This window comes from Dermacentor albipictus, chromosome 1, assembly GCF_038994185.2.
Source record: "Dermacentor albipictus isolate Rhodes 1998 colony chromosome 1, USDA_Dalb.pri_finalv2, whole genome shotgun sequence".
NCBI classification, from domain to species: domain Eukaryota; kingdom Metazoa; phylum Arthropoda; class Arachnida; order Ixodida; family Ixodidae; genus Dermacentor; species Dermacentor albipictus.
The window spans coordinates 141,921,019-141,993,107 of NC_091821.1; the positions used below are offsets into that span (position 1 = coordinate 141,921,019).

At 46.6% G+C, this 72,089-nt stretch overlaps 1 long non-coding RNA gene across 1 annotated transcript; it reads right to left on the reverse strand.

Annotated features, from left to right (window-relative positions):
• Window positions 1-20,751: 20,751 nt before the first annotated feature.
• On the reverse strand, window positions 20,752-23,534 carry LOC135900094 (uncharacterized). The gene is made up of 2 exons (XR_010563792.1): window positions 23,214-23,534; window positions 20,752-21,151 (listed from the first exon to the last, which is right to left on the reverse strand). It is a non-coding gene; the product is annotated as an uncharacterized lncRNA (long non-coding RNA).
• Between the last annotated feature and the right edge of the window lie 48,555 nt (window positions 23,535-72,089).

The following is a 72,089-nucleotide window of genomic DNA, read 5'->3' on the forward strand; positions in this document are numbered from 1 at the left end:
CGCACACCGCCGTGTTTACCCGCCACAACTGCCACGCCGTTGTATTGAGGGCAGATGACAACAGACGCAGCTGGCAGCAACGGCCGCCACCGTGGGTGCACTCCCCCACTGCGCACGTGCGGCGCGCAGTGAAATCACGTGTCCTTTCTTCTGCGCCGTACTATCGTTCGTTGCCTTTTTTTTGTTCACTTTACGGACGTTAGCAAGCCCAGGAACCCCCCCGCCCCCGCTCCTTTCCTTATGAGACCACGCATACGGCTCATTCATACGGGTCCGTCAGATAAACAGCTTCGTCGTAATATGGTAGGCAACCGTAATCTTTGACTTAGGTGTCTCTTTGTGGCCCTCGCCCCTCGGCGTTGGTGTTCATTAAGTTAAGCGAGCGAACGACTTTCCCCTGGCACGATATGCGGACGAGGACCGAAGGAGGGCGAGGGGAAGCACAGCGCGTGCCACCTGGCGGGGCGTAGAGCTCTAGCTCGCACGAAGCGCACCCATTCTCGGCGCCAACCGCGCGAACGCGCTCGGACTACTGCTCGCGCGTTCGTCGTCATCTTCCACAGCTGGCTCCGCTGCCGCTCATCATTCCAGCGTAGAATTTCACTTCTGCCGTCGTGATGGGGAGGCCGCGTTTACGGGGCTATGAGCCATTGCTTAAGGGTGTACGAACCATCCATTGTCTTACGTTACGAACACATTGAATAACAGAGATGATACGCGAATGTGTGTGCGTACCTATATCGTCACGATGACCACAGATCAGGACAATGAATATGTTTGTACCCTTGTCCAAACTTTTGTGTAACTTTTGTGTCGTGCGCTAAAGAGCTTCGCTGGTGAACCACCTCCACAGAGTGGAAGGGCTAATAAATTTTTTTTTTCGTAAGATTTTTTCTTACACAAGAATTTGTTCGTAAGTTCGCTTCATGAATTCGGCCCCTGGCTATTGCTTGAAAATAAAATTAGATTCCTAGCCTTTTACGTGCCAAAACCACGATATGATATAGGCACGCCGTAGTGGGGCACTCCGGAATAATTTTGACCTCCTGGGCTTCTTTACCGTTCACCGAATGCACGCGGTACACGGACGTATTTTGCATTTCGCTCCTATCGAAATGCGGCCGCCGGAGCCGAGATTCAATCCCGCGCCCATGGGCTTAGCAGCGCAACCACACCACGGCGGGTTTGCTTGAAAATGTTCTTAACAAGCTTCCCAACATATTCACAAGTAAACGTGTTTGAAAACTGGTCTACGTTCGATCAAATTAGAATGCGAATACAGCCGCGATCGGTTCTAATGAGAGTGTGTTCAGCGAGATTGACTCCGACACTGTGTGACCTTTTTCTTATGCAAGAAAAGATGAGGCGTGCAGACAGGACACAAGAGAAGAGAAGTGGACAATACGAACACCGTGTCTGTCCTGTCAACACGAACGCCGTCTCTTGTGTCCTCTCTGCACACCTCACCTTTTCTTGCACAATGAATCCTTACCAACTAGCTCAGCTTTCTGTCGTTCTGACCTTTTCCTGTTCGTATCACATTATCAATCTTTTACAGACGAGAACAGGTTGTTCATTGGATGGTCTTCGCGTTCTCTGAGTAATCATTGGATGTATTTAGGAATAATTATTTTTATTGCTGGAATAATAACTATAAGCTATCTTCACTGGAGTTTCAAAATTTTCCAAAATTTAGAAAATTTGCTGAGAAGAACAAGAAAAGGAAAAACGACGTTTTTTTCTCTCCCACTAAGTATGTCCACAAATATTGCATCCATACTCTGGACCCCTTGTTACCGCTGCACGTGCTAACTATAGCCTCTTCCGCGGCGATGCAACTATGCTCTACCGCCTATGGCTGGGTGTGGCATTACGAAAGCTTATTACGGCGAATGTCTTAGATCGCTCATGGGTCGAAAAATTGACCGTCCGGCGTTATGGCACGAAAATTCAAGCGCTTTCGCCGGTATTTCTTTATCAATAATAGAAAGAGCTCGATTATCTACATTCGCGTTGAACGGAAACTCTTCCAAATACTCATTGTGACCACAAAAGTGTCTGCGTCTGGTTTTATTCTTTGCCGACAATGTACACGTGTCTTATGGCGTATTGAGGAGCATAAGTACGCCTGCGGAAACTGGAAATAAATCTGCCGTTGAAAGTTAGCGCTATGTGTCTAGTTTGCCTTCGCGTGTCCCTCTCATTTTGCTTGCGCTACAAGAAAATAGAAGGCACGAGATATACAAGCCCATGTAGCTGCCCTCGTCAATGAAAGTGTTGAAATAAAAACAAACTTTATTCAGTGAACCTGCGTATGTGTCTTAATGGTTTTTATAGACTTGCCATGGCTGTTATAACGTGCCATTAGCCACGCAGAACCAATGGAGATGTCTAGGGGACCAAAAAAGAGAACAAGTAAAGAGAAAACGAGTAATGGGAAGTAACGACGTGTTCGAATGGGAATGTCAAAGTAATTTAATGAATGTCTCGTGAGCGCGCAGTCTTTCGCCTTCATCCCCTTTAGCGTATGCTAAAGTGACTGTCAGCTTTTTTTTCCGTCGTGGGATTAACGATACACGAACGTGCGACACTTGAGGGTCTAAAGAAACTATCGAACACTTGTCATGCACTTGCCCTTGATAGGACGTCCGGCGCATCTTTTTTTACAGACCGCACTAAGCCGACTGGACTCGAGAACATTTTCTGTAACAGCAATTTTTGGAAACTGCCCACATCCGTCGACGGCGCAGAATGCTACTCGTGCCCTACTGACTTTTTGAAGAACACCGGCCTCAGTGACTGATTGTACAGGCACCCAAATCTTTAACTGGCGTGCGGGAGCGGCGACTTTTCCGTGCGTCAGCGCCGTATGACGGGGCGAGGCTGGAAACAGTCTGAGGCTAAGCGCATGCGGACAAAGCGCGCTCAGCTGGGCCCATCGTCTGCAAGGCTGTTTCCAGCCTCACCCCGTCATACGGCGCTGACGCACGGAAAAGTCGCCGCTCCCGCACGCCAGTTAAAGATTTGGGCGCCTGTACTTCTGCTGTGCATTCTACTGTGCGCGCGCAAAGCTGCACTCGCTCCCTATTTTCTTCTTTCTATTCCCCCTTTACCTCAACCCCAGTGTAGGGTAGCAAACTCGTGTGGTAGACCTCCCTATCTAATCCTCTTATTGCTTTTTCTCTTTCTGCCTTTTGTTAGACCCAGGTTGCGCGATTCTCTACAAAACAGAACCAACAAATTCGAGACGCCTGTATTTGTTCTTCACAGCTTATTCTTTCGTGGCAGTCTTGAGTTCAATGCTGCTCCGCTTGCTTGGCTGTTTGCCTGCCGATACGGTTTCTTAGCAGCTATGCATAGCTTGAGTGTGGTGATCACGGACAAAAACTGTTCGCTAAGTCGGATCTCAGTGAAATAATGACGTATAGTATGACCATCGCAGTTTTCCCAAAAATGATTATGCATTCTGCGTGAAGGCTGCGTTTGATGAGCTTAAAAGATAAGTTTCCTTACTTGCTTACTCGTGAACTGTCCATAATGCCTCAAGAGAGAAGAGCTTGCAAATGTGTACTTAAAATATGCACGTCTAGCGCTGCTATGCTTCGAATCTTTCATGCGATGAAGTTCATTCTTTATGGTTGAAGCATTTATCCGCGATCCATCTGAGTGTAGTGTTCTTGATCTGAGGTTACACGGTTATACGTTACACAAGGTACATGGGCATCGAAAACAACAGTGAGTAAAATCGAAAATGACCTGTTTTCGTGTCACCATTCTAAATGGGACATCGTGATTTGGGGCAATATTTGGAGCATCGTCATTGCATTAGGCACTAGGAAAAACAATTACTGTTAAAGGACGTGAAACGTCAACTGTAACTGCTGCATGACCAGAAGCGGAGCCATCTATGCCGGGGTTATATTAGTGCAACTTGCATAAAATGGACAGGTTTACACTATCGCCTCTTATTGTACTCGGCTCTTGCTGTCCTATTCAATGTTTCCCTTTCTTTAGCGCAGAAATGCTTTAAGTATACTGTATGTTTCCCGCGATGACTTGGTAAACAAATGTAACGGGCCTTATTGCAGTTGGCACACGTCTGATCATTCAAGAAGATGGAAAGAGAAAAAGAAAGAGCCAGGTGCTACATGATGTGCGACTGATGATGCGGTGCTTGTAATGAAAGGTCGCTAACCATTTTTTATTCGTTTTCCTAGTTTTCTTTTCATGTGCTGGCGTCGTGCCTTGGGCACATTTTGACATATCCTTGACTACAACCTAATGCCTGGTTTCCCGTTTTATTTACGACCACTTCACGCAGTACCTGTAAGGAGCTTAAAGTAACTTTGGTAATATCTGGAACAGAGTTTAGTCGTCATGGTTTCCTAAATTGATCAACGGCGGATCCACATCTCCGTCGGAGGGCACTGTTGCTTATAAACCAAATAAAGCGAGCGGCATTTTCGCTTAGTACCCTTTAGTTGCTTTTCGCTCTCGTAAGGTTTATTTTCTATGAAATTATTTTCTTAGTCTAAATGGTTGAAATCACACGAATATCAGACCAAAGCTCTCGTTACGCAACTCGTTCTTTTCCTTAGTCTGCTTCCATGTGATCATATTTTCTTTTGTGCGTTACAGGAAGAACGGAAGCCACAACTTTTGTAGTCACTATTTTAATCCTGCAGTCAGATATTCTTTCTTTATTATAGCTGGAGAAGGTTACAGTTAGACTTCACAGTTGTCTGTGAAAATCTCATGAGCCACTATAACAGGAATTGAACAGAACAGATCAAATGGAGAAATCTGAGTAATGTAAATAGAGGGGCGAGAGGAGGGGTGGTATGAGTTGTGCTCTTTTACGATATGTAATTGAACTGAAATACAGCAACATGCTTGTAGAAGACATGATATAACGGTTATTCTCTAGAATACACGTGTGTATACAAAGATGTTATAATTTGACCACAAATTGTGGCCCTGTAAATGCTGCTGCATAATCTACACCAATAGTCTCTGTAGACTATACAAAAACAAAACAGAAAAAAGGAAAGAAAGGAAAGGAAAACGACTACATACTCACCTTGTGTGATATGGCAAATGTCACATTTGCCATACTTGGTGGTAGCATATTTGGCTGTGAGAACACTGTCAGAACGTAACTTACCATTAGTGCACCGAAGAAAATTTCATGGTCATGAATGTGATAGCAAATAAAGTAAACAAACACAAATTCAAAAGAAGTCGATATCAGATGTGACAATGCCCGACGATAGCTGCCATTGTCATGTATGGTCAAGAACTACGTAATTTACTGGAATCTTCTGCGACCGCGGGCACCTTCTATGCGGATAAATGCAGTATCCTGCCGTGGTGCATGAACACGCGTTGCAACGTGGCTAAACTACAACCATCATAACGGTGCATTGGAATGCCCTCGTGGCTAAGCTCTCCTGTTGGACACAGAAAGCGGACATGGCTAATAAAGGGCGCAAGGGTGCAGAGTGCTCACCATTTGTCGCAGAACCACGTCTTAACATGCCCCCCTTTGGAATATGAGAGATCCAGCAATATGATTTCTCTTACTCATCACTACTCGGTAATATGTAAGCATAAATAGTGTAACCCTCCTGAAAAAGAAAAGCTAGTAAGATAGCTGAGGACACTGAGTCGAATATCACGATGTGACTCGCCATCTTATCTGCCAGAGAATTAAACCAAGTACGCATAATAGCGGGCCCAGAAACAGCGCCTTAGATTTCGTAGCGCAACGATGTCTCTCCAGTGAGGTGAAGTGTTTTTTTCTGGTAGCAGTAGCAGAATTGTCGCGGTGCTCGCGCCGATGACTCATGCGTGCCGGCGGGGTCCCACTTTGCATAAGTCAGCATGTTACAGCATTGTAGGTTAAATGGAGACCTCACTGGTAGTTGACGTGTCTTGCTTGCTTCCTCGGGTATCTGTCGAGGCATATGAGTCAAGCTGGTGGCTTCTCACCGCACTCTAGAACAGCTTGAGACAGATTTGTCTATGAGCTTGAACTTTGTCTATGAGCTGGAACAGCCTCGTAATACTTCTGAGGGTTGAATACCTCGGAATTAGCGAGTGCAACCTCATTTCGAAATAGACATTCAAGTATCTCCCGACCTGGTGTGTGAGCGGGGGCACAGAAGAATGTAATGACAAGACCGTCGTGTTCGAGCATGCATAGATTGTTTAGCTCACAAAGTTAAAAAGAAAGGAATCGCTGCAATGAAACTCACGAATGCAGCAACGTTTTCTCAACATCGGAAAGAAATAATGCTATGTCTTCGGAACATGAGAAAGCAACAATGACTTTATAAGCTTCCATACTTAGATCCAGGTTCGTGTAATGGGGGGGGGGGGGGCGACCCTCGCTAGGGCGGATAAGTAGCCGGGTGGTACTTGGTGTCAAGAATATATATAAAAAAATCAATTTCTGGTAAATATAAGATGTATAAATGAAAGTGCTAACTAGATATTTTGAAAAGGAGAGCTAGAAAGTACATCACGCAATGAATAATGATAACTAAATGAGTGTTACTGTAAAGAGTAATTAGAATTGAATAAAGAAAAAAATTAGCACGAAGTTTCTTTTGTCCTGCTCAAAAAAATAAATATGGCTTGCCAAGCATTCCTGCGGCTAAGAACAAAAGGCAAGACTGTAAGAGGAGATGCAGTCAAACAACGGCTCTTCTTTGTCCTTCGTGTTCTGGAGCTTTGGTCCAAGTGAGCATAGGGAAAGACAGGAAGGTCTGAAGTTAGCGTATTTCAGTTGATCGGCATGCAGGCGGCATGACTGGCTGCTTACATTAGCGCTGACTGAGGATGGTAGAGACCGAGAACATCTTGGTGTGCTGTAGTCCTAACCCTAATAAAAGCAACTGCTCCGAGACAAAGGACGTTCGCCCCGTTTTCGCCCTTTTGTCACGCGTCTCTTGCGCAGTGGCACCTGTTATCGAATGATAGAAGACTATGGTAGAGGGAACGGGGGTGCTCCGTCATGCGTCTAACGAGCTGTTAGTAAAGCGGAAGATCATGAACCCGACAAGAGAAAACGACAGGCGTCGATCGCGAGTAAGACAGGGCTCGGAGAGCAGCCACTGAAGCTCCGCAAGCTCAGCGGCGGTGGCGCGGGCGGAACTGACTTTGCCCACGGCGGGCAACGCCAAAGCCGCCGCCGTGCAGAAGTAGCAGCCGTCTCGCGCAGGCATGTCGTGCGCCTGCGACCGGAACCAAGGAGCGCCCGAGTGAGTGCCGCCGGCGTCGCCCCTCAACGAGGAGCGTCGCGCGCACGTCCTCGGCGCCAACAATAGCCGCCGCGCGCAGCGGGTGTGCCCAGGATCTGGCTGGCGGCGGTGCCAGGAATGCTCTCCCCGTCGCGCACCTCCTCCTGGAGCGGGCGCGCGCCATCCGCCGGCGGTGGTGGTCGGGTTCGGTGTGCCCTCGGCGTGGCTCACCTTGGCGGCATTCCACGAATGACTGAACTGCGAGCAAAGATGCGGGGAAGAAAAGCAATGGGCACTCGCGTTTTGGCATGCACGCCGGCTATGCCGCCAGCCTCGCTTGACAGCCGCACTACGTCTGTCACATAGGTGGACGCCTTTCAGTAAGCATAAAAACGGTCAGCTAACGTGAATGGTTGTGCTTATAACACTTTCGCAAGAACAGTTAGAGCAGTATCTTGAATTGAGGTAGTTACTTTCGCAAGAAGAGCTCGCTGATAGTATACAAAGCGGGCTATTTTTATGAGTTTGCCACCGTACAAAGAACATGTGCATTGAAAGCACGGAAAGATGTCTTCAGCTGAGTGAGCAGCAGTAGATGCCATGCCAGCAGCTCACCGCAGAGCAAGGCACCCGTGTTAACGAGTTCACTGGCTCGTTCAACGTGAACAAGAGACAACAACACGTTGAGCAAGACGGCGGAACAGCCTGTTGCAAAACCACCAGAACAAAGACGTCTTCTTCGGCTCTGCATTTCCCCAGTCCCACTAGACGGAGCCCATTTAAATCACTATCCTCATCGTCGTCTACCTGTCTACATACGGCACGCGTCATTTGCCCTCTTTCTAAAAGTGTGTCGCCGCGATGCTAAACAATAAAGTTCGCTTGGTGAAAAGGAAAGTTCGTCGTACAGTCACTCGCTGACATAGGGCTTCATGCGCACTAGGTGCACAAGCTCAGAACGGTATTGGCGGCACCTTGTGCAGTAAGGGCTATCTGGAATGACCTCGTGTGTGACGTCACTTAGCCGTCGCAGCCCTTTATAGGGGCCGAAATATCGCCTGAGGAGCTTCTCGGATAGCCTCCGTTTTCGTATAGGCGTCCAGGCCCATACTCGGTCACCGGTTTCGTAAGTTACATCTCTAAGGTGGGCATTATATCGACCTTTGTCGTATACTCTTACTGCAGGTGTATTCGCACGCGTGCGAGCTGCCTGGATTCTTCTGCATGTTTCGTAAACGCATCGACATCCGTGTCAATGTCGTCCGGTTCGTGTGGTAGCATAGCATCGAGCATCGTCTTTACTTCCCGTTTGTGAACAAGGCTGAATGGAGTCATCCGTGTAGTTTTTGGTTTAGCAGTGTTATAAGCAAACGCGATGTAAGGCAGAATCTCGTCTCAATCTTTGTGCTCTATATTCACGTACATTGAAAGCATGTCTTCGAGTGTTTCGTTCAGGCGCTCTGTTAGTCAATTTGTTTGTGGATAGTAGGCTGTTGTCTTTCGATGAGCGATGCCACTGAGCATAAGACATGATCTAATTGCGCGGCTGTGAATGTGGTGCCTCGGTCTGTTATGACAATGGTAGGTGCGCCATGTCTCAGGACAACACTCTCAATGAAAAATCGTGCCACCTATGCTGCTGTGCCTCTCTGGATAGCTTTTGTTTCGGAGTAGCAAGTAAGAGAGTCAATTGCTACAATAACCCAGAGGTTACCCGTAGTAGAGGTAGGAATCGGACCCAAGAGGTCCATTCCGATCCGGTCAAATGGCGTTTGCGGTACTTGAACGGGTTGTAGCAAGCCGGCTGGTTTCCTTGGAGGTGACGTGCGCCACTGACAAGCTAGGCAGGTCCGAACGTGGTGTTTCATGGCAACAGGCAGTCCTGGCCAATAGTATTTTTGTCGCACTCTGTTCAGCGTTCATGTGTATCCTAGATGCCCAGAAGCGATCCCGTTGTGACACACGTCCAGTACTTCACGACGATGAGCAGTAGGAACGACGAGCAAATAGTTGGATCCGCTCGAAGAGAAGTTCATTTTGTATAGAACTTTGTTCCTTAAGGAAACCGATGACAATCCTCTTGCGAAAGCCTTAGGTGTGGTCTGAGTTTGTCCGTCCAAAAATTTAATCAGGCCAAGCAGCTCAGGGTCGTCACGATGTTCTTGTGCAAAGCAGACGTGTCGAGAAGACCGAGGAATGCTCTCTCCTCTTCATCACAAGGAGCCGACTCTAAAGGCGACCGAGACAGGCAGTCGGCGTCAGTATGGCGGTTCCCCGACTTGTACATGACCGTCATATCAAACTTTTGCAGTCTAAGGCTCCAACGCGCTAATTTCCCGGAAAGATCTTTAAGACTTGTGAGACAGCAGAGCGAATGATGGTCGCTGATAACTTTGAAAGGGTGACCACACAAATATAGGTGAAATCTTGTAACCGCCCATAGGACGGCGAGGCACTCCTTCTTGGTTGTAGAGTAGTTTGCTTCTGTGCGTGAGAGCGTTTTGCTTGCATAAGCGATCACTTTTTCTGTGTCCTCCTGTCACTGCACAAGCACGGCTCGGAGACCAACATTGCTGACATCAGTGTGAAGCATTGCAGGAGCTGTCTCGTCAAAGTGCGCAAGTACAGGAGGCGTTTGCAACCGTTCCGCAAATCAGTAAATGCAGTTTGCTGTTCGTCGCCCCATACAAAAGCAACGTCAGCCCTCGTGAGGCGAGTGCTGCCATAAATCGCCGATAATATGTGCAGAGACCCGGAAAGCGCCTGACAGCTTTTTATCTGTGGTTACAGGGAACTGTGCCACAGCAGCAATTTTGTTAGGATAAGGCGGACACCCGCGTGACTGACGACATGGCAAAGAAACTAGCTCCTCAAAGCAAAATAGACATTTCTCCGGCTTTAGAGAGAGGCCGGTGGACGGTATCGACTGCAGAACCGCTTTAAGCCGGTCAAGGTGCTCTTCAGACGTTACGGAAAACACTATGATATCGTCGAGATAGACTAAGCAGGTTTTCCACTTCAGCCCCAAAAGCACGGTGTATATAAGGCGTTGGAAAGTAGCAGGTGCTGAGCACAAGCCGAAAGGCAAGACCTTAAATTGGTATAGTCCATCTGGCGTGACAAAAGCGGTCTTCTCGCAGTCTCTAGAGTCTACCTCAATTTGCCAATATCGTCTTTTTAAGTCCATGGTAGAGAAATAACGAACGTTTCGAAGCCTATCAAGTGAATCGTCTATGCGGGGAAATGGATACACGTCTTTTTTGTCACCTGGTTTAGCTTTCGATAATCTACAAAGAAACGTAGGCTGCTGTCCTTCTTGACCAAGACTACAGGTGATGCCCAAGGGCTCTTGGAAGGCTGGATCATATCGTCTTCAATCATTTGGTTTACCTGCTGTTGTATTGCCTCGCGTTCTTTTAGGGCCCCACGATAGGGGTTTCGATGAATCCGTCTCGTTGCGTCCTCTGTGATTATTCGGTGTTTGGTTAAGGGCGTCCGACCAAGCCTTGAAGTCGACGCAAATCAGTCGTGGAACTCGGCCAGGAGCGCAAGAAGCCGTTCTCACTCGTGTTGCAGTAAAGTAGTGTTTATGTCAAGCACAGGTGCTGGGTCTTGTGCAGATGCTTCCTCGAGTACTGAAAAGCAGCCACGAACATCGGTGACGTTGTCAAAATAGGCCACGGCCGTGCCTCTCGGTAGGCGCCATCACTCTGTGCTAAAATTGGTTAACAATAGGTTCGTGTGCCCGTCGGAGACATTTACGATGCCTCGTGCAACGGAGATGACGTGAGTAAATAACAACGGGATTGCTTGGTCTGCAACTCCTGCGCAATAATCAAACAGTACGTCACATGCGACCGAAAGAAGGATACATGACCGAGGTGGGATCACAACGACGTTTTCGATGAGACGAAAGGGCTTGTGTTGCGGTGATAAGCATGGAATTAAATCAGGACTTTTATAAAACGTAACCGAGCGGTCCGGGATGTTGATTATGGCGCCATTTTCCCTTAGAAAATCCATGCCTATGATTAAATATTTACAACATGTTGGAAGAACGACGAAAGTGGCCACAATGGAAGAATCCCCAACGGTGATTCTCGCAGTACAACTTCCAGCAGGCGTGAGCAGTTGGCCACCCGTGGTCCTTATATGAGGTCTCGTCCAGGGCGTTTTCACTTTCTTAAGCTGAACAGCTAGACCTTGACTCATTATGGAATAATCGGTACCAGTGCCGACTAGTGCTGTCACTTCCTTTCTGTCAACGGAATCAATAAAATTTGCGCTCACAATTTTATCGGCATTCAGAATTTCGTCGGTATCAGCGTTTGTCGATTTCACGGCGCCCTGCAGTGGAGTTATTGGGGGTTTTTCATCGTCTTGTTGTCAGCCCGCAACCTTACCCCCAGAGGTCACCGCCGTTAGTTTCCCCGGCGTAGGCGGGCCGACCTTCTCCGAAGATTAGCAAAAGGACGTCCATTCGGTGAAGATGAACGAGCAGGGGACGGTCTGGCGATTAGGCAGATCGGTCTGGCGATTAGGCAGAGAGTCCTCGTTCAGAGTGCGCGTTAGCACAGGACCTTGAAAAGGAGCCTAGTCGCGTTGTAGCATGCAGTCGTCACAGGTGCGTCGATCGTCAGACCGGAATCGACGGGATCGGAAGGAGGTGTCGCGGTACCAGCAAAAGCGGGCAATATGGCCGGTGCCTCCGCAGTTATAGCAGAGGGGGCGCCTATCGACAGTTCACCATACGTCCGTTTTTCGAATTTGCGGAGACCTCGAAGCCGTGTCATGCGGTGCTGACCGGAATGCAGCTGACCGCGGCTGGCGCTAGGACGGAATCGGAACAACGGGCGGACGTTTCAAAGCTCCTTCTGGTAGTGATGACCAAGGTGAGGCTCCCGGCGGCTGATGGTGCGACTGCATGGGCGTAACAGAGGGTTGACGTCAGAGAGCGTCGGCGTAAGTGACGGGACGCTGCTCGTGACTGGAATCACCTGCCGAGATCGCTTGCCTAATTTCATTCCGAACGACTTCAGTGACTGACGCCACAGGTGTGCTCATTGCCGGTGTCCAGAGCTTCTTAAGTTATTCGCGAATAATGCCCCAAATTAGGCCATGGAGGGAGTTGTGCTCGCTAATGGTCGTTGCGGCGGCGTTGATAGGAGCGCTGGTGGGCAAGCGATCATACTGCCTCACCTGAAATGGAGTGTGCGTTGAATACCAGTGGCCTCCTTTATAAAATCAGCCATGGTACTCGGGGGATTGCGCACAAGTCCGGCGAGTAGTTCTTCTTTGACGCCAGGCATAAGGTATCGCAACTTCTTTTCCTCAGGCATGTGAGGGTCAGCTCTGCTACACAGGCGGGTAATGTCCTCGGCAAACATTGCTACGGTTTCGTTCGGCGTCTGGATGCGCAACTCAATTAGTTGCTGGGCACGGTCCCGTCGGCCGACACTCGCAAATGGTTCAATGAGTTGACGCTGGAAATCATTTCATGTAATGATGTTGGTCTCATGGTTTTCAAGCCACGTGCAAGTACTACCGTCAAGGGCGAAATACACGTGGGAGAGCTTTTGTTGAGCAGTCCACCCATTGACGTTGGCAACACGTTCGTACTGGTCAAGCCAGTCTTCAGCATTTTTATGTGCACCACCATGAAAGCGATCGGCAACCAGTGGTTGTAGGAGGGTTAGCTGGGATGGACTGTGAGTATAGCTGTCTTGTGGAACTCGTGCAACCTGTGGTGGGCTGGCGGTTGCCATTGGCAGAGGTATAGAGCGCCCCTACAAACGTTCCTATAGGGGGTGGAGCTCGGGAGCAAGGCCTAGCAATCGCCGACTGAAGCGATGCACAGAAGTTGTAATTGGAGACGGGCTCGATGAACGGCTCCCAGGAAGAGTCCGGAGCATTAGGCGGGTTTCTGTACCTCGCACCTCTACCAGTGTCGCGGTTTAACGTGAACAAGAGACAACAACACGTTGAGCAAGACGGCGGAACAGCCTGGTGCAAAACCACCAGAACAAAGACGTCTTCTTCGTCTCTGCATTTCCCCACTCTCACCACACAGAGTCCGTTAAAGCATTATCTTCATTCTCGTGTACATGTCTACATACAGCACGCGTCAATATGTTATGAATGCATTTTAATGAGGGAAATGGTCACTGAAGGACATCTGGTACTTTAACGTGATAGATTTATTATAGTTGACACTTTTAAGATATTGGGGAGAGGGGTTACACTTTTTAACTACTTTACGAGTGCTTCTCGTCGATGGATCTAAAGACTGGCTACTTGCAAATAGAAGTCAACAAGAGGGATCGCGAGAAGACCGCCTCCATGTCACCGGACGGCCTCGACGAGTTGAAGGTCAGGCCACTTTTAATGGCGCTCGGCACCTACAACGTTCCAGCGCGTGATGACACGGTGTTAGCCGGATTGAGGTGGTAGAACCTGTCTCGTCTACTTGGATGATATCGTCGTCTTCGCCGACAATTCGGACGATTACCTTAGGCGGCTTGGAACAGTACTAGATGCCATCAAGTCATCAGGGCTCGCTCTGAAGCAGAAGTGCCCCATCGCTTACGATAAGCTTCTGTTCTTGGGCCACGTAATCAGCAAATCTGGAGTCCCCCCTGATCCGCAGAAGACAAATGCAATCGCTAAATTTCCACAGCCTATCGACAAGAAAGGAGTGCGCAGATTTCTTGGCTTGTGTGCCTGTTACAGGCGCTTCGTGAAGAACTTTTCATGCATCACCGAGCCATTAACCTTTCTCACGAAATCAGACGTCGAGTTTAGTTGGGAAACGCCGCAAATCGGAACGTTCGAAGAGCTTAAACGACGCCTGCAGACTCCACCAGTACTCGCCTATTTCGATGAAGACGCCGACACCGAAATCCATACCTACGCAAGCAGCGTAGTCCTCGGCGCTGTCCTAGTCCAGAGAAAAGACGGATTTTAAAGGGTCATTGCTTACGCTAGCCGGTCGCTGTCGAAAGCGGAAGCCAATTATTCCACGACGGAAAAAGAGTGCCTTGCCACCATTTAGGCTACCACGAAATTCCATCCCTGCATTTACGGCAGGCCCTTCGAAGTCGAGAGCAACCACCGTGCCTTGTGTTGGCTGGTAAATTTAAAGGACCACTCAGGACGCCTTGCACGTTGTATTCTCGACTCCAGGCATTTGGCATCACTGTGGTCTACAAATACGAGCACAAGCACTCTGAAGCCAACTGCCTATCACGCGCCCCCATTGACCCGCCCCCGCAAGACGACGATGACGATGCCTTCCTAGAAACAATAAGCGTGGAAGGCTTCGCTGAACAACATCGAGCAGAGCCGGAGCTAAAAAGCCTCGTCGAGTATTGGAAGGCAACACCGACGTTGTCTCTAGGGAATTTAGGCAAGGGTTGTCTTCGTTTTCCCTGCAAGACGACGTCCTCGTGAAGAATAACTTCTCCCCAGTACCCGCGAGCTACCTTCTCGTTGTGCCCGTAGCAATGCGGCCAGAAATTCTGCACGCCATACATGATGATCAGGCAGCCGGTTACCTCAGATTTTTCCGTACGCTCGCAATGACACGAGAAGTGCTACTGGCCGCCTCACCACCAACGTCGCCCATTGCGTCAAGATATGCCGAGACTGTCAGCGACGCAAGACACTCCCAAGTCCAGCAGGACTGCTATCCAATCGAGCCTCCTTGCCAACCGTTTCAACAAATCGGAATGGACTTATTGAGGACATTTCCGACGTCAGCATAGGAAATAAGTGGTGGATCGTCGTGGCTTCCGACTACCTTACCCGCTTCGCCGAAACGAAAGCTCTGCCTAAAGCTAGTGCGGCCGAAGTGGCGAAAATCTTCGTCAAGAATATACTGCTACAACATGGTGCCCCGGAAGTGCACACCCCCGACCGAGGAACGGCTTTTACAGAAGACCTCACGCAAGCGATCCTGCAAGACAGCAGGACAAGCCACAGGAGGGCAGCTGCCTACCACCCGCAGACGAAGGCTCTTGCGGAGAGGCTAAAAAGACCCTCGCCGACATATTGGCAATATAAGTCGACGTCGAACACACGACGTCGGATGCCGTCCTTCGGTACGTAACCTTCGCTTATAACACGGCCGTGCAAGAAACAACGCAAATCACGCCATTCGAGCTGGTTTACGGAAGGAACCCAACGGCGACTCTCGACGCCATGCTGCCTGACGTCACTGACGAATCTCGACGTCACCGCCTATATGCAGTGCGCTGAAGAAGCGCAACAGCTCGCCCGCCTGCGCGTCAAGAATCAGCAGAGGAGCGACAGCCGGCACTACAATCTCCGGCGACAATGCGCGGAGTACCAGCCCGGCGACCGTGTTCGGGTTTGGACCCCAATACGCCGACGCGGTCTTAGTGACAAACTTCTGCGAACTTACTTTGGGCCCTACAAGATCATACGACGAATTGGCGCACTGTGCCGCTATCTTGTACACGTTCGAAAAGCCGACGTTCGATTTCGCCTCACGCGATTGGACTAGATTGGCCTAGGCCGCGATATCGGCGCAGCCTGGACAATCGCGCGAGGCGAAATCGAACGTCGGCTTTTCGAACGTGTACAAGATAGCGGCCCTGAAGTAGTCCACGTTGTGCGACTTAAGCCGTTCTACCAGTGCTGACAAACTTTTGAACGCTGTTTTTTGTTACTTTTTCTTTGATAAGCGTGCTATTTGTTTGCTCACCTGTTTGTGTCATCGGGACGAGGCTTTTCAAGGGGGCATTGCCGCATGCACTTGTTTATCTTTCTCGGGTGACCGCTTTATCACTGGCTAACAAAGGTTAAACATTATCACTCAGCGCAAAACGCAACTGCATGCATTATAAGTTTCTCAATTATTATCGATGGTTCTATCCGTTGTCCGTTGTCACCGAACCTTGTGTAATCTGTACGCGCGACGCGAATTGTGTAGTACTTTCTGGACGACACGCGGGCAGCAACGATTATTCTGCAACCTTCGATGACTCATGTATAAAAGCCGAGGCGCTTGACCGGCAGATCAGATTTCGACGATCGCCGACTGTGTTAGCCGCTATCGTTGTGCTATAAGTGTAAGTTGCTTTTGTGGACGCAGGTTCACCCAATAAATAGTTTAGTCATTCACAGCTTTGAGACTGTTTTCATCATCGTCCCTACAGCGAGACAATATACAGGAAACTCAAATAAAGAAAGGAAGGGAGGTTAATCAGATGCCAGTATATGGTTTGCTACCCTGAAGTAGGGTTGGAGAAATAGGGGATGGAAAAAGGGGAAAGAGAGAGTTCTGCAAATTAGTGGTGCCCTAAATTGAAGTCGATATATTCCAACTCAACATATAAAATTATCTTTATGTATTTCCACAATCAATCTATGACCGTCTAAAATAAGAAACAACAAAGGCTAAGTTAAACGCTCTTTTAAAATGATGAATAAAGTAGCTTGAACGATAATAATAATAATATTTGGGGTTTTACGTGCCAAAACCACTTTCTGATTATGAGGCACGCCGTAGTGGAGGACTCCGGAAATTTTGACCACCCGGGGTTCTTTAACGTGCGCCTAAATCTAAGCACACGGGTGTTTTCGCATTTCGCCCCCATCGAAATGCGGCCGCCGTGGCCGGGATTCGATCCCGCGACCTCGTGCTCAGCAGCCCAACACCACAGCCACTGAGCAACCACGGCGGGTAGCTTTAACGATAGCAAACGTTATGTATTTATATCATAAAAAAGGAATGTTTGACCGCAACAGAGTTAAATTGCAACATTTTTACGCAGTTGTGGTGGGTTGCAGCAACAGGCGGGTTTAGCCTGGCGATCGAGGCCGGCAATGACTCCATCTGAGCCTTTCTTGCAATTTCACTGGGGTATGTGACCACACGTACAGCAAACCAGAGTCTCTTAGGAGTGCAAGAAGACGTGAGGCTCCCATACGGGCCATAACTAGCCCAAATACAAGGTATTGCAGGCACACATGCAGGCTTTCTTAAGTAGATTCTCAAGAGGACCGTTCCTTTCACCATAGTTGCTAGGGCACGACCACAGAAATTACTCAATGTTACCTGTCTGGTTTCACGAAGTACAATATCGTCTGATATTTAATAAGCATTAAGGTGTATAGGCAGATCTTGTCGTCATCCAATGCCGTAGAGAAGCTTCCTCTGGACGAAACTGCTTGGCTACACAGGACACGTGTGGCCGAACCCAAAGAGACCGAAAGTAAGCACGGTTATCTGCTTTCGGATGTTGATTACTCTATGGGACATTCAATTTAAGAGGATGTGAGAGTGTTTGGATGTGTTAGTATTGTTGCGAGTAATGTTTAGCGCTCATACAAACTACCTATTTCTTTTTTGAACAATTTAATTGTGCAACGAAACGTTTCACATACAACACACGCTTCCCTACTAAATAGTACACACGTATCCCTCGAAATAATTATGCGCTGTTGTTAGTATACCTACACCGTACTACTATTATTAACTAGATGGGGCAGTTGAGTGATACATGTAACGTAGCTTGAGCGAAGGGTCATGTTCCTTTACAATTTGCTTCAAAGTTATTTTAACTCCTTCTTTTCTTATTTTCTAGAAATTATTCTCATTTGAAATAATTTTTCGTGTCACCCGCGTGGAATAGGTTTTTTGTATGCACTGCCTGTTATACGTATAATGCAACTGCTTGGGCCTGCAAACAAAATGTATTCTCTGGTGTAATGTAATATGTGTTTTATGGTACGATCTTAAGCAAAGAGATATGTTTTGAAGACAAAGCCTGTCTTGGTGAGTTGCCGCCACTCTTCTCTATGGGGCATGTCTGTTTATAACTTCTAGCCTCTCTGGTGGGCCGATCCTGTAGATAGTACTGTCTAAAGATGCGATCCAGAAGGTAGTGCAGTCTCCGACGCTCTTCCCACAGTCCCCTCACGCGAGGGGAGACACGACAGGGTGGCTCCGCCTTCGGCACGTGCGGAGGAGCGCTGTGTGGCGCTCGCGCCGCGGAAATTTCAGTCCATTTGCGGAACGGCATGGAATGAGATCGGCGCTCGCTCGCTATTCGCCTTCGCGATGTCATGTCGCGCTCGAAAAAAAATTGCCAATTGAAGCGGACTTCGAAGAGAGGAAGAAGAAACGCGCAGAGGGTTCCAGACGTCGGGCTATGCATGCGCTCAAGGAGTTGGCAGGGGATTCTACCGGTACACGTTGACGTCGATCTAACGTTGTCGCTCCAGCGTGGCTCTCACAATAAATTATGCGGTTCATACACCCCACTATCATCCCCAACTTGCCCGGGAAGACATTGTCGTTCATCGACTTCAACTAGAGGTCGGATCGCCTTCTAACATTTTGTTTCATTTGCTAATAATTTTGGGAATTTCGTGGTGTTTTTTCATGCTTCCGCCCACTATACGTGAAATTGCCTAATGAAGCTGCTAATTAATGAGCTTTTTTCGACTGCATCCTCTTTGTGTATTAAAGACAATGAAGTAGATCTGATTTGATTCTGAATTCTCTGGCTAACACGGATAGTCGGCTATTTAATTCATGTAAGGAAAAGTACCAGAAAGAGGACACCTCTGTGAAAGATATAGAAGTCGAAGGTAGCCAGTTAGGCAGTCGAATCTGCTTTGTACCCTCGATGTTAAGTACAATAGCATCCGTCCTTAGTGCAGTAACGACTTATTTTTCTTTTCACACCTTCTTTGTGACTGTCCTCGATATAATTTACAAAGACAATCACTCGCAACCGCGATAGCGCGCTTTGACCAAAGACCTTTCACAGAGGAACTTATTTTAAAATACCGCCATCACAAGGCATCGCAGCAGAGGGCGACGAGGGCACTGTTGCGGTTTTTGAGGGCGACAGAATTGGACAGGCGGCTGTAGCCTGAACAGATGTTGATAGTGCGGTAAGTGTCACTGTGCTGTGCGATGACAGTATTCGGTGCCAGTGACCGATTGTGATTGTGTGTCTACGCTCCTTCCTTTCCTTATCTCTACTTTGTTACCACTTTACCTCCCCCTCCCCTCTCTCCCCAGTGTAGGGTAGCCAACCGGATCTTTTTCTCTGGTTAACCTCCCTGCCTTTCCCCTTTCCTCTCTCTCTCTCTCTCTCTCTCTCTCTCTCTCTATTTTTCTTTTCCTTCCATTTTTGCTGGGTGCATTGTATGAGGATACAATAAACCCACGAATGGCATTGTCTACGAAGTGGACGAGTTTCTAACGTAGCGGCAATCGCAGTTCTGAAAGCACGGTCTGCAATGCGGAGGTCTATTGGAGACACGGGAACACGATTATATAGAATAGCCCTTTTTGTCTCAGTACGCCCACAACTCTCGACGTGGTCTGTGAACGGATGCAGACCACGTCGAGGTAGGCAAGGTAGCCAAGGTCACCAAGGTCACCCGTTAGGCAGTCGAATCTGCTTTGTACCCTCGATGTTAAGTACAATAGCATCTGTCCTTAGTGCAGTAACGAATTATTTTTCTTTTCCTTCCGTTTTTGCTGGGTGCATTATATGAGGATATAATAAACCCACGAATAGCACTGTCTACGAAATGGACGAGTCTCTGAAGTAGCGGCAATAGCAGTTCGGAAAGCTCGATCGGCAATGCGGAGGTCTAGCGGAGACATTGGAACGCGAGTATCTAGAAGAGCCCTTATCGGCTCAGTACGCCCACAACTCTCGACATGGTCTGTGCACTCCGTTCGGTTGAGTGGGCTCACCGACTGCAATGGGAATATTTCTGAGAAACCACTTAAAGATAATGCTTTTCTCGAAGCATGCGTGTGGTGTCTACATCGTGCACGTTGGAGTGGGTGGGTGTCAAAGAGAAAAAAAAAAGAGAATGCCGAGATCAATATCAGCTTCACAACTGCAGTTGCACGTAGTTGGACTAATGAGGCATTTGAAGGGCACTTTCGTGACCTGTTAACATGGCCGTTTCTAACTTTAAGACGGCGCTTTCGAAATTGTGGAAAGACTATTGGGACCAATAGGGCGTTTCCCGCCCTTCACTGATGGAGGGAAGACCCGTTACAGAAATGTAAAGGAAAATAAAGCAGTACATACAAAGGTGCGAAGAAAAGAAAGGAACACAGAGAAAGGGATGAACTATTATTAGACGTTATCACGGATCTCTCGATCGAAGTAGCAACCACATTTCCTTCTGATGTGATAGTCAGTGGCACCGTTCGGAAACTATTTTGGCCGGTCGTCCACAGGATTGCGCGCCCAAAACCGAAACTGTATTTCTATGCTATACCGCAGGCAGGAACGCAAATATGCGCCCTTCAGAAGCAGGGCTGTCCGCCATTTCGACGCGAAAGGCATATGTTCTCGTAAAGGCCAGTTCCAGTAACAGGATATTGTTGTCATTCGGAGAGCTTGAGGTGGGAACCGAATGCTCTCCTCAAAATTTTCAAGCGATAGAAACTGCATGACACTCTTCTCGCACACAAAATCATCGCACTTGGTAGGTACGAAAATTATAAAGAACTCCCATTTTATTTCACTCTGAAGTTCGTCTCAAAACGCCAGGCCTGGTGTCATCGGCGCCATCGTGACGTCATGACACAGAGCAAAACTTGCCGACGTCGTGTGGCAGTAAGGCTAGGACAGTGATTACACTGCTCATAAAAAAGTGAACAAGATTGTTGCACGTGTTTCTTATTGCTGCACTTGATTGTACACTGCACTTGCGTATTGCTGCATTTGCGTGTCTGCACAGTGATCGCAGGAACAGAGGGAGCAAGTGTATCGTGATGTCATGACGCATCTACACTCTCGGTACCATAACTGGTAGAAGAAAAACAGTGCCATAGTGAATTAGGTCTGCCACTTTGGTGCTTCCAAGCGTCTTCTCAGGAATTTCGAGTTTCTCGACCCCTGCAAAATGACAAGTCGAAAATTTCTTGTCAGAACTCCTATAGAGTAAGGGCTCCAAGGAGCACAGTAATGTGTAGGCGCAATTCAGTTTACGAGTATTCTCCTAAAATGACATGCATTCGCATAAAAAAGGGCTGAGTAAGAGCACTACTGCACAAAGGAATGAGCAGCGTGCTTGCGGAAATAAAACAGGAAAGAAGGAGTATGAATTTGGAGAGAATCAACAGCAGTGTTTGGTCTTCCAATTCCTCTCCTGTAAGTGCTACCCGGCTATCCTTGCACATGGTCCTAGACCATATATTAAATGGGTGTCAAATTCCTTGCGGAGGAAGACTTCTTTCATGAGCGATACTAGAATGAAAAAAAAAATGCGTCATTTAACGTCATTTTCGCTTTGAGCGAAATTTCAGGGTTCTCTGATATGTCGAAGGGTAAGCCTCGGAGATGAAAAGCGGAAATGTGCCAGCATCCAATCCATAGAACATGTCCGATGTTTTAAGACGGGAGAGGCTGCATGCCTTTATCTTAAAATAACAAGCAGCTGACTTTAAAAATAAAACGAAAGAAAAGGGCGAGGACCACGGCGCTAACGTGTTATCAACTAATTGTGACCTTCAGCACTTCCGCATAACTCGTGTCTTGATCGACATGTGACATCATGACGAAGGCGCCACATATTTACCGTGACTTTCTTACTCGCTCAGGTGTTCTGTTTTCAATGCTTTTGGCTTTTCTGTCCTTTAACGGTCTTCTATTCTGCATCACAGCACTCATTCCTGACGGCCGTCACAATGTGTACATCAATGTTGACAGAATGCGCGACACCTCCTTCCCCGATATCCGCTGCTTTTTTGGGACGGCTATCCATTCTGTACGCGCTCGAGGAAACCCTCTTCTTCTCATGCTGTCCAGAAGCCCCTCTCTTTCAACACAAAAGCTCTGGTAGGACCAGATGAAGTGCTCCACGTCGCACACTTTGTTGCACTCAGTACAACTTGGAGAAGCGGCAAACGGCACGTCAGAATGTCGGCCGACCCTGTCCTTACTCTGCACTGGGGCGAGGACATACCGTGGCGCTGCCTGCCGTCAGCGGCAGAAAGACTTGTAAAGCTGGATCACGTGCCGGAGCGTCTGCTTCAGCGCCGTTACGTGCATCGTTTTTCGCCGTACTTCCACGGAATTTCGGCCCATTGTAGCAGCTTTACGCAAGGGGCGATTGTTCCTTCTTTTGATTTTAAGATTTTATGTGCTGTGTAAGAATATACGGTGTTTCTCCGTGCCGATTCGTGTCAGATTTTGTTTTACGTGCTATTGCAAATATAGAAAGCCCGGCAGCATGATCAGAAGCTCAACGGTCGTTAAATCCCGGTGGAAAATTTTAAGGCGTGCATATACGAGGGACGTTCCTGACAGTAAGTTTCGTCATATTTTTTTAATAGAATATGGTACACCAGGTGAAACAGACAGTAGCCATAAGAATCTGCGCCCGCTGCTGGTTCAACGACGGAAAGAGCGTCAGTGGAGGAGGAATGGCGCATGCGCAGAGCGCCGAAGAAGATAGAGTAGCAGCAGACCGGCGTGGCCCGAGGTTATTCGAGTACAAATCACGATGGCAGACAGACGTGGGCTGACAAACGTTGTGCTGACAACGTGGTCGCCAACGGAAGTGCTGTTATCCCGTATGAATGGGCACCTGTACCCTGCATTGAAAGCCGCACTCTTGAGAAGTCACTTCCAAAACAATGGTCAGTTGGAGCAGGCTGTGCGACAATTCCTTGCACAGCAGGGCACCAAGTTTTTACCAGTGTGATTTTTTTCAAACTGATTGCACGCTACGACAAATGTGTCAATGTCGGTGGCGACTATGTGGAAGGAGGAGGAGGAGGAGAAACAATTATTTAAAGTAGTGCAATGTGGATAGTTCATGACGCCATGGTGTATTTTTTTTTGGCAATAAAGTTTCCGTGTGAAAAATAAATGACGAAACTTACTTTCGGAGCTTCCCTTGTACATGCACAAAATAAAAAAAAAAGCAATTCGCAAGGGTGAAGCTGTCGAATACCTGAAGGGAGACCAGTGATTACAGCAGAACGCCACAGCAATCGAGTGCAGTGGCTCAGGCGATCTGCTGCGGCGCTCGAAGTCACGAGTTACACTCCCGGGTGTGGTAGCCGCGTTGAGGTGGGTGCGGAATGCAAAATGTTCGTGCACCATGCTTTCGGCGCACGTTGAAGTTCCTCGGGTAGGCGAAATGAATCTGGAGCCCTCCGCTACGGCGTCTCCCAATGTCCCTGTGTTAATCTTGGACGCTGAACATTAACAATTACACAAATCGTTTCCAGCAGAACGCACTGACACAGACAGAAAGTGACGACGACACAGACTAGCGGCAGAATGGTTATTATTCGTTTTCGACATTTTTTTTATAGCACGAGACTGCCAATGCTTCTTTTTTCTTTTTGTCACGCCGATTATCTGTCTTTTAGGGCGATAAATCGTTTTTGCACAAGTAGCCCTTTTCATTTTTTTTGTTAGTTGTATCGATGGTGTACTGATGTATGATTGCCCGCTTCTGTCAATAGCCATGGCTTATAAAATTTTTTGTCCTGTCATTCAGGCACCAACCTGTTTGTCTTAATGACAGGACAAGAGAACATGCAGCATCTTTGGAAGGAACCTCCGCTGGGCATCTGACAAGCCATTGACAAGCTGACGCACGAAATTTTAGAAGCCATGGCCATTGACGGAAGCGGGCAATCATGCATCAGCACACCATCGATGCTACTAACAGAAAAAAAGGGCTACTTGCGCAAAAACTACCCCCATGAGAAACTGATAATCGGCGTGAGAAAAGAAAAACTAAGCGTTGGCTGTGTCATGCTGTAGAAAGTATGAAATACGAATAATAAACATTCACTTGCTAGTCCAGCATGTGTCATCGTCCATTTCTGTTCGTTGCAGTTTGTTCTGCTTGAAATCATTTGTGCTATGTGCAACCAACGATCCCAGGCAGACACCATCCTAACAATAAATCAACCAGATGCGATGGGTGCAGTGGGCAACATTTCTTTGTACACAAGCCTCATACAGTGTAAGAGTGAGCACATAACGTTGAATCCCTTGTTCCTCGATAGATTGCCACTTGGTATCAAAAGATCACATCATATCTGCACAAGTGCTCGAAACTGAAAAGCCATCCACGATGACCCCTTTCGTAACGCCGTGGTCATTAAAATAACTGCAAAAGAAAAAAAAAACTCATGCCACTGAAATTTAAAACAGACATCTGTACTGCGTATAATGCGCACGTGAGCTTTTAAGCAATGTCAGGAGGTGAGTGAGAAAATATGAAACAGGGTCAGACAAATTTTGAATACAAGCCTGGTATAAGCCACTGCAAGGATTACGGGTATAGTCGTACGAGATACCGAGAAGATGCGAGATATGCTGGTCGTCATATATCTGGATATTTCAGAAGCACCATAACGGATTGCAGAATAAACGTCCTGGGAGGAACGCCATGTTGAAGCGTGACAGCGTGTACTTCCGCTCCTGTCGTTCCAGTTTGAATAAAATCGAGTGCTTCCACACCACCCATACGGCACCAGCCGAGGTAGTTCAGTGGCTATATGACGCTCGCGTCGCTGAAGGTCTCAGGCTCGATTCCTGGTCGCATTACGATCAGGGCAGAACCTCAGGGGGGTCTACATCGATCCGCAGCGCTCGATCATGGCATCTTTCAATGACCCTGAGTTTATTATAATTATAAAATTATAAACCATAATTATAAAATTATAAACCCATAAATGTATTAAACTGAACCTCCACGACTATGATTTGCCGACTTTGCTATTTACTTTGTTTCGATTTCGGAAGAATGTGAACTACGTGGGACCGTAAAGTAGATGCCGACAGATCATTGGCGTGGAAGGGCTTGAACGGAGTCGCACAGGGAGCTCTGTTTAAGCCTTCCAACAACCCCAAAACTGCAAGAATACGTGTTAAATGAAAGAAGGACTATGATGAAAAAACTATAATGAAAGATTACCAGAGTGATACCAAACCATTACCCTATCAATTATCAATTGTACGAATCTGCTGAATCGTGCTGCCCATTACTTTCGGCACGACACTCCTACCGATTTATGGTTCGCGGCGCCCGTGTCCCACGGCCGATATTGCAAACACTGCCTTACCCGCCGTGATTGCTAAGTGGGTATCGTTTTTCGCTGCTAAACACGAGGTCGTAGGATCCAATCTCGGCCACGGCGGCCGCATTTCGATTGGGGCAAAATGCAAGAACACCCGTGTACTTAGAGTTAGGTGTACGTTAAAGAACCCCTGGTGGTCAATATTAATCCGCAGTCTCCCACTGCGACGTGCCTCATAATCAGATAGTTGTTGCGACCAGTTGTTTCGACGCTTGTTTTTCGAAGCTCGACCAACGTTACTATTGGGTAGCATGGCGTTGCCGGCGGGCTGCAGGCTTCCGGTAGACCATGGCGAACAGGCAGAAACGAGACGACTTCTAGTGCGAAACTTGCGCGGTTTATTCAATGGTTAATGAAGGATAAGAAGAAGAGAATGAAGTAAAAAAAGTACATTGCGCGGCCGCTTAAATAGGCTCTCTAAAATCGTAGGCGGGATCTTGCTTACGTCAACGTCACGTGACATGCACTGAGTTCCACGGTGCTTGGCGACGGCACCCACTTCTCTCCGGTGAGCTTGCACGGGCCCGCCTCCGCAGGTGGCAACCCACAGGTCCGGGATAGTAGACGCTTATCCTTTCTTTTAGGCGACGTTGGTTCGCGGAAAGGGCGTCTAGTTGCGGAAGGGCGACTGATCCATTCTCACAGTTGACGTCTTCACGAGCGCACCTCCGCTTGTGGCAGTCCGCAGTCCTGGGAATAGTAAACAGCTGATCACTTCTCTTTCACGCGTTGCAGGCTCGCGGAAAGGGCGTCTGGTTGGGGATAGGCGGCTGATCCATTCTCCCAGCTGACGTTGTAAGTCCTCGTCGTGGCTTTATCCTTTCTTCTAGGCGACGTTGGTTCGCGGAAGTTCTCCTGTACAGCTTGGCAGTTCGAGGAAAGGGTCCCTCTAAAGTCACACACACACACAAAGGAGCCTGTAAGCACTGCGGGGTGCCAGCCAGACCGGCAGCCCCTCGAGACAACCACAACAAATTCGGAATTCACCCTTCGTTTCGATGAGGCATGGTGGTCGAGCATCCTTTTGCACGGGGTGCTACACGCCAACCGTAACAGCGCGCGGGACAAGAGCGCAAGGATGGTGCAAGTTTAAACGAGCCTTTAAGAGAGGTTTGACGCGCGGAAACGGTCGCAGTCACATATACTTTAGCTCACAGCCAACGTACCACGCTCTGAACTATGAATCACAAGAAAACAGTACGCTCAAGCGACACTCAGAATACTCGCTGGACAAAGAAAAATAAAAAGACGGTCAGAACCCCCTTGGTCACGCCGAAGAGCGTAGGGACGTCTGATAAGTATAATTTATATAGGGCCGTTTATGTTGTAGCGATGTCTTTTCCGGTTTTATTCCTTTTAGGGCTTCTTGAGTGGTCAGAGCGACGCTTCGCCCGCGTTATCAACGGGATCAGCCGGCCGTGAACGGTGGATGATACAAGTGGCATTTGAATCGAGCGGAAGGCATCGCTACAAAATCCCGGCCCCTCTCTGTTCGTCTTCAGAAAATACGCGCACTTCATTATCAAGGAAGCTGCTGACACTGAGTATTTCATATGCGCAACACCACGCGGCATCCAGTTCGCCGAAAACGGTGGTCGAGTACGACACTGACACTCACGTATATATATATATATATATATATATATATATATATAATATGTAGACGCCTCTCGAAATGCGCTTGCATGTCGCCCACGGAGTGAGACTGACCGTTATGCCGACCGGCATGATAAGACCAACCATAACCTCCTGCCGATTCAAGCTTCGCGAAGTAATGCAGAGCTGGCGTTCGAAAATGCGATACATATCGTTGCAAGAAACTGGAACTCCAGATCCTTGCTTAGGACGAAAAAGAACAGCTCATGTAATTGCTAGGCCTAAAAAAAGCTAAATAAGCAAGGAAGTGCCAAGAAAATTCTGGAACTGCATCGAATCTCTTCGTAGAAAGAATAAAGCAGTTCAGTTTCATGTCCACGACGCAGACGAAAAGAATTGGCAAGGCTGACGCACTGAATTACATAAGTCGTTGTCGAGTCATTCAGGAGCGGTGATAGAACGATCCGTGGTGAATAAGGTACACAAGACAGATTTTAAAAAATTAAAAAAAGATACAGCTGGAAGGGGTCTCGCTTGAAGAAGGCAGAAACAAATTTTCATTCTGTATTGCGACGTGACTGGATGAAATACCTATGAGGCTAATTAAGGAACTAGGACCAAATACCAAGGAAGTATTGCTAAAATCGTTATAGAAAGTCACACAGGAGAAAACACCCCAGAAGGTTAGTACGATGAAAGAATTCACAATGGTAACGGAGATAAAACCAAAATTCTATCCAACAGACCGGTTACGATATTATCTGTGGTGTACAGGTAAACAATATGGAAGACATTAAGTTGAAGCTTCAAACATGGACAAAACAGAACGAGATATTGGGGGCAATCCACCGTAGTTGCTTAGTGACTTTAGCGTTACGCTGCTAAGCACGAGGTCGCGGGATCAAATCCAGACCGCGGAGACCGCATTTCGATCCGGGCGTAATGCAAGAACGCTCGTGTACCGTGAATTGGATGCACGTTAAGGAACCCCAGTTGGTGAACATTAATATTGAGGAGACTGTATCAATCGTTTAAGAACCGCAAGACGCCCATATAATAAATCTGTTTGCAATGATGAATTGCACATAAAATAACCAAGAAAGAAAACACAACGACAGGCCATTATATGTAGTCTTTAGAGGTATCAGCAGTGCGTACACTCTAAAGGACGCGCACTGGGGGCATATCTTGCCCCCAAACAATAATTGTCTATTTTGCGCCTCTTTCTTTCAAGCTGTGCGCTCGGTACTTTCAGATATCGAACATGTGCGTTTTCAACATGGAGCAGTGTCCTTGATAAAGAAGCAGCGATTTTCAGAGGGTCACAGAAATAAAAGGCATTCCAGATAAAATTAAATTATGGAGTTTCACGTACCGAAACCACTTTCTGATTATGAGGCACGCCGTAGTGGAGGTCTCGGGAAATTTCGACCACCTGGAGTTCTTTAACCTGCACCTAAATCAAAGTACACGGGTGTTTTTCGCATTTCGCCCCCATAGAAAATGCGGCCGCCGTGGCCGGGATTCGATCCCGCGACCTCGTGCTCAACAGTCCAACACCATAGCCACTGAGCAACCACGGCGGGTGCACTCCAGATAGATGATGAAGATTGTTTGGGGACAATGTAAACCACAGATGGTGTAAAACGTTTTTTTAGAGTGTACCACTACGTAAACAGGGAGATTTTTTTAAGCATTCTTATAAATGATGGCCCATAGAAAGGCCGACTATAGGATTACCAAAAAAATACACCGGAATAATGAAGGTACCATGGGAAGACTTAACTAATGACGCGACTGTAGATATCTAGAAGTGTCTGCGCCAGGATTGCCTATTGTTGCAGCTTCTGTTCATGATTTACATGATCAGCATAGAAAGAAGTGCTAGAGGCAAGTGAGTTAAGTTATAATCAGGGTGTCGAACCAACCCCGAAATTGAACCGAAAGGTCTACCCGAACCGGAATTTTAGCTAGAACTGAATCCGAACCCAAGCCGACATATTTAGAGCCTGCTTTAACCCGAGCCAAACCTGTAGTCAAGAAAAATAAATAATAATGGTTACCGGTTAGGCGCGAAACGCTTCAAGTATATAGGGTACACAAGGTTGCTAATACGTAAGCGATTATTCAAATGAATTACTTTTCAGTCGGCGCACCCCACGAGAGTGTCGTTAAAACTCAAGACTTGCGTTATGTGCGAGAACGGGGACAGATGATAAGTACACGCTGATAACTGTACGACCACGTCGGCACAGACGTTTAACTCCGTCATGCCAGCTGCGTTAAGCCGCGGAAACGTTGTTTCAAAAGCACTGCAGAATCACCGTTTCTGATGAAGCTCCCACTTCGGCCGTAAGTACAGCTCGCTATTATATTATTACGAGTATATACACCGTAAAACGCACGCGTCTGGGCACAAGAGTGCAACAAAGATGGTGTGCTCGTGAGGATAAAATGGGAAAACTAACTAGTTCATCAGCGCGGCTTCTTCTAAGAATAACACTGGGTTCGCTACTGAATGCCGTCACCTTCTCATGCGCGCGGTTACAACGGCTGTAAGCGGCACGGGTAATGTACTTTTGTTGCGTGTCATGGTTCAACGTACGTCTGGCAAGCAAAGTACAACGTTCTTCGATTTCTGAAAATAGCTATCCGGATACAGTCCGCGTTTTTACACCTTTTTTAATAATCTGCGCTTAGTCAGTGCAATACTCTGCACCCAGTGCACTTGCGTATCGTATAAGGAATGTCGTCGTCATGTGTAGCAAAAACTCTCCTCGTTCATGGTTCAAATGCATCAATGTCCCCACCTGCTATTATATATATAAAAAAAGCAATAAACTGTTCGAAATGTCACTTGCTGGCTTTTCCTTTACGGAAGTTTGGGCTGTAATGTATCTGGTACACTGTATATCCGCGCTTTGGTACAGTTAGCTCACCACCAATAATAATTACTCGAAGCAAACGAAAAATGAACTAACTAGGCGGCTCCCAAGGCGTGGAAGCTAAGCCCACCCCACGAAGACTCAGGCACTCTCACTAATTGATTTTTCATACATACAAAAAACTTTCTCCGTATCTGTGCAACCCATTCGTAAATTACACGTTGTTGATAGAAAAGCTCTTACTCATTCTTATCAAGGTGCCTCAGCCGCTTTTCGATAGCTCATCGTTATTGCTGGAATCGCGGTGATGGCGGCAAGGCCAAAATTTTATCTGAACGGCACGCATCCTGCTTCGAACGAGTGGACAAAGAAAAAAAGAATGAGACCCAACAAGGAACCCCATGGGCGCTATACGCGTTGTCGGCATCTCAACTCCCGTGTCTACATTGCATCCTCAAGGCAGTTTATGCCTAGATGGTCGCTTGTTATCCCTGTCCATGTGTTATACTAGCGTATTAGACTTAATAATGTCTTTTATTTTTTTATATATTCACGACAAAGTTTTCTCTTAAGTCTGCAATGTTACGTCACTAAATTACAATGTGACATTTACAAACAAAAAACGGAGAAGAAGAAACAAAACCTTGCGATAATTCGATTGCGGCCGCGAAAATTTGCGTTTAAAAATACGTACTCTTATACGTCTCAGAAGACTAATATTTTTTACTAGGTATGAGCGAATATTAAAACTTTCTAACACGAATCGTGTTGTCTCGATTCGAGAGAATTCATTGTTCAAAGTTGTCGAATATATATTCGTTTCACTCGAATACTATAACGGATAACCACAGCTCTTGCGGTCTACAGGCGAGAAAGGCTGATGCAAACGAAGACGACGGATGCAAAATTTTCGGGAATTTTGAGTGGTAGGAAGTAAACCTGCTTTTCTACCTGCATTCCTTTCCAGAAATTTTAGAAATTCTTGGAAAAAATGAAACTCCAGTGAAACTAGCTTATATTTATTATTCCTGAAGTGACAGTGACAAGAACTTTATTACAGTGTCCTGAGGAACTTGAGTTGGCGCAACCGAAGGCTCCGCAATCAAGTTGGTGGCTCCGCCCACGACGGGACAGGGAGGTTGTGGCTCTCCGCGACGTCGCGGGTCCTCTGGGTGGCCTGTAGTTGGTTTGTGAAGTCCGAGCTCTTCAGCAAGGTGTCCCACTTGGACTTGTATGGAAGTCGGAACCCGCGTTGTACCGGAACAGCCAGAGCATGTGGTCGAAGGAGCAGCTCCCGTGACCTCATTGGGAGCACGACTGCGGGAAGTTGGGGTCTATCCAACTAAGCTTTCTGGAGGTGAGGTATAAGATCTCATCTGTAAAAGCCTGAAAGTAACAGGGCTCTGGTCAGTTTCGGGCTGGGATGAGGGAATTTCCTCCTGCTGTGTCTGTAATGCGACGTAATTTCGTGAAAGGTGGTAAGATGATCTTTGAAGTGGCAATCCTGGGGGAGAGCCGGACCGTTAGTTCGGGCGCGGTTCGTGAATTCACGCGCCAGGCAGTTGGCCCACTCGTTAGGGTTGCAACCTGCGTGGTAACTTACGTCGTTCATGTGGGCCGGGTACCACGCTACGGTATGCCATCCAGTTTCTTCTCCCGTAGTAATACGAAAGGATATGTTGACGATGGCCGCTGCGTGTTTAGAAACCAGAGCGGACGAGAAAGCCCTTACCGCCGCGCGCGAGTCGGAGAAAATGGTCGCCGGGCCTTTTGCAGCTTGAAAAGCCAATGCTATCGCGGTTTCCTCCGCCTCGTTCGCGTGCTTAGTTTGGATTGACGCGGCGCTGATAAGTGTTTCGAGCGCGTCCACGACCGTGATTGCAAACCTGTCTTCGCTGCCATATTTGGCGGCGTCGACGAAGAATGCATCTGCCCCGTAAGGATCGATTCGTAGAAAAATGGTTCTAAGCCAAGCTCTTCTGCGACCTTGGTTATATATTGGGTGGATATTCCTCAGTACGGGTTCAACCTTTATACCTCCCCGGACAAATTTAGACAGGGGGTGTCTGTCGAGCGGTGCCTCTATAGGGAGTACACCAGCTTCATTAGGAATCTTAATTCCCGGCTTAGTTGACGAAAGCCTGGAGATTATTCCTGCAATAAAAATTATACTCCTTAAGTACATGCAATAATAATCAATGCCAACGCGAAGACCAAGAAATAAACACCTTATTTTCGTCTATGAAAGACTGCTAATCTCATACTAAAAAATAAACAAAGGTCACTCGCCGCGGTGGCTTAACGGTTATGGTGATGCGCAGCTAAGCACGAAGTCGTGGACCAAATCTCGGTCGCGGCGGCCGCATTGAGGTGGAGGCGAAATGCAAAAACGCCTGTGTCCAGTGTATTGAGGGCACTTTAAGTATCCCCTGGTGGTCAAACTTAATCCGGAGTCCTCCCCCCCCCTTCCCCCACTACGGCGTGCCTTATAATCAAATAGTGGTTTTGGCACGTAAAAAACCCAGAATTCAATTCAGAAAAAGGTCACGCAATGACCGAGTCACTCTCGCTGGACACACTTACCTTAGGATCGATCGTGGCTGCTTCCGCAGTGAAACATTATTGTACGCGGACGAATTTTCGAATGCGCTTAAAGCTGAGCTCGCTTCGAAGCTTGTTACGATTATTTTCAAGCAAAAACTAGTTTTCTTCACAACTGACAGATGGCGAACGTATCTGCAGCGGCCGAGAGAGAGAGAGAGAGAGAGAGAGAGAGGCAAAGGAAAGTCGGGAGCTTAACCAGAGATTATCTCCGGTTGGCTACCCTGTACCGTGGGAGGGGCAAAGGGACGCGATAGGTGAGAGAGAGAAAAATAATGAAAAAAAAACCCACACACGTGTGGCACACGTGATACACACGAATTGTTTCTGTGGGCGCTGTCACGCAGTCTGCGAAGGTGCTGCACTGCGTCACACAGTGTGCAGTCACAATTTGTCACAAAGTTCGGTGTCTCTTAAACAACGCAGCAGCTCCTTCTTAGCGGCTCGTGCTGATGTTCGCGTAGGCCAGTTTCCAAGGATGTTGTCTTCCGTTATTGTGCGCTTGTCCAGTTGGTCTAGGCTGGCTGACAGGGCGGCTCTTTGCGGGTTGAAACGAGGGCACTCACAAAGAAGGTGCGCGATTGTTTCATTGCACCCGCAGAAGTCACAAAGTGGGCTGTTGGAGATTCCGATAAGAAAAGAGTACGCATTTGAAAATGCTACTCCAAGCCTTAGACAGACTAGAAGGGTGCAGTTACGTCGTGGAAGTCCGGGCGAGATAAGGAGCTCTATATTAGGGTCCAGGGTATGAAGGCGTGCGCTTGTGAAATCGGATGAATTCCATTGAGCTGATATTAGCTCACGCGCAAGTGCGGAAAGTTTTCTTTGCTGCGTCGACTCTCGAAAGAGGAATGGCAACGCAGTTGACGCCGTCATGAGCAGATCGGGCAGCTGCATCCGCTCCATCATTGCCATGTAGGCCACAGTGACTAGGCAACCATTGATATATCGTGTCCTTCGTCAACTATGTGATGGTGGACTTCTCTAATGTCTGTGACGAGCTGCCCATGTCATTCATGGCGCAGTGCTAAGCGTACATTCTGTAGGGCTGCTTTGGAATCACAGAAGATTGGCCATGCATGGGGTGGTTCCTCTTGAATAAAATGAGCTGCACGCAGGGCTACCAGTTCAGCTGCTGTCGTTGATAATACATGTGGCGTTTTTAGCTGCATTTTGACGGATCTTCTTGGTATCACCACAGCGGCAGCTGAACTTGCAGCTGTGAGTGAGTCATCGGTGTAAACGTGTACGCGGCCACTGTGCACCTCATGTAAATGTTCTAATGTGGTTTGCTTCAGGGCAAACGACGGCATGTTCGCTTTCTTCGCGACTTCTGTGATGGGGAGGCGTATTTCAGGTTTGTGCAGGCACCATAAAGGTGAGGATGACCTTGCTGCAGGCATGTAGTTCGATGGCAATGAGGTACGAATGACAGCAGTTATAAGACTGAAAGTTGTATGTGGCCTTTCTTCAGGTAAAGAAGCAAAATGGTGAGAAAGTAGTCGGGCAAAGTGCCGAATATTCCACCTGAGAGCATCGGTGGCCAAGTACTTTGATATTTGGTGATCTCGAGCAATGACAATTGTTGCCGCTGTAGACGCACACTTCAGAACACCGAGACACGTCCTTAGGACTAGAGCTTGTAGTCCCCGGAGTACACGCAGGCTTGTTTTGCAGATGTTACCAAGCACAGGGATAGTGTATCTTGCGAAACCGAGGAACAAGCCGTTGTAAAGCTGCAGCATTGACCGCGCTGATGTGCCCCATGACTTTCCGCCTAGAAATTTGAGGAGACGTATTATTATCACTAACCTCTCTAGGTATGCAACGTGCGGGCTCCTTGATAGGTCGAGGTCGATGATTACCACTAAAAACGGTGTTTCCGTGCATTTGCAATTGTTTGCCCATTGACACTTACAAAGCAAGGCCTCATTGCCTTCCGAGTGAATGTAACAAGGAAGAATTTCTCTGAAGGCAGCTCTAAGTTCTATTTTCGCAAGTACAGTGATGTTAACGTAGCTGCCTTTTGTAGCTTTGCTCGTACCTGCAGTCGTGCTACAGCAGACGCTCAGATGTAGATGTCGTCAGCATAGATAGACACTTGAACTGTGTTGGGCAAGCATCTGACTAGACCAACGAGCGCTAGGTTGAATAGCGTATGTCTCAACACTTCACCTTGCGGTGCTCCACGGAATGTTCGGTGGTGAGTCGTGGCGCCATCCTCGGTCATCACGAAGAAATGCCTGTTGGTCAAATAACTGCACAGCCACTGAAAAGTGCGGCCACCGATTCCGGCTTCAGACAGAGTCGCTGTAATGGCATAATGTGCTACATTATCATATACACCTTTTATGTCAAGGAATAATGCTGCAGTTAGTCGTTTCAGATGTCTCTGATGTTAAACAAACGTGACCAAATCGATGACATTATCCATGGATGAGCGCCAACGCCGGAAGCCAGCCATAGCGTCTGGGTACACGTTGTAATTTTCCAAGTACCATTCCAGGAGCGTCAAAATAATTCTTTCCATCATTCTCCCTATGCAACTGGCCAGAGCGATGGGCGGTACAATGACAAATCTAACGGTGAATTGCCAGGTTTGAGAAGTCGAACCAAGCGGCTGCATTTCCATTAACGGGGAACCCAACTGTTGCGCCAAGACTCGTTGCAATGGTTTAGCAGCATGAGTCGTGCTTTCTGCCCATTTTGCCGAGCGTCGCATAACTAACGCCGTCCGGCCGAGGTGACAAAGAGCGCCTGGAAGTCGCCAGTGCCACTTCAAACTCCTCCATCGAAAACATTACATCCATGCGGTAGTCTGGGGGCACAGGAGTGACACATGAAGTAAGTGCGCGTTGGGGCTGGAAGCTGGCAAGTCTTGAGCAAAATTATTCAGCAATGTCAATTTCTCTGCGACCTTGGTGCAAAGCGCGAGATTTGAAAGGAACACGCTGTTGTGGTGATACGCGAAGTCCACGCACGGTTCTCCATACCTGAGATAAGCGCTGACGTGAATAAAATGACTCAAAGAATCGTTGGCATCTTTGGGATTGTAGTGCATCATTGCGGCGTTGAATCATCTTTTGCATCCGCCTCGCCTATAAGCTATATAGGTGCCAGCGGCTGATCACTGCAAAGGCCTTGCCACCAGGTTGACGCTTTCACGTGCTCCGCGGCATCCCAGACGCCAGTCCTGGACCGAAGCTCAGAGGGCGTCCTTTATTCCGCTACGTCTGAAAGCTGCGCTACGTTTTCAAAACGAAATGGAAAGTCTGGATATATTGTGAACACTTGAAAGCTGTGCTGCCGTTTTTCTTTGTGTCATCATTGTCGCTTATAGAATTGGATTCTGCACAGAAGAGAATGGCAAGTACAACTGTACGTGGAAAATAGTTCTTTTTACATTTTCTCAGTGCTGAAAAAAAAAATAAACGTTCATTTTTTTTCTCCCCAATCTTACCGGTTTTTCGTTCCCTGTCCTCACATCTCTAACGGAGATCCGTCAGAAGGATTCTTGGTTAGCAGACACGCAATTTTTGTGCCGGTGATCAAGTTCCTCCGCAAATACACGGCGGAGTTCAATTGTGCACAATAGTTACCAGCAGTTGCGCAAACAAGTCTCGTTCAAATTCTGGAAGACCAGCGCTTAGATGAAATACACAGAAGAACGACGCACACGTTGCGCTGTCTAGCAACCATATGAGTTTATTTCTGCTTGCTTCGAACTTTAGACATTCGAAAAAAGATATAAATAAAGGAAAAAAGGGAGTTGGGAACAAAGATCAGACGTATCGCGATAGGCAAAATATGTCCTTTTTGCGCAGCAGTATCGATGGCATGCTCACATATGCCTCATTTTTTTGTTTATTAAAAATGCTTCAAATATTTGCCGGGCGCTCTGTTCACGGAAATTTCGCACAATCTGACACCTGTCGAAATCTGGATAATAATTGCAACCTTACACTTGCTACAATGGTCGGCGAGATTGCTTCCTATTGAACCCTTCAAAGAATTAACGTGCTACCTCAGACGGCCCTTTATAAAAGCAACGACCACTCTGGTCAACGTGACATCGGTCGCAGTACAGCGGAATCAAGTAGACAACTTTGCTTCGGCATGTGGCCTACTTTATTGCGTGGTTTTTCTCGTATGTTTCAGTGGCTTTTTATTAAGCAACTGATATCGGAGTGTCCCACTCTCATTGCGCAGTGCAAGTCGCTTGTGAGAGGCTATATCATCTCCTTGGCCTCGGCGTGCGACACTGGACGAATTTTCGTACCCCGGTGGTTGTGCGTTTCGACGTGATGAGACTCACCATGCTCTCCTTACTTTTCTAGAAGTAACTAACTTAGGTTCACGTTTGTAGCATAGTTACGTTTTGAAATGTCCAGACCCCAAACATTATTTCTTCTATTTTAATATTCTTTAGCATCGTGACCTGTAGTAACCGGCCCAACTGTGCGTGACCTGCACTGCGTGTGTTCTGCTTTATTCTTTGAGATTTGTCATCTTGTTCTTTGTTTACTCTTTCCTCCCCTTCTTCCTATATTCGATTTTTTTTTGTTTCTGTCTCCTTTCTGAAGAGTAGGCAGGCGTTGTGCCCCTTTCGGTGGCAGTTGCCAGCTTGCTCCTCGCTTTCCCTTTCCTGTCAAGTGTATATATCGTTACGGTGCATTTGGACAGGACCGTGCGTGCGATAGGCACGAACAGGAAATGGTAGACTGTCTCCTGGAGCTTTGACCTTTGTACCAGCCTGGGCGATTGCCACTAACTTTTCCCCATGTAAATAGTTGTGCATTAATTTGAGCATAATGCTTCCTAGCTCTTTCTAATATTTGGTGGAAGTGCCGGGTAACGACTAAGAACGGAGCTCCACCTCGGTTCTTCACCCATGTCGCAGGAAACGGTGCCTATTGCGGCAATGCCTGCGTCGACTGCGTCGACTGTCGTACTCAGGCACGCGCGTGATCCAGGAACCTTCTGCGGCACGACGTCGACGACTGGCTGGAGATCTGAGAACGGGTAAGCAGCCACAGCAAATGCGATCCCGCAGTGATGCTGACGAACATAATTTTTTACTTGGCAGTGAACTGCGAGAGTGTGGTTTCAAAACACTCTGTGACTGGGAGACCTGCAAGCAGAAGGTGCGAAAATCACTGGGTCGGAATGTCGTCGCCATGAAAGAGTTGACATAAGGAGTTCGGATGTCCACCGAAGGCAATGTCGCCTATACACAAGACGTGCCAGCATTTTGCCCCAAGGCCGACGCTGAAATGCCGGTGTCGGACAAAGTCGGGCACGCCTTAAAAGGTATCACCAATGACGCCTTTAATTTACTCATTTGTAAGAACTGTACTTCGGTTCATGACATTATCACGGAGTAGATGCATTTAGAGCAGGTGAAAAATGTGGGGTCTTTAGGTCTCACAGGAGTACCGACCACCGCGGTTTCAAGCTTAGCGAGCCACAGGGCCGCGTCAGTCGTCGCCTCTAGCGCCGCTGCGCGCGAGCTCAGGCCGCAAGAGGCTACCGAGCGACGCACGCAAGTACACGGTATTGCCATGAGTTGACGGAAACCATTTATTGTCTCCGGCGGCACCCGACACTGCACAAACGCCCGGTCCCGGGGCGGCAGGGAACCAAAGGGGTCACGCACCAAAAGTGAAAAATAGTCAGGGGCGCCTATAGCGCGTCGCTGCGAGAGCACAGGCACAAGCTGGGACACGCCACTAGGACACGCCCGGCAGCTATGCTACTTGCTCTCGCGACAAATAATGGGCCAGCTCGCGCAAGAGCTCGGGAAATCTCCTTCGGCTTGGGATTCCGATAAGTGCGGCTCGGCATGGCACGACCTCGCACGAGCACTAGGCACCCGTTCTTCGGCTTAGCGCCCGGACAGGATCAACACAAGGCACGCGTTCCCCGCATGGGCAGAGGCACCATGCGTGTGTTCAAGTCCTAGTCATAATGGTGTCGGCAGACGAGAAGAAGCATGTACGTACCCGGTGCAGTCCCAAGGGAGAAGAGACACGCTGCCACCATGAGAGTAGTCGCCAGTGGCCGCCATGACCACGTAGCCCCGCCTTCATCGCGAACCATCACGAGTAGATCGTCACCGCTGATAGTCGCTTCGGAGCGAGAAGAGGGGTGAGGAGTAGGGATGGCAGAACAGGTGAATGCACCCGTGCAATGGCGCGGCGAATTCCCAAATCCCCACAAAAGTCGTTGTATCTACCAGTCATTTGCACAGCTTCCAAATACGACTGCAACATCGTCTAGTGAAGACCGACAGGACTCGCCTTCGCGGCAGCAGCAGCCTTCAGAGCGACGAAGATTGTCTGCCGTGAGCTGGAAGCCATGTGTACTGAGGCTCTGCATCAACCTGTAAACGATACGTGCGTTCCTATGGTTCACCTTGTTCAAGCTATTGCGCGCCAAGAACTCGACAATGTCAGCTTTCAGTCAGTTTGCACGGTGGCCATTTCCCGGCCAAACTAACGTCCTTCGCTCGTGCATACCCAAAATCAATGGATCCTTCGAGGTTCTCGCAACATTACAGAGTGGTGAACACCGGATGACCGACCTATCTGCTTCAGTTGTCGCCGTGTTGGTCACGTCGCCCGATACTGTCGCAACCGCCGCTTCTCGATGCCGTTCTCGAACAGCCCTAGTCCAGACGGCAGTTTTCGCCATATCCAGCCGCTGGCCGAGTCGAAGCTGCATGCCACTAACGGTATGACCACATGGCACCATCGTTCACCGCCGTCGAGTAGTTACTAGTCCCGTTTGCCGCAAAGACGTCGCCCATCGTCCAGGTCAGGTCAGTCCCGTCGCCGGTCGCCGCCGTTCCAACCTGGGCGCATACCTTCGGAAAACGGTGACGCTGCATTACCGACATCTCCGCCAAAGCCTCTCACCCTGCCAACCAGACACAATATTGTCGATGTAGAAGATGACGGTGTAATGTACCAGCTCTTGTTGATATTGGAGTCCATATCTCGGTGATGAACAACCATCTTCGTTGTCGCCTGAAGAAAGTCCTTATACCTGCCGCACCTCGTGTCATCCGGGTCGTCGATGGAGCAACGCCCATTATCCTTGGCATGTGCACTTCCCGAATAACTGTTGCTGGCTTCAACACTTTCGTTTTATTTGCTGTTCTGGAACGGTGTTCCCATGACTTGATCTTCGGCCTCGACTTTTTGTCGGACTATTCAGCACTGATTGACTGCACCGCTGGTCTGCTCCAATCGAGCGGCCTAATTACTGCTGTCCCTCAAAATTAGCTGAGCCTTGTTTATGTTCTGCAGACTTCATACTGTTTCTGCCTTAAGCCGCCATGTATATGCCTTCGACGTGCTTCCCATCTGTTCCCGACGGTGACTACGTGCTGACTCCTAATGTCGATGCTCTCCTGCTACGCACAGTTGCCGTTCCTCATACCATTGTGACTATCGCCCATAACCACATATTTCTTCCTGTTTTAAATTTTGGTTTAAGAACGCAAGCAATTTCGAAAGGCATGTCGCTAGGCAACGCGTCTCCCGCTGAGAATACCGCCATCGCTGTATTAGATGTTCTGTGCCGTATGCAGCCACCTACTGTCCGATCAGTTCCGCAACGTCACATCCCGGCATATTTTGGAAGATGATCACTCATGACCTGCTTCCTGAACAGGCGGTGGATCTCTGTCGTGTCCTGGTGTCCTATCGCGACGTGTCTTTGTGAATTGCCCGCTGGGACAGACTTTCGTAGTTACCCATAAGATTGACACCGGTGATGCGAGTCCTATCCGCCGGGGACCTTATCGCGTGTCTCACGCAGAACGCCACGTTATCCAAGCTGAAGTAGACAAGATGCTAACCAAAACTGTATTTGAGCCCTCTTCGAGTTCTTGGGCATCGCCAGTTGTCTTGGTCAAAAAGAAGGGTGGCAGCTGGCGGTTTTTTATCCACTACCGTCAACTGAACAAGATTACGAAAAAGAATGTGTACCCTCTCCCACGGATTGATGACGCTCTCGACTGCTTTTACGGATCGAAATACTTCTCTTCAATCGACATCCGATCCGGTTATTAGCAGATTTCGGTTGATGAACTCGACCGTGAGAAGGTCGCTTTCGTTACACCTGACGGCCTTGACCATTTTAAGGTTGTGCCTCTCGGACTTACTATTGCCCCAACAACCTTCGAAAGGATGATGAACTCTCTCCGTCGGGGCTATAAGTGGTCCACCTGCTTATGTTATCTGGAAGACGTCATCGTATTTCCCCCTACGTTTGACAGCCACCTCAGTCGCTTGACCCTATTCTTGAAGTCTTTAGGGAGGCTGACCTGCTACCTAACTCTTCTAAGTGCCATTTTGGACTACACGAAGTCAAAGTTCTTGGCCACCTTGTCAGTGCTGCGGGTATACATCCCGATCGTCAAGAAAGAGCAATCAAGAACATTCCTGTACCCTGATCAGCAAATGATGTGCGCAGCTTCGTGGGCTTATGCTCCCATTTTGGTCGGTCTGTTAAAAATTTTGCGGATATCCCCCGCCCACTGACCGACCTTTTCAAGAAGGAGATCGCGTTCTTTTGGGGCCGCGAACAAGCCGACACCTTCTACGCCCTCATCCGCTTGTTGACAACACCTTCGATATTAGGCCACTTTGATCCATCAGCACCCCCTCAAGTTCACACAGACACCAGTGGTCATGGCGTAGGTGCTGTCGTCGCCCAACTGCAAAATGGAGTCGAGCATGTCATTGCGTACACCAGTCCCCTCTTGTCCCTTTCAGAGCGCAATTTTTCTATCACTAAGCACGAGTGCCTCGCGCTGGTATGGTCAGTGGCTAAGATTCGTCCTGACTTGTTTGGCCACCCATTTTCTATTATCACGGACCACCATACCCTGTGCTGGCTATCGTCACTGAAAGACCCGACTAGCCGGCTTGGTCGCTGGACACTCAGACTTAAGGAGTATTCTTTCGTTGTGATGTACAAGTCCGGCCGCTTACATCTGGATACCGATTGCTTGTGTCGTCCCCACGTCGATCCTCCTGACAATGACCAACAGGATGCCGACACTTGCATTCTGGCCATTTCTGACTTTTGCAACATCGTTACAGAGCAGCGAAAGGACGACTCTCTACGGTCGATCAGTGAACGCGTTGACTTCTGGACAATTAGACCACTCAATCAGAATGTTTGTAATCCATGACGACATTCTTTATCGACGCAACATCAGCTCTGATGGACCAGATTTACTGCTAGTTGTCCCTCGTCATCTTCGTTCTGTTGTTATTGCTGAGCTCCAAGACGCACCCACTGCCGGAAACCTTGGCGCCTGCCGCAATTAGGACATAGTTCGACATCGCTTCTTCTGATCAGGCCCTTTACCGCTCTGTGCGACGTTACGTTGCGGCTTATGACCTCTACCAGCGCCGAAAGAGGCTATGCGAGCAATCTGCTGGCCACCTTCATCCAATCGATGTTCCCATGGATGGAGCCTTTCTACCATGGTGGCATGGACCTTCCTGGCCCCTTCCCCACACCCATAAAAGGGAGCAAATGGATAGCCGTTGCCACAGACTATGCGACGTGCTATGCTATTACGCGTGTCTTGCCCACCAGCTGTGCTACAAATATAGCAGACTTTTTACGTCAGGACGGGATTCTTCACCGTGGCGCGCCAAGGCAGCTGCTGACATATCGTGGCCGCTACTTCCTGTCCCAAGTTGGCGAACACATACTTCTTTCCTGCTCCACCGAACAGAATCTCGCTACCGAATATCACCCACAAATGAACGGACTGACCGTACGACCAAATCGCACTCTTCCAGAGATGTTGTCTATGTACGTTTCAGCAGACCATCTCGATTGGGACAGCACTTTGCCATACGTGACGTTTGCGTACAATTCGTCACCTCATGATACCATCGGTTTCTCGCCTTTTTACCATTTGTTTGGTCGCCATCTCACTCTGCCTTTTGACACCTTGCTACCTTCGGTGTCGCGACATAACACAGAATACGCCCATGACGCCGTTGGTCGGGCTCGCAAGGCTCACCAGATTTCCTGTGATCGGCTTACAGCTGCTGAGGCGTCACAAAAGACTCGCTGCGACAGGCGCCACCGGAACCTTCAGTTCTCTCCAGGAAATCTCGTTCTTCTATGGGCTCCAAGTCGCCATGTCGGCCTATCCGAAAAACTGCTGTCATGGTATACCGGGCCCTACCAAGTATTGCGACGATTAGGTGACAAACTACGAAATCGCCCCTGTTGAACACACACCATCCTCATCCGAGCCACAAACTGATGTCGTCCACGTGTCGCGTTTAAAACCATACTGTTCATCTAGTTCACTATCATTCTAACAAGTGCTTGGACGGCGCTCCAGCCCCGGAGGTCATAGAGTTACTATACTGACTCTAGAGGACAAGCTACCCATAGGGCCCCTGCATTAAAATCGGGAACCTCAAGAGCGCCGCCATGTTGCTACGCGCCGAGGTTGCCAGCTCCTGAGACGCTTGCTAGACTTGGTGACAGTAGTCAGTTTTAATCCGGCAACAGTAGCAGCATGGCGTCTCGTTTGTAGTGTCGAGATGTGTGCGTGCAGCCGTGTGTTTGGGCTTTACAAGTTGGTTCTTTATTCTATGTTGCGGGACGGTGTGGGTGTGGTTCATGTTGGCCGTACAGGTGGCAGTTATGCAACCGAGGGATGATCCTGTTGAAGTTTCCGGCGGTATGCGGTTTTCAGCGGTCACGCCTGTTGCAGGAGTGTCACTCGACGAGGTTACGAGTTCGAAGCTGTGGTCCAATTCCTCGTTGGCGTTCCGTAATTCTCTTCGCACGGGCGCGGTATGTTGCAAAACCCGCTTTCGTGATCTATCGTCGCGATGATAGATCGGGGTTTTTTTTGTTATTATGAGTACTGATCCAGCTGTAGGGCACATGTAACCGACAAACGGAAGTCTCAGGAGAGCGCCTGAGATTGTAATAAAGCAGGCGGCGCAGGAACTCCAGGGCACCCAAGGGACAGTGGGGGGATCAAAGCTCGAAGCAGAACGGTATGTAGGGTGGGTCCGCGGCAGGTGTGTGCCAGAGAGTGGTCGCACGGACAGCTCCCCTGGCACGCGCAGCAGTGCCTCGCAAGGTCGAGATACCTTAAAGGCACCTGCGCCCATGATCTTTCTTTTGCCTCGGTGCAGTGAGCATGATTAAGGAGAATATTATGGAGGGCATCCGGTGCAGTCGCGAATGCGTCATGGCAAATGTAGCTCGAGTCGCCTGGCGTGTGTAGTAATATCAGAGTTGGTTGTATGAACTTTATGCATAATAGGCTTTGTTACGGTACCTTAACGGAATGGGTCTAGAGGACGGTGTTGGTACATTTCTTCGTACCGCCTTAATCCTATACCCCCCACTACAATCACGCACACATGCCCCATTTTTTTATGTATACATACAATTCCTTGCCATGACGGATCATAGCCTCCTTTATTTTTGAAAAATAGAGGAGGCTATGGACGGATTGACCAGTTCAAGTTGTCAACTTGTCAGTAACTGTCATAGGAATCACTGTAATAAACACAATTCCACGATCGGATTGTTTACTTTCATTTTTTGTTGTAACACTGAGGGCTACATAGAACTTTATTTTGTATATGTGAGAGAAGTATGTGCATATCACGAGGTTAAGCCAATGTGCGATACACAGACAAAGCAGCTGCTACAACATGAACTGCATTGAGGGCCACACAACACATACGTAATTAAAGGTGCAAAATATAGGGGGAAGCTTCAAAATACGCTCTGTAGCACTGCAAAGTATAACATATATTGTATGTGTACAATAAATGTTCAAAAATACAATGCATCAATGTACCATTTGCCTTCAAGTTTATTATGATGTTCAAGTTTACTGAAGTTTATTATGAGCATATGTACAACAGGGATCAACCAACACACCCGCAGTCGAGGTGGCTGTTCGAGGTGTGCTGGCTGCCTCAGTGTAAGAAAAAGAAATTGGGTAAATGTCGACACCAGTGCCACTGCTTCTTGCCTCTGACCTGCACGTGCCTCTGCGGCATCTTTGTGCACAAGTGTGCTGGCGTGGTGAGGCGTAGGAGTCATCCGAGAGAAAGAGTATTGTTTACATGGAGGAGTGGCTGTTCACATTGCCTGTCACTTTCCCTCAAATGTTTCCTTGGCGACTAGGGTGACACACCCGCAGTCAAGGTGGCTGTTCGAGGTGTGCTGGCTGCCTAAACGAAATAAAAAGAAATTAGATGAATGTCGATACCAGTGCTATTGCTTATTGCCTCTTACCTGCATTTGCCTCCACGGCCTCTTGGTTTGCGGAGTCTGTATGAGGGAGCTGCTGTGGCTAGGCGTAGGCATTGTCTAAGCAAAAAGAAAAGGCCATTTAAATGGGGAATTATGGAAATAAATGCAGTTATGTCTGCTTCTTGCACTCTTCTTGCCTAAAAGTTTTCAAACATAGTGTCCAGAACACACCAGCACTTTCACTGCTTCTGCTTTTTACCTGCAGGTGTTGTTGCGAGATCCTTAGTATGGCTGCGTGCAGCATTGTAACACTTGGTGGAGGCATTTGAAGTGGTAGCCAAAAATATAAAGAATCATCCTTGTCTGCACGAATGCTTTCAATTTCTAAATGCAGTGGTAACTATCACTATTGGTGCAAGGCCCCCCCACATCTATGCGGCAAGTGCCATAGCTCGAAACTGAATTGTTCCTTTATGTTTCACAAGGCATCTGATATGTCCACATTAGATGTAATGTGTTTGTTTTTATTTATCCCAGTGTGGAGAGAGCATCATTAAATGGCTGAAGTACTATAGCGCCAAACAGACGACACAAGAAGAGACACGGACGAGCGCTTATGTCCGTGTCTCTTCTTCTTGTGTCGTCTGTTTGGCGCTATAGTACTTCAGTAATATGCACCAACTAGCCCAACAAAAAGTTCTGCTGAAATATCATTAAATGTTTTGTTTATTTTTGCGTGTCTTGTTTTTTGGTTTATTTCTGAATTTATCATGATGCTAAAGTGACTTATGTAATGGCAATCAGCTTTTGTTTTGCAGAAAAACAATGCATTTCCTGACCCATTGTTTGACATCCCCTCACTCGCATAATTTTGCAGAGTATTCTACCTATACTGACTTGCTTGACCTCCACTAAAGGGTCTTGCATTTTTAAATACGACTCTTTCCTTAAAATCATTCGACACTTCTCATAATTTCTGTACCTTGGGCTTCTGATACTCTGCATTCACTATTTTTGCTTGTTATTTTACCTTTGGAACACACGGAAGGGCTTGCCATTGCATATCTGCATAAAAGGGAAACATGTTTCATTAAACATTTGCAAAATCCCATTGAAGATTGATGAATGCAGCTTGCAGTGTGATATGACTGAATGAGCCATAAAAGTAACTCATCTCACTTGGTAAATGAAAGCACATATTAGTGTGATGCACAAGATACGTTACACTAACGTGGTGGGTTCTCTTGCTTATAAAGCAAAATAATCGGTGCGCGAGAAAAAATTATTTTTGCATAACCCTTGTACACACTGACTTAAGGAAAATGAGCTGGAGCTGTCCACATGATGTACTTATTTTACCTGCGAGTATGGTCAACAAAAAAGTGTCCCAGCTGCTTAGTGGTATTCCGGATTATGTCAGTATTGCATATGTGCCTGTTGTCGAAAATAATTGAATATTGAAAGTGCTCGCAGGGATCTGATGTGCATATCTGCAGTTTATGGGTACATGTAAAAGACTCAGCATCAAGTGCAAGTGAACGGTCCCACAGGCCCGGAGTCGATCATGCAAATAGATTCGCTGCACAAATTTGTGACCAGAAAAGATATGCCACATGAAATGGCATGCAAGGAAGTGTTGAAAATATTGCACAGTTAATAAAACGCCTAAGCTATTAATATGTGGCTTGATGCACTCGTTATGCAAAACGGAGGTGAGGCGTGCAGACAGGAAACAAGAGTAGAGTATTTACAAGCAAACAACACGCGCGCCGCCCACTTCTTTACTCTTGTGTCCTGTCTGCACGCCTCACCTCTGTTTTGCATAATGAATCCTTACGAACTAGCTCAGCTTTCTGTCGTTCTAAGTCTCGATGCACTCTATTTCGTCCGCATTAGGCACTCGCCTCTTGATTACTTCGTGGCACAGAAATACTCGGTCATCAGGCTGTTTTTCTGCTGTGGCCTTTGTAGAAGCATGATTGTTCAAAGTGCAACAATTAAACAGATTCTTTGAGTTGCTTGTGGCTTCGCCAGTACAATTCCGGTGCGCTGGTCCGCCTGTCCAGCAATTTCCTACTGAAGGGAAACCTGCAAATAAAAACACCGCTCCGCATGCAGAAAAATGCTCTACTGTGACGCTTCTCGAACGATTGTGATGTACCACAAGAGCTGCCTACTCGCGTGATATTCTCAACAAGGAGATAAATTCGTTTACTTACATGTGAAGGTATATGCCAGACCACTTCGGTGGCACATAAGGCACGAGTGTGTCATAGCGTCCGATGTCGACGCGCGATCGCATGTCAAACGAAACTACTACGCATCCAAAAAACAGATTCGAAACCGAAATTCGCGTCATCCTTTATTGCATGAATGCGTACATCGTGATTTACATAAGTCACGGACTTAGCGATCGCTTTCTGTAAACTTAATATTAACGTACCACCTTCATAAAGCCATCAGGTATGCGTTTTTAGGTGACAAAGCATAAGGTGACCTGTACTTGTTCTCAGCTCTTTCAATAGTAATTGCGCTGGCCACATTGACCAGTAGCAACAGGGCGGCGCCCTAGAGGTTCCCACTTTTCCGGCCCAGCTTTTCCTCTAGAGTTGTTCTACTAACTCTATGCCGGAGGTAATGTTACGGCGCATTTGGGCAGGATTGTGCGCGCAAGAGAGAGACGAACAGGAAGGTGTAGACTGTCTACTGGAGCTGTGACCTTTGTACCAGCCTGCGCGATTCCCACTAACTTTTCTCCATGTAAATAGTTGTACATACATTTGTGCATCGGGCTTCCTCTTCGTAACAATATGTTTTCAAATAATAATAATAATAATAATAATAATAATAATAATAATAATAATAATAATAATAATAATAATAATAATAATAATAATAATAATAATAATAATAATAATAATAATAATAATAATAATAATCCTGGTTAAACAATCTGCATAGATTCTGCAGGTTGTATGGCGCACTCAAGAAAAGCGTGACTCCGGACTTAGTTATGTGACACCTTACGTAACGTACATGATTGCGGAAAGCCCTGGTCTTGCAGAATTTGAACTATGCTACACCAACCAGTCCAAGTTTATACCCCACTGAAGTGCATGTCTTGTTTTAAGGACACCCGCCGTGTTTGCTCAGTGGCTATGGTGTTGGGCTGCTGAGCACGAGGTCGCGGGATCGAATCCCGGCCACGGCGGCCGCATTTCGATGGGGGCGAAATGCGAAAACACCCGTGTGCTTAGATTTAGGTGCACGTTAAAGAACCCCAGGTGGTCAAAATTTCCGGAGTCCTCCACTACGGCGTGCCTCATAATCAGAAAGTGGTTTTGGCACGTAAAACCCCAAATATTATTATTATTGTTTTAAGGAGCCTATGAATCCGGTGTTTTGGCTTAGCAAATATATATAATATTTGACCAATCTCATCACCTTTGAATTCCTTCAAAACGACGCGCGGCGTTGTAGTATTGCCCTTTGCTGTGTCGATGAATGCTATACGTTCTACTACATGCATTTGGGGCCTGCTGTTCCTATTTTTATTACTTTCAGTGCCATCGTGCATCAGATGGGATCGCTTTGACTCACTGTGTACATGTATCAAATACTGTCAACAAGCCTTTGCTGCCGAACAGCCTCCGCAAAATTTTTAATTTCGCGTTTTTAGAAATGGGAACCATTCAATTATCTATTCCATATTGGACGATCGTTTTCTCAAATACTCTTATTCGATTCCATTCAAAAATTTTGCTATTCTAACATCCCTATAATTTTCTAATGTTTTCCCGGTACTCAGTGTGGATGACCATAAAAGAAAACGGGAGAAAGGAGGAGGACGCATGGAAGACCTTTCCGCGTGCAGCATAGGCTTGCGACGACACTGCCTAAGATGACTGCCTTTATGTGTATGGCTGCTGTACATTTACAACATTAAAATTCATTAATATTGAGAGCAAGACGAACTGATTCCTTAGAGGACGCTACTTTCTTTGACTCCACTTTTTCGCTTTGTTTTCCTGCAATTCTGGGAGCTGCCGCTCCCTCGTTATTGCAATGGATGAAGAGACCTGCGCGGACCTTCCTGATTCGCAGCCGTCAGGCCGGATAACATCCAGGAAATGTGAAAGCCCGTCAAGTGATTTAACAGAACGTTCTTCTGTGGTGACGTTATGACACAGTAGGTGGTCCCATGGGGGAAGGATACGGTGCCATTCGTATCATCCATATCCGTGGACGTAGCAGCATAGCAGACGACCGTGCGAGCCGGAGTGAGTGCCAAAACATCACCATGTCCTTCTCCTACGTCACTACCTAAGGCGTAGTGGCCTCACGACACAGACGCCTCCTAGGGAACTAAACAGAAAGTGGCTGTAAAAATTGCATTAAATTTATTAAGGCGTTCTGTGGTTTGCCAGTATTTTCCCTAGAGTTTTCAGGTTCCGGACCTTCATTTAAAGAAAAAGAAAGATAGAAAAGAAGAATGTCGGCACCACACAAGAACACTACACACTCACTCGACGAACCCATTCACCTTCACACAAGTCTCTCATGCGGGAAGATGGCGTGGAATGAGGACAGCTTCTAACAAACACGTCCCCCTACCTTAGTCTTTTCCACGCCATATACTCTACGCTTTACACTTACAATTGTACACATTCCGGAGAGTGTACCTCATTATAAAACGTCACTTGGGAATGCCCCGAATGCCATGAACACACCAATTTCTACTAACCTCATACACGAACAGTGCACGTGGCACGCCGTGCTGTCCTCCTCTGACTCACGTGACCAGCTCAGACTGGTGTGGCAGGCCCGGAAGACGGCTCAGGCCGAAGGAGTCCTGAACAAAGGACCAACCACAACGTCGACGGGTGACGAACGATATTACGTATTTTCTGTAAGCTACTACAAAATTTCAAACATGAAGGTTTCAATCTCGGAGCGTGGCATAAGGAAATCTAGCTCAATTGACACATTCGCGTGTGAGTGCACGTAGAAATAAGTTATTTAATGACATCGCACCAAAAACGATAGTTAAAAACATGACAACCTGTGCCTTCCAGACCATTGGCTTTAAAAAAATCACGATGAGTGAGCGACAGTAATTGTGACTTAACAGAGCAATTTAAAGTACGTACACTACTGTCTCGTGGAAATGAATTCAGGCCTCGCACCGTACGAAAATGCTCGCACCATTTGGACAAGGCGCATTGAGCGCGGAAAGATGGATATGCAACATTTACATGTCTTCTGAAGCTTTGGCCAAAGTTTCGTGCTAATCACGCAGACAATGCCACGTACAAAGGCAGAAACAGCGGCTTGCTATGCCGCAGCGGCGTCGTGCGCTGCCGTTCTATACAGCGGCAGCAGAGAGCAGCTGAGGCAAGCAAAGGACGGATCACCATGCGATCAAACATGGCGGCGCCCACGGCAGTGCGGTGAGAAAGGTCTGTAATTGTAGCATTTACTGTACAAACACACTTCGCGTGTTTCCCACAATCAATTCCCGCAGACGGCAACTTGTCTGCCACTTCATGCATGGCCGTGAATAAATGGGGGTACCAGCCTTCGCAGCATAACTGATGCTGTATGAATATGCATGCGTTCAGCTTGGGTCAGATTACAGGGTCGTGGTGTACCGGTGCTTCATATTAAGCCCTTAAGCCTATTCTTGATTAGAATAATGAGGATTCTTGCTCACTGGTCGAGCGGCACAGTTGCGACCTGTTTTGCATTAGAAAAGACGAGTGGGGCAGCTCGCCCTACTCAGGTCAAGAGTGGAATGGAGGTTTCGTGCTTTGAACGTTGGATCAAGCATGAATAAAAAAGAAGGTTAAAGTGTACGCGAAACAAATGATTCCACTATAAACGAGTTTAGTTACTTGAAAAATAGCTACACGAGACATCTAAATTGGTAAGATTACGTATTTCATACGTTTTGTGTTGTCTTGTTATGATGTGCGTATCCTGCAGCAGAAGATTGAGATAAACCAAAATCAGTTTTTTTTAAATTTTATTTAATAGAAATGGTTAAGCAAGTTGGTGCGTACATTTGTCGCACACTGTACTGTGTTCTGCTTGATGAAACGAGTGCTATCGCCTTCGTCTATGACTTTTTGAAGTAGCACTCATTTTGGAATCTTGTTTTGGTTTATTGCCCGCCTCTGTTCAATAAGGCTTCAACTGGGGCTAGTTGGTATGACATTGTTTGTTTACTGCGCTGTACTTTTCTCGCAAAGGATGAAGAAAATGAAATGGAGATGAAACGGCATATATATCTTGCGTACGCCTGCGAACAATAAACAGTTAAAAATTTGCGCACAAGTTTGTCCGTTTCATTTTCTTGTTCTTTGTGTGAAAAGTACAGCGCACTAAACAGAACGCCTCCTCTCTTCAAAGATCTGCTGTCTTGAGCGGTTGCTAAACGCCCCACGATATTTGTGCGTTTTAGGGCACGCGTGTTAAAGTTGGAGAACCACGAAATAAGGCAGTAGACATTGCATGCTTTCTGACGTGCCTCAGTGTGCGTCATGTAAACAGATACGTCACATGAACGCAATTTAAATCACCAGAATACTTAATACTAACTCAGTTGGGGGGAAGAAAACCGAGTAGCAGCGAAGCATGGAGGGAAGCAGAATGAGCAGCTGCACTTGGCCAGTGCAGTGCCTTGAAGTGTAAACCGAAGAGGCCTCTGGAGTTGACAGATAAGTTTGTTTTGCTAAGTTTCCTGTAATTTATCGAAAAAAGTTGGCCTTTCCAATTAACTCTTTGATGTCATTTCCTGCTTAACGAGTGATGTCTTTCTTGCAATCCTAATAAGGTTCAAGAATATACTTTTGGAAGAAATGCATGCGTGTTACGTTCCTCGGTCACCGCGTTCTGAAGGAGAAGACAAAAAAAAATTCAGCAGATCAAACAAGCTCTCTGTGTGAGTACATAAAGATTTGTCGCAGCGCCGACGCCGACGACGACGAATTTCCTGCTCCGCCAGAGAGTCGAAACACGCACGCACGCAGAGACCATTGTCATCATTATTCTTTCATTGCCGCAACATTTAACAAAGCCTTTAATCAGTGGCTATAGCGTTGTGCTGCTAAGCACAGGGTGATGAATTCAATCCCCAGCCGTAGTGGGCCCATTTCGACGGAGGCGGAAAGCGAAAACACTCGTGTAATCGCGCATTGGCAGCACTTCCCTTACAAAAATGACTTTAGACTGTCTATAGAAAGTCTACAGACTTCTTATAGACGACCTTTCCTTTCTATAGATTTGGACTTTTGTTGATACAAAGTCTGTAGACTGTCTATAGACGAAAGTCGATAAAGTTTCTATTTCTTTTTGTCTATACGCAGTCTATAGACGTTCTATAGAAAAAAGTCGATAAGGTGTTTGCTCTTTTTTGTCTACTTCCCCTCTATGGACTACCTATAGACGAAAGTCGATACAGCTTCTATCTATTTTTGTCCATACTTTGTCTATAGACTTTCTATAGACGAAAGTCGATAAGGTTTCTATTTCTTTTGTCTACTCGCAGTCTATAGACAGTCTATAGAAAAGCTCGATAAGGAGTTTGTTTCTTTATTGTATCCTTCCCCTCTATGGACTACCTATAGACGAAAGTGGATACGGTCTCTATCTATTTTTGTGCATACTTTGTCTACAGACTTTCTAAAGACGAAAGTCGATAAGGTTTCTATTTGTTTTTGTCTACTCGTAGATTATGGACGGTCTATAGAAAAAAGTCGATAAGGTGTTTGTTTCTTCTCTCTACTTCCCCTCTATGGACGACCTATAGACGAAAGAGGGTACAGTCTCTGTCTATTTTTGTCCATATACTCTGTCTATAGACTTCTATAGACGAAAGTCAATAAGGTTTTTATTTCTTTTTGTGTACGCGCAGTCTATAGACGGTCTATAGAAAAAATTCCGTAAAATGTTTGTTTCCTTTTTGTCTACTTCCCCTCTATATGGACTACCTATAGACGAAAGCCGATACAGTGTCTATTTATTTTTGTCCATACTCTGTCTATAGACTCTCTATATTAGGCAATTAATAATAATAGTCGGCTAATTATATACGCTGTAACCAAGCGCAGGTACCGGTGGATAATACGTAGCTGCGTTTGATATAAGCCACTGAAGTTGTATACTGCTGAGATTGCTGTAGAGCCTATTTGTAGACATTAGTATACACATAGTGTATACCTCCGCATTTGTTGACCACATGATATGATCTACGTAGTCGGTCTCGGCAATCCCAAGACAGTCTTCACAGTTGTCGCATCACTTTTGCGGCAGTAGAATAAAGAAAGCAAAACGCCGATCCAATTGTTATAATAGTTGTTATGAACGCCAGCTTCAGCTACAAGTGGATTCCAAACAGGCATCGAGCTAACAGCAAGGACACTCGTAATGTTTGTAGCTGACAACGCGGACTTTGTGAATGTGCGATGAACCGATGTCGCGCATGTGGTGTTCGCGTTGTGTGTCGTCCGATTCTAGGATACTTTTCACATTTTCTTCATACCTCGGCTGAGTCACTAACATCGGGCGGTTTTTTGTTGACTGATATCCTGCACTATAAACCCATCAAAGTTTCTCATTCACTTAAAATAGGTGCCAAATTATCAGAGCCCACCCAGTATTTCGCCGGCGGTATGCCTGGGCAGCCACGCATATGAGTACCTCAATGCTGTACTGATTGCTTTGACCTATCACCGGAACAGAAAATTAGCACTAACATACGTGCGGGCATCACATTTGGCGGTACGCTGGAAGATATGCTACAAGTACGCTGTATTACTAATCGACGCTGGCAATAATGCGTCTGAAACGTTTGAAGGGCCCTGTGATGGCTTTTACAAAAAGCTCATTCAAGTTAGCGTTCCAGTCTCATACGATAGCCCACAGCGTTTGTCATACAACCTGCCAGCGCATTTCCTTCGTCCACGAAAAAAGATGAATAATGGTGATAAAGATGAATAAGCCACCCGTTCCGGCGCGCATGGCGCGCAGAGAGAGAACGAAAAAAAAATGAAGGAGGTAAAGGCGCTCACACTCCTCCGAGCGCGCACGCCCTGGCGCGCGGAGCTCCTGCGCATGCTCGGAGATCTTGCGCATGCGCGGCGGTGCGCCATCTCAACGAGTGCGCCAGGCACGTAAACGGTTGTACCGGTGTGCGGTGTCCGCCTGAACGTTGGTGTCTGTGTATGCGTGTCATCTTTGTGGCATCACACGTCAACTACACTGAACGGTAAGCTTTAGCAAAGATGTTTTGCGTCAATAGCTCATGATTATGTGAGCGCATTTCGTAGCGCGAAGCGGCTGCATGTAGCGCAGGCGACTCGGGTATAGTGTCGGTTTGTCGTTGACATGGTTTCATAACGCGCTCTTGTTCTCGCTTCTACTATACGGAATGTTTTACGGCGAGCGATCGCTCGGGCTTGTTGATTTTAGCATAATAGTTTAGGTGCGTAAAGAAGGAAGCTACACCATGTTTTAACTTGATATTGAGCTACCACTAAGCGGATTGTGTATGTTGGGCAGCCAGTGTGCTAGATCTCATTTCGTGGCGCTTGATCCGGCCGCGATGAATGCTGCGCCGCATGTGTAGTGAAATTCTCGTGACACGCTTTACGTATATATCTCGAAATTGTGTTAGCATCAACAACGTTCTGACAGACACGTATAGTTGAATAACTGCTAACGTACTCGGATGAAAGGCCGTGTTTGCGGGGCATGCATCAGCAGTGTGTGCACTGCCGTTTTCGCATTGTTTAAAAGTAGCAGTATTTTTAACGTTTCTGGCAACCAATCTAAATAATTTTGGGAAGTTACCGCAAGCAAAACACGAGACTTGAAGAAATGTCAAGCGAAAATCTCTAGATTCACCCAATCTATTTATATGCAACCACAAACGCTTTTGGAGCATGAAACCTGCGATAAGCTCAGTCACTCGCAGCTTCGCAACTTAGCCGAAAAAATTGGAGCACAATAATTTAGTCGCTCCGGGAAGCACCTTTACACATTTCAAACTGAAGGCATTGCGTTTGACGGTAGTTGGAAGATTTGTTTTTTGTCTCTTTTTTAAACAGTTTAGCAGCAGAAGTTATCTTTCGAGCTATATGAAAAGCGTTAAGCGCCTTTCGATGCTTCGGCGTTATGCAGTTTACGTGCTCTTAATCTCTAGGCAGCTGCTGGCGCAGATTCGCATTGTGCCAGTCGTGCACGGTATGAAGCCCTTGTCGTGTGCAATAAGTGTTCCGGTTTTCATTACTGTTGCATGTAGTGCCGTCGCCTTGGACAGACTGCATACTATATGCGCTGTACAAAAGAAAAAAGAGCCAGATTATCAATTTGGTGGTCTTTTCTTAGTAGATAACGCACAGATTATTCAAATAATTCAGTGGACATTGCATTTGTTCTACCCTTATTAACACACCTAAGAGATCGTAACATGTTTTAGTTGATAAGTAACCTGATCAGTACGCCCCCATTCATGTGCATTCTACTGAAAGTGTGGCAAATGTATTCATCTCGAAGTATGAGAAAAGAGACAATGCAGACTGTTCTAAGCGCAAATAAATTGCAAATGTTAACGTGATTGTTCAAAACTGCAGTCAGTATGCTGAGCATTTTCGATCGGCACGGGCACATTGCATTAACACCTGAAAAATGTGCACAGTCCAGCAGGGTATCTTTGTTTCAACAATTATTATTATAGGAATCGTTTGGGATTCTCACATTTCTTTTATTTTTATAAGTACACTGTGTGTCACATGAACCTGTCTTGAAACGAAACGTACCGTTGCTAACACCGGCGACCATTATGGTTGTCTAACTGCTTATCATACTGTAATATAACGGAACATCATAATGGTACTGATTAATATTGCCATGTAGTCTTTAATCAGAGGTAAACAACGTTAACTAGAGGCATAAGTGATGAGAGCAAATTATATAGAAAACTACTATTGAACCGTAAAAATAACTCATTGTATAGTTTTCCCTCACATTGTTGCATTTGTTTTACGCGTGTCTCTGTGTCTTCCGTGCTGTACTCGTGTGGCCATCAATTACGAACTTGCCGAAGTCCTTGTCAGCTTTATTAAACGAGGGATTCAAGTCAGTTGCATCTAATACTACATGTTAAGTGACTGACGTGTTATTCGTTTTATCTAAATATTATGGACTGGCACTACTTGGCAAGCATTAAACCATAGTATTTTTTATTGCACTTAAGCTGCAGGCGTCATAGATTGCCAGAAAATTTTCATGAAAACAGCCAGGAAAGGCTTGGAAAAAGATCGGGAAACTTTAAATTGGCCACATAGGTATGCTGTCTTGTTACATGTCAAAGTTTCCAGAGAGTCTCTGTGTTAAATATATTTTTAAAACGTTTCACTTCATAAAAATTGAGGGAAATTGGTTCTATTTATTGAAAAAAAAATAAAGTCAAGCAGACTGACAAGGCATTTCTTACTCAATATGTATTTTTTTTGCGTTAACTAAACGTCCTGAACCTCGATAACCCAGAAAAAATTTTCATCTTTCAAAGCACCTTAAATAATTTACTGTGATAGAATTCATTCGAACTATACTATCAGTTCTGTTTCCTAGGAGGTGCATATCTGTCGTGCCATGACACAAAGTGCTCGTGTGGTATTTCGGGTGCTCATGTGGTATACCTAACTTGGAAACCTGTTAGCATGCCCAAGAGGCCTCATTACCTGCAAGAAATTAAGGTACCATATCAATACAATCAACCCATCTGCCATCTGTTGAAGTTATGGCCAATAATCCATTCATTTAAAAGTATGAGAAATACATTTAAATGTGTACGAAGCAAAATAAATTACAATCTTAGGCATGATACTGGGAATATTCCAGTCACGTCTTCTGAGAATATCCCTCTGCACGGGCATACTTAACTACCAGCCAAAAAAACTGTACAGACAGCCCAACTGGGTAACGTTTCCGCAATAAATATAGTGACCATTTGGGATAAGTACATTAATGCATCATATATGAACTTGTCATAAAAGGGAACATACTGTTGCTGACACGGGCAGCAGTTGTGTCTGTTTAATTGTTCACCATACCATGCAATAGAACATTGCATAAAGGTACTGATTTGCATTGACAAGCAGCCATTAGTCATAGTTAAACCGCATTAAGTATTGACTTAGATGGTTTGAGTAAATATATTAAGCTGCTTAATGAACATACAAAGAATACACATCTGTTATTTTTGCCTCATATTGCTGCATGTACTTATTTGCAGCATACACCTGCAGCACCTTTGGGACTAATGACACAAAGGTCAAGGCCAGCCTGGCGACCATGCTTGCCAAGGAGTAGTGTAAATATTTAATCTGTTTCCTTAATAGCATAAGACAAGAATTTATGGAATTCATGTATTATATCGAGCAATAAAAACGGTTAATGCATTGCCGGTGCATTTGTTTTATTTTTTACACTGCATGATTCAGCACTATATAAATTCTTTCTGCTTATGCAACATATATGAAAGTACAGCTGGTTCAGGAGCTTTATTAATCTACTAACGGTAATGCATACGTGCAGATGAAAAGGAACCGGTGCACATGCATAATATCTGCATTCCAGGCATTTCCATGCATTTCATATCTATAAAATGAAATGAAATACATTCAAAACGTTTTGCTACCGCATGTAATGAAAAATGTAAACTAACTTGTAGATAGCCGCTATGGAGTTATGGCCTTATACACTCTTTGTAGACTTGTCTATAAAATGTCTGTATCTATAGAGTGTCTATAAATTAATGAAAATGCATGTTTGTTGACAAGTGTATGCAGAATGTCACAGAAAAAAGTGTATTGGATTATAAAGTTCTGTTTTTGTAGACTGAAGTCTATAGAATGTCTATAGTATATCTATATGCATTTGTCTGTAGACATTCCAGAGACTTCAGTCTACAAAAGTAAAACTGTAAGCCTATACACTTGCCCATAGACATTATGCAGACAACTGTCTACAAACATGAATTTTAATTAATCCATAGACACTCTATAGACTCAGACTTTTTATAGACTAGTCCATAAAAAGTGTATGGCCTTAAGACTATAGGCGGTCTATAGACAGTCTATAGACTCAGACTTCTTATAGACTAGTCTATAAAAAGTGTATAACCATAAGTCTATCGAAAGTCTATAGACAATCTATAGACTCAGACTTTTTATAGACTAGTCTATAAAAAGTGTATGGCCATAAGTCTCTAGACTGTCTATAGACAGTGTATAGACAGTCTATAGACTCAGACTTTTTATAGACTAGTCTATAAAAAGTGTGCGGCCATAAGTCTATAGACTGTCTATAGACTAGTCTAAAGAAAATGTCTATAGACAGTCTATAAACTCAGACTTTTTATAGACCAGTCTATAAAAAGTGTATGGCCATAAATCTATAGACTGTCTATAGACCAGTCTAAAGAAATGTCTATAGACAGTCTATAGACTTCATAGACAAATGTCTATGGACAGTCTATGGACTTTCTATAAAAATTTTTGTAAGGGTTAGGTAATCCGTAGCCCTCCACTACAGCGCCTCTCATTGCCACTGTGCTAATTTGAAGTTAAAATCAATCACTCGACGTTCGTGCCACTTAGTGGTATTTCAACTTAACTCTTGCGATGTTTGTATCTGTCGTTACACGAATGTCCAGTCTTTTGCAGCGAAGCTCTTAGCCTCTAGTTGGTCGGGATTTTTCGTCTCCGCGTGCGCGGTTTTGCTCGCACAAAAACAAACGGAAGATGCAAGGCTTTTTGTTTGAGTGTCCGCGTAACAGAATTAAGTTTATCATATATTCAAATTACAATCTAATTACTACTCCAGGTTGTGTCTAAGCCGTGCTTTACGCATTTTCTGTCGAATTTTACTTTGAGAAATTCAATTAGTTCAATAACGCACTTGCGCTAGGCGGAGCGCCTACAAGAATGAAGATGTATGGTGTGCTGACAGCTCCGCCACCAATTCGAATAACAATCCGAAGCTATCATGTCTGTAGCTTGTGTGTAAAAAAATTTATTGTGCCAAAACATTTACGTGCCATTTACGTGCCAAACATTTTACGTGCCAAAACCACTTTCTGATTATGAGACACGCCGTAGTGGGGGACTGCAGAAATTTCGACCACCTGGGGTTCTTTAACGTGCACCTAAATCTAAGTACACGGGTGTTTTCGCCCCCATCGAAATGCGGCCGCCGTGGCCGGGATCCGATCCCGCAACCTCGTGCTCAGCAGCCCAACACCATTGCCACTGAACAACCGCGGCAGGCGTTGTGTGTAAGTCATACTTTACGCATTTTCTGACGTGTATTATTTTAAACACTAATTTAGTACGACAATGCACTTGCGCTTGGCGGAGGGCCTAGAAAAATGTGGAGGCATGCTGCACTTCCGGACACGTGCGTATGGGCGTGGCGTGTATCGCTTGTGGTAGTAGTGTGTAACGACGGCAAGAGCATCGGTGCACATTCACTTTTACGTGGTGGAATGGAGGCGGATTTTTTCTTTGGCAGGCATCGGCGTCAGCAATGAAAAAAAAAATTGACTCGCCATCCCGGTCCTGCGAAAGTGGATGTCCAGCGAAGCTGCCGTAAACCACCAATACGTCTGCAGAGAGGGGTACGAAATGCTTTATTGCTTAAAGTAATGGTAGTAATGGGAGTAATGGTAACTTTGACATCCCGCCGCCGCTGGTCGTATCGCCGTTTCTATTTCCTTTTGCAGCTCCTCGTGTTCACGCTGCTCCTCGGGAGTGGTAAGTGTGCGTTGCCTACCCATAGCGGTGCTGGAACAACAATAAAATCAGTTGCTAGGCTGGTTGTTTTATATACGAAATGCTAGTGACGTCGCACCCCCGTCGCAAGGTGCCGTCACAGCGGCAACTTGTGCAACAGTAATCTTTGCCGGGAAACGTATGCGGGGAGCGCTACGTGAATGTCTGCACTTATCGCTTCCCTTTGCTGAGTGCTCGAAGTCTGCTTCACCTCCGCCATGGGTCGGCCCAGTATTGCACTGCCTCCGGGATCGGGCCACATTTTTGCCCATGGTTGCCCACCGACGAGAGGCGCGCGCGCGCGCACACACACACACACACACACACACACACACACACACACACACACACACACGCACGCACGCACGCGCGCACGCGCGCACGCACGCGCACACACACGCGCGCACACACACACACACACACACACACACCTCAGGATGACTGTCGTTGGTAATGCGTTTTGCATTGAATCAATATGACACAACGTATTGCTACCATCGAAACGAATTATGTGCGAGGCGTGTACTGTAGCGACATTCCGCTTGAGCGCTTCCTTAAGAATATTCGGGGTCATCTAGCGTCGCCACCGCGAAGCGTGGCCTCCGAAATACATGGCGCGCCGATGCGTGCGAACGCTTAGAAACGCGTCATACGACAACTGGACTCCTTCCTCGCACTTATTTCTGGACATGCTGCACCATCTAGTGGCACTGCGAAGAAGTCCGTGTGTGGCCTACGAGACAAGAAGCGTGACGCGCCGGTGCCTGCGCATGCTGAGAATTGTCCCCTCCCTTGCCGCACACAAACTGGCACATACTGAGTGACCCAAGTTGGTGAGAGCGTCATTGAAAAGAGGCATATACCCGGTGCATTCAAGGCCAACCTCGCTAAAACACTGCCATGAAACGCGTTGATTGAAAAGCGCCACATACTTAGTGCATTTGTAGCGCAGCCTTCTGAAGCCTCGGGTTGATGTCCATGAGAAATACGTGTGACGGCGGTTCGATTCCGCTCAGCATGGGAGAACATTAAGGAATCTTTATCGTCATTGCAGCGCGGCACATTCACAGTGGCACATAGCTAGTTACGTAAGTTTACATCAAAGACGCTAACTAAAGAGCGGCACACACCTTTATTGGCACATTCTCAGTAATCCAAGTTCGCATCAAAGAGGTTCACTGAAGACTTGCACAGACCGAGTAGGACATGTCCATTGCTCCAAGTCGGCGTCAAAGATTTTCTTTGAACAGTGGTACCTACTCTGTTCCGCGTCTGCTGTGACCCATGTCGGCATGAATGAGGTTCATTGAAGAGAGGCACATATATACACATTGGCACATACTCAGTAACCGAAGTTGTTCCGACGGTTGGATTCGAACCCGATTACCTCAGCACAGCAGCCCGATGCGCTACCCGTTCCACCACAAACTACGCAGTGACCCAGGTAGGCTGGAACACAGTTAGACAGAAACATAAATATTTCAAAACATGCATAGAAATATACATATATAGATACTTGGCCCCCGGAAAATGCATGAAGTAACCTAAGAAGGCTCACTCATTCAAAGTTATGCGGGTACTCTGATTTATGCAGGCGCTCGTAGTAAGCAGTAATTGATTGTTTATTTTAAATACAACGAGAAAAAAGAAAGTAAAGAAATTACTGCCAACCACACTGCGACTGTCTAGCTACACCTGCTGACACCTGAACGTCGACCAGCCGTGAGGTAGTGAGAGGTGAGGGATGAGACAGGGAGAGAGGATAGCTCTGGAGGAGTGGAATAAACACTATATAATGAGTTATCAATACTCCTGCACTGTTCGGTGCCTCCGAGATCAGGAGCGCGTTGGCAGGTCCGAGTTGCTGGCACTTGCTACACCCAGTAGCACCTGCCGCTTCCCCTGACCTAACCTTGTCCTACATACGCCCCTTTCTTGGGTGCATGCCCGCGTTGAGAGACATCAGGTGGTCCATATTAAAACAGATCATCCACTGCGGTGCGTCTCGAAGCCTATCCCAGATGTTGCTTAGTGATGCTAAAACCAATTAAGTGCTTTATTTTCATCATACCATACAGCAAAAAATAGGCAGTTGAAAAAAATAAAAACTGCTTCATCGCAGGGTGTCGGCGCTCCAGCTACCTATCAACAGTGATAAACAGGGGCAGTACTCAAGTAACCCATGGCCTAATGTATAGAGCAGGAAAAATAAACTGTACGTAGACATGCTTTGCACATCAAAAGAAACGCGCTGAGTTAATGGGAATACATGAAATAACAGCTCGAAAACAAAGCCAATAAGAATGAAGACACCCGTGCGTAACTTTCACGGAAGAAAATAAGTGCGGGCACTAAGTATGAAAAAAAAAACAGAGAGAACGCGTACTAAGTATGGTGAAAAGCATATGATACTGAAAGAACATGAGTGCAAGGTGAGACGGAGAGTGAGAGAGAGGAAGAGAGATTGATTGTGAAGAGGAAGAAGCGCTATTTTTGGCAACCTTTCTGCGAGCATGGCTCAGCCCCTTGAGATGGAACGTTGCAAAAAATAAAAAAATAAAAAAATAAATAAAATAAATCAATAAAGAACCTCAACTCCTTCACAGGACATTGGTTTGTGTGGTTGGATAAGCGATGAACTGGCAATATAGCTGGAACTTCGAAGGGAGCATTATAAAGCAACAGAAGTTTGATGTGGGTGAGTTGGTTTAACATACTTGAAGAAAAGAAATGGGCGCTACAAAGACGCGGACTAAAAGAACATGTACGACGGACAGGCGCTAACTTCCAACTGAACGTTTATTTGAAGAAACAGGATTTATATAAACAGAAACAAGAAAAGCACAACCGTGACTTTACGACCTCTCTATCGCACCAGAAAAGCAATTTCTTTTTCGGTAAGTGCCAATGACGAGCAGCTCTGAGTTTTTTTATTTCTTCTCAGAAATAAGAAAACAAACAAACTGCGATACCCTTCAATTTTTGAGATCGAATGAGATATGGCGATAGCCTATAGGGATCGACGTGCACATTTCATTTGATCAATGCGTTTAGAGAAGTACTTAGTAATGTGTTTATGCCATTTACCACGTGTTTGCACAATATTCACCGAAATTCCCTCTGACAAGTGTTTCAGGTGCATCATTCATGACGCTGGGAATTATGCTGCACACAACAAGAAATCTGCCTTTTCACTGCAGCACATATCGTTCCAGTGCTTGCTATAGCTATAGCCCTCCACGAAGTACAAATTGCCGCCCCTCATTGCCTCGCCGTACGTGTGGAGCTGCGTCACATGCTCTTACCATTACAACAAGGTTGCCGGGGCGCAGTGGTGAGAATACCTGGCCCGTAACCTAGCACTCATGAGTTGGAATCGCGTCGGGAGAGTTTTTATTTAGACCCATTTGGTTTTCTATTACTGCGGAGAAACTTAAGCGACCCGGCCGTTAGTGATCTGTATAATGGTCATCGCCATTAAGTATACTAACAGGGTTTGGAAATATAAAATCGATCGCAGAAGAATGGAAGAGGAAATAGCTGGGTGGCAGCTGGCACCAAAAGGCATTAAAAAAATCACACAGAGTGGCAGGAATAGAAAGCTAGAGAAATAGTACAGATGTGGAATGAAAACGCACTGCAGACACTACTATACGTACCGCACGCTGACTACACGATACACGCCGTGATACACGCCGTAAGCGTTTCAAGCAGCAATTCTCCTCCTAGCACAAGCTGGGTATGTGGCCGCTGGCTTTGAAATCGTCATCGGCATCATAACAATCGATTAAATCCGTGGTAGGGCGCCGATGCTACAGTCAAAATCTAGAGCGTTCAACTTGTGTAGCAAAACATTTTTATTTGATTAATAGTCAAATTACCGATGACCCACGGCGCTTGGGGAGACTGCTCGAGAACTCTCAGGCGCTTAGCTGAGAACTTTAATTGACGCTGCCTGTTGCTATTTCAGGCTTAAGGAGCACTTGGCAAGTTACTGAAGTGTTTGTTGGGGATATCAGCGTTCCTGGCGAGCATTGCTCGCCAGGAACTCAATCTCCACGAAGGCGCGCCACGCGTTAACGGAGGCGTGATATCGGCGGGCGATACGGCAACGCCGCACGTTATTATGCAAAGCAGAGACTCGGCGCTGATAGCACCTTATCGGCCAGCCGGCTAAAGGAGTACAAGAGGCTAGCCGTATAAGGCCATCAATTGAAGGAAGGGCATCGCCCAGAACGCGCAAAGCGTTGCCACATTAATGCGACACTCGTTGAGAACGTGTAAAGGGAATTTTGAGCAATAATGTACCGGGCAGGAAGTGTATTAGAAGAACACGGTGACACGGCGGCGGTCAGGAATCTTGAACGCATAGATAACGCCCACATCCACTGTATCCAGTGGCTGCACAGTTGTATAGCAGTGGGAGGAAATAATAGATGGTGGTATGCTGGGGTACCACGCATGCAGAAAATGCAGTGCCGATAGAAAATACAACGTCAATAAGTGACGTTCAATAATGCCTAACAAGCTTGAGGAAACATGCAAACGCTTCAAAAGCGACAAAAGCGAAGCAGAAATTAAAACATTTAATCACGCTGCCATGCAATTAATTGTTAATTTCGGTATGACCGCCATGAACATGCCGTCCCAGAAAATTAGGCCCCAACTTGTTGTAGGGGTTGGAATGACCAAGAGGGGTAGCCGATGAACAGTCATGTGCCGCTGTTTTGGCTGAGTGGACTGCACTTGTGCGTTTGCCATAATAGTGTTTTGCGCCCGCGTTTATTCGTTTTGAAGGGCGTTTCGGAAAATTTTCTTAAAAATAGGAAAGATGCGATAATTAAGCGATTTCATCAGAATCCGTTCTACAGCGGAGGCATGCGTATACATATTAATATTACTCGAGATAGTAATTACTGTACCAGATAACGTTTCAATGCAAAAAGTCAGTCGATTTATCCAGAGGCTATAGTTGCAGTCCGTCATGCTAAGAGTTCATAATCAGTTCGAGACAGGCAGACATCTGTACGCCACTAATGTATGTAGCATGGTCAACACCGGCCAGTTTCACTCAGAAATCATTAAAAACTGCACAGTTTTCAGGAATTTGACCGTATCAACTTGCCCAGCTGTCAATACTTAGTATGCAGATCACCCATAAAATCGAAAATGAATTTCCAAAGAGTGAAACATCACGCCACTGTCGGGTGAAGGTGAAGCGAGCGGAGATTGAGGCTTGACAGGGACGCTGGCTTCATGCTTGCCCGACGGTGAGGCGTAAGCATCCGTGTCACTCGTGGGCGTCTGCTAAAGGCGTGACAGTTGCGCTTCTCGGCAGTTCAGATTCGGTTGTCTGTTTGAAATTAGACGTAACTCATGACGCTGCAGCAATTGGCAACTTTGGCTGAATGCATGTCTAGGACTGCATATAAACTCGTAGGATGCGCTTGAATCGCTTGAAGTCTTGCATTGGAAACAATCGTCAGTCGCTTTGGTTTAAAAACGCGCCATGGTGGCTTAGCAGATAGAGCGTCGCGCTACTAAGCACGAGGTCGCTGGATCAACTTCCGGCCACGGCGGCCGCATTTTGATGGGGGCCAAACGCAAAAAAAGAAAAAGCCGTTTTCCGTGTATGCAGCTACACATGAAAGAATGCGAGGTAATGCGGAGTCCCCCTCAGCGACGTGCCCCGTAATGATATCGTTATTTCGGCACGTAAAACCCCAGAATTGTTCTGGTAAAAAGAGATTCAGGTTTCGTAATTAGTTGTTTAATTGTTACCTCGAATCACTTTAAAATGTATGTCTCTGTGGCAAGAGGAATACCGAAGAAATCCTTCAGTTATCGCATCTTCCCTAATTTAAAGAAATTTCGAGCGAATTTTCTGAAACACCCTGTGTCTTGGACATGTTGCCATTGTCCGTTTGCAAACTCTGACGGTCACGAATTTTTCAACTATGATAAATATATGCTGTCCAATTCTATTGGCATGGACTTGTGATATCTTTCGCCTCCTCAGCACAATTGTGCACCGCCAACTCGGCAATCAGTGCCGATAACTTTCGTATCCTTTAACTATCCGCACTAGGTTATGCAAGTTATATCCATCTCTCCGCATCAACGAGCCGCAAAGCCGGAATATTTCTTCGTATCACTGGCGACACACTGAGTCAACTCAACGTCTGTTGACACGCCCGTGCCAACAACGTATGGGATGTTATGGCGGAAGAAATGTCCGCCAAGCATGCAAGACTAGCCCCGCCTGCTGCGCCACCGCCACCACCACCTTATCCGCCGTGGTGGCGTAGTGGCTTCGGTGTGACGCTGCTAAGGCCAAGTCGTGGGATCAAATCCCGGCCGCGGCGGCAACATTTCGATGGGGGACAAACGCAAAAAACTCCAGTTTACCATGCATTCGACGCACATTTAAGAACTCCAGCTAGTCAAAATTAAACCGGAGTCCCTCACTACGGCGTGCCTCATAATCGCACTTGGTTTTCCGACGTATTAGCCCATAATTTAATTTAAGTGAACCACCACCACTGATGATCGTTTCTTGGCACTGTGTTTCGGACAACAATGAAAAAAAGAAAGGCTGAACAGCGAATGAAGTGCCCTTCGAGACATTACTTCTTCGTTTTATTTTAATGTTGTTAACCTTTGGAAATCTTTCACGGTGTTTTTCCTATGCACGCAGTATTGCTTTATGAAAAAGTTGCCCAAGCCGCGTCATATCGCCGTGAACATACATTGCTACACATTTATAGCCCATCATTTACGTTGATGTCTCATTATTGAAGGGTACAGATCAAGCTAAAATACTTAACAGCCGTCAGGAGAGGTGGCAAGGTGACAACCAGCTTTCTAGTGTACGGAGCAAATTATCAGGCAATTTTCGCACGTGCACGGAAACAGTTTGACTTTCCCGAATGAATTATGACAGGAATGAATTAAATACGCATGCATGCGCGCATCCTTACTTGTGAAGAGCGGGCTCATCATTTTTCTTTTCCCGTGGCAGCACATTGAAAAGACCGAGCGTGCGTGATCCGCACTGTTTAAAACAATCCGCCTCTTGAATTAAAGGAAGTGGAGAGCGCACTTCCTTGCTTTGCATACTGACTTTGCTTGCTGTTCTAGGCTCACTAAACTTGCGGCTATTTTGGGCGCACATTTTGCTGCGATAACAGAGAGAAAGTGCGAATTAAAATCTGCGTAGTTGAAAAACGCAAACGCGAATGGGATGGACGTTCTCTCTGAAATAGCCTAGAAGCTAGCCATGGAGCGAAAAAATAAAGATATATAGAGAGCCACACGCAAAGCAAATGGGGCAACTGCAAGAAATAAAACGCTGCTGGGTTTCCGCCTACATCCTCCTTTATTATTTTTTTCTTGGCGTATCTGCGGCGGTGCGCACTGACGGGAGTGCTTTCCGCAGGCTTTATGTGCGCTCCAGCGAAAACCGTTATCGACCGTGCGCTGCGCCAGGCGCGCGGCGTCGCGCATAGCATGCACTGAATGTTTCGCAACCCACGCGGCATCCGGCTACTGCTGCCGCTGCTGCTGCTGGCGATGGGAGGCGCGCTGGGCGTCAAAGGATGCCTCCATCCACCACCGTACTTAGTGCCTCCGCTGCTCCTACACTCCCTCCCCCTCAGACACTCTGTCAGTTTTTTTGCTCGCTCTACAATGTTCACTTTTTTTTTCCTTCTTCAGCAGCACACATAAGTATTCAAGGGCTCAGCTCCAAGCAAGCGGATCTGATTTCGAGACGTGATGCTTCACATCTGCAAAAGCGCGAGAGCTGAGCACACAGCGGAAGTTTATGCGTCTACTTTTCTCTATGTCATTTCTGATTGACTGATCACCTCATTTGCGCTTGCATTTTGACTGCCGCGCACGGTATTTGTTCAAGGGAAATCACCTAGCTCCCAAAAGGCTTATAGAAGGTCTCGAAAATGAAAGTTCTTTAGCGGAACAACTTTTATTCCTGCAACAGGTATGGAAGCACAGTGAGAATAAAATTAATAAAAGACGACAGGCCGGGAGGCTAACTGTAAAAGCGTCCAACTGATGAAATACCCTACACAGGGTTAAGTGGACAATCACGTAGACGTATCGGAGAGAACATGGGAGTTCGCATTAAAAAGCAGTTTACAGGTAACGAAACACTGTAATTGAATGAGAAAACACATGGCCCCAAAGAAAGAGGCGCGCACCGAACAGCCGCTGTTCCGATCGTGTGTCTATATAGGCTCTGGTAAATAAGCCTTGCCAGATCAAAATAAAGGGAGAGTGGTTTATGTGTACTCCCACACCATGGATCCTCTCAAGCTTCCATGTTCATCCGCGTGTTCAACTGGTGTCACACGTGTGTTCAGCAAATAGTTACAAGTCGCCAGCAACTTGTTACACATTCGTGGCGGTCACTTCACGAACTCAAGTGAGAACAAGTGAAGAGTGATTGCGTCTTCTTCACTCATTCGCGCTTTATTCACGCGCAACAGTAGCAATTTTTCTTCTTCAACAGCGCAAAGGACAAGGATGAGACAAGTGCACATTCACAGCACTGAACTTACAACTGGTTTTATTGAGGCGATTACAATTGCTTAAATACGGTGGCAACCAATCTCAAATGAAAATACACACCAAATTGGCGGGAATGACAGTACCTGAGCACAGTGTTACAATGGCACATGAACAACTGTGCACATGTTTCATATTTATCTTCAAGAAAACGCAGTTCTTTTTCTGACAGAGCTATTGAGGCGGCGCTTACGCTGCGTGTAAGAAGGGTAGTCAGTTGTAAGTTCAGCGCTGTGTACCTGCACGCGCCTCGTCCTTGCTCTTTGCGCTGTTGAAAAAGAATGTCACACCAACATGCCCAAGCTTCAACAGTGTCAGCAATTTTTCCCGCGCAGGAGCTTCTTCGCGCTGAAGTGCGATACGGGGCCAGTGAACGTGACAACACACTTGTTGCTATGTACGCTTCAGAGAAGCGAGGCTTGCTTCCTGTTCAATATCAGTGCATCTCTTCTTTTCCACCCTTGAAGTTCTCTTCATGGTACATTTCCACCACTGTATCTGAAATCAAGAGAAAACCTGACACGCTTGGGACAGCTTTAGCATATTTTGCATTAGACGTATACAACTCATACAGCGCTCGCGGCTATCTTTTACAGTGATCGACCGGTCATGCCTCCATCGTTAGCCATAGATTAGAGTGCTGCACAGGCTCGAACTTACCCAAAAGCCCAGGCCATTGGCTGGGCTTGGGCCGAGTAAGCAAGTCATGACGGGCCAGGCTCGGGCATACAAGCTTCGGGCTCGGGACACGCCCGGTTCGTAGTAGTCGGGCTCGTGGCAAGCTTGGTGGCGGTATTTGTAAGTTTTCGAAACTATCGACTGTAAATACTGCCGCTCTTACAGAATTTTGGGTCAGTTGCGTCTGTCGGTCTATGGGAAAGCAGGGGCAGGCGGTCCACGATACAGTAGTGCTACACTCCACCGATTAGCCATGCGTGATAAAAAGGTATACCAGTGGCTAGCCGCGTCCACCTGTAAGCCCTACTTTTTTGCGCCTTCGCGAAACTGGAAAACTGGGGTAAACGTAGTCCTTAGGTTATTAAAGCCTCAGATTCCTGAGGTGAGCTTCACGTTCTGACGAGAGACAAGCGACCTGGAGATCTAATACAGGTGGCGAGGTGAGTCACAGCTCCCCCGCCGGACAAGAGCAAACGCATTAGCCGAGTAGGGAGCGGCGACGAAAGACGAATCTAAATAGTAGTAACAGTAGTAAGACGTCACAAAGTCGGGACAAAATGATGGTAGACATATATCTACATTGGGATGGCGTTGAGGAGATGGGACATCTGCTGGATAATGAAAAGCGTACAGAAAAAAGATTTCCTAGACTGTTTTCACTTGCGAGAAGTATTCTTCGTGTAGCAGCCATGGGGACACAAGTAGAGAAATAATTTTCATGCAGTTGCATTTTCAAGAGCAGAAGACACGCTTCAAGCATAGTTGCCGGAAAATCTTTTGTTTATACGCAAAACTGTTGACAGCGGCGAAAAATTTTCCGCCATTCATTGCTTCACCTGTGATCATTTTAATGCAAGAACAAAACTGAAACAAAATATAAATGCTTTCTTAGAGCAATGAAATACCTCATTAACTTAGCAGCTACGAGCAATAGCTTCCGGAATGTAAATTTGCAAATTATGCTGCTTACTAAGGCATAGTGATACTTACGACAGGTTTCCACGTAATTTCATCCTTCACCGTTCAAGGGAGTTGAATAATGTGCCGTAATTTATCGCATAGTTAGTTCAGCATAATTGCATTGAGACTTTTAAGCGCTCTAAATAAATATTTCAAACCAACCGTGGATGCAACAAAAGCATGCAACATTGATGAAGTGGATGAGGAGAAATAAAACAGGAAGCACAAAACTTTAATCTCTTAATGAAGTTCTCTTTTGAACGAAGTCTTGACGCGTTAACTGGCGCAGCCCTCGCATTCATTGCCTTGTATTCGTTCTTTCTGGCACAATGTGCGTTCGCTGGGAATCAGGGTGAACGAAGTATGACATTTTCACTTGGTGGAGAAAAAAAAAAGGCTACCTTTTCTACGCTGTACATGCACTCTGCTTAAAACCGCACATCTTGAAAAGACAAGTAGACATAGCTAAAATGTACTCTTACAACGAAACCTGGATACTTGAATTGCTGACTGAAAGATTGACGACCTTAAAATGAAGCTGAATAAAGCATTAGAATTGTGCCATGTGACAATATGGTCCCCCACGAGCGCTAATCTTGCGTGTCACCTATTTGCATATAAGGACGCTACAATAACTTATAGCCGCAATGTATTACGGAATTCTGAAAGCCAATAGACCAGCCTATTTAAATTTACAGTCCCGCGAATTTTATTGCCACGAATCCTCGCACTGCACTGTATAAGGATTCTGCGAAATTCAAGAGCGAGATGAAATGGATAACGGTGCGTACAATAGGAGTCGCGTATGCCCAAGTTAAAGCGCTTCTTTTTGGCGAAGTCTGCCAAAAATTTCTTAATGTGCTCAAGATAAAAACGCAATTTTTTTTAGAAACCGGATTATAGGAAACGGCGGACGTCAGGAAACAGGTTATGTTTTTTTTCATTTTCTCACTAGTTAGGTAAATGCAGTAGTTAATGTAATACAATAGGCGATAATTAAATAGAATAATTTTTCATTTAACTAATCCGTGACAAAATTAGAACACTTAACATGTTTTCTGGCGTCCACCGTTCCCGATAACCTGGTCCGGTATTTTGAAGCGAAGCCTTTTCCTGATGTTAATGCCTTTCGACGCTTTTCGTGTTCGTGAGTGTCCGCGTTCGACGCTTCGCCCGGGGCGGAGCGCCGCTTTACCACTCACAAACGCGAAAAGAGCCGAAAGGCATTAGCATAGGAAAAAGGCATCGCTATGATATCCCCGCCCTGGTTTCTAAAAAAATGGCCTTTTTTCTTAAGTTGTCTAAATTTAGAATTTTTTTGTAGTTTTCGCAAGAACATTTGGTATATTGCCGTACAACTATTACGTCAATGTAGTACGGGCGTTCATTCCCTAGAGTAACGCACGAGTATGATGAACAAAATATGTAGTCTTTTTCGTTCTCATTTACCTGTTCAGCTGTTAGCATTAACTGCAGTGGAACACCTGACACAGTCGAATCTGTCTGCAGCGAAAAATCTCCGAGCGGCTAGTACCTTCACAGTAATCGAGAACCATGCTTCATTTAGGCTCAAGGGCTAACGGGCCGAATCGGGCCGGCCAGAGCCTGATACCCGGTCGGCTACGGGCCAGGTTTAAAACCACCGGGCCAGGCTCGGACGCTTCAGCGTATGGTACTTTCAGGCTGGGGCCGGGCTCCGATCGGAAAAGACGACCGTACTTTGATCTGATCTGGATCCCGTTAGCGAAGACCGCGATATCAGAAAAACTCAGCCTTAGAACATCTAGCACAGCTACTGGGCTGGCTGCACTGAGGGCAGCCTTTCCCACTGTCAGGTAGCCAACAAGGCTCAGCGTGGTCAACCTCTCTGCTCTAATTCCCTTATCATTTCTATCTTGCTGCAGCCAGCTCCCGAGTGGGTGATGTTGAGTGATTCGCTGGCTGGTCTGCAAGGCCTGAAGTCCCCAAGCCTCCAAAACCAGAATTGACATCAACTGTCTACACACAATGACCTGCAGGTAAAGCCACAGTTTCACGCTGCAGTGGTTTAGCGCCCGCTGTAGCATAGCCGAAAACATCAGAGGCGGCTGTGCAGCCGGAACTGCACACAGTGACTCATCCAAGCTGACCTTGATACTATTTCCAAAAAAGTGATACACTGGCCCTTGTGTCAGCCGTTGCATGGCACTCGCAGCTTTACCTGTGTAAGGAGCCCACATTCAAGACTTGCATGAAGGCTTCCTAAACCTTTGGTGTAATGCAGAGCTGTGGCCATACGGGTCACATAATTGTTTCGACACTAACTGTAACT